The following is a 60,948-nucleotide window of genomic DNA, read 5'->3' on the forward strand; positions in this document are numbered from 1 at the left end:
AATACAGTTTATACAACAACGTATGAGATACGTCGTCTGCTTTTCTGTCAGTCGGAGTTCGATCAATCATGTCATCAGACACCAGCTTCATGTTGGTTTACATTGTCTGTTCAAATAAGTATCCCTGCACTCGTTGCAGCATGTACATGTTTGAAGTTTTTTAGTGTTGTACTTACTAGCAAAATTGAGGATCCTCTGCTTTCGTCCCTCAGCTGGCTGCATGTGAATCCCATCCCATCGGTAAAAGGTTTGAAACAGAATCACACGGTGTCACGGATCTAGTTTTACACTCATACTCGTGTTCTTCCTTGCCCTGTGTTGACAGCCAAATTTGGCAAGTCAGAGGCTGACCGGTCTGACCAGTCGAGCCGACCGGTCAGACCGGTCTGCCCAATTTTAGTTCGAGTAGGAGTTGTTTTATTTGTGGAAACTTTGTGTAATCCAATTTGGAGAAGGGGTACGATTTCCCCGGCCTATAAATATAAAGGCTAAGGCCGATTGAGGTAATCCCAATCGATTCACACATTTATCCCTTACTTTTTATCTCTAAACCCTAGCTTTTCCAACCCCATCTGCTGTTCTTCTTGCGTCTCTACAGCGTTCGAGGATGTTCTGAGTGGCCTGCCGACCTCAAAGCAACCCTAGATCCACGCGCTCCGACGGGGTCCCTCCCGAGCTCGAGATCATAGGTATTCGCCGTCTCCCTGGAGCACAGATCTGACCGGTCCGCATATCCGGTCTGACCGGTCTGCGCAGAGAGGCTGCTGTTGTTGATCGTGTCGATGATCCTGCTGCGCGTTCTAGCGCTTTTGAGTGTGTTGGCGCAAATTAGTGTCAACATACTTTTTTGCGACTCCGCTGGGGAATAGATTAATCTGGTTTTAAAACCGATCTAATCTAATCCTCGAAGAAGATGGGCTCTTCAGATATTGGGAAGGAAAACATCATCATGGCTATAATGGAGGAGCTCACCGAAGAGGAGCGCAAGGCCTACCTTCTTGTGGAGGAGCACGTCAAGGCTCAATTCCTAAAGGGATTCAAGAAGGATCGGGGTGGCCTCGTCAAGAGGGTGGAGGAGTTCGTACTGCCGTCTCTCAAGCTTAGCAATGATAAGATTGAAGAGATACCCAATGTAAGCCTCTCTCCCTCTGATATGTTTGATAAGATGTCATCCATGATGGATCAAAAAATTGTTGCTGCACAAGCCGCTACGGGTGACGTTTTAATTAAGTTGAGTAGTGATATTGATGAACTTAAAGGTAAAAAACCTATGTCAGATCCTAACTCATTAGATGTGAGTTCGGCTACCCCTGAGTTCACATCTGAACCATTCTATGGTATGCCGCCGAACTCGTTCCCAGGGCAAACCCCGCCACCGTCGACCGTGTGCACTGCACCTACCAGACCGGTCCCACAGACCGGTTACTAAACCGGTCAGACCGGTTATTCAGTGCCATCACCGACGCCTCTTGAGACAATTCCAGGTTTGGCTGCCCCTGGCCGAACTAATGAGTTGTCAATGTACACACCGCCTCGTACCACTGCTGTAGCAGGTGGGTCACAAGGATCTGGGCCTAATCAAGGACCGATCCCAAATTCTTCACTGAAGATTACACATGGAAATTCAAATGCACATCGTCGATTTTCTGAGTTCTATACTAGCCAGCACTATCAAGCTAATCTCCTTAAGTTCAAAGAAGATCTGGCTAATGCGATTAAGGGTAAGCTTGGGGTGGATATGGGTACTACGCGTTTATATCAAAAACGTTATCCCGCCGAGTTTGATTTTGTTTCTTTTCCTGTTGGTTGGCGTATTCCTGAGTTTACTAAAATTAATGGTGATGATTCTCGTACAACTTGGAAACACGTTAGTCAATATGTCCTGCAGTTGGGAGAAGCCGGTTTTAATGATGCTTTGTGTGTGCGTTTATTTTTTTTATCTTTGACTGGAATGGCTTTCTCTTGGTTTTCCTCGCTTGCTCCTAATTCTATTCGCAATTGGGCTCAGTTGGAGCATAAGTTTCATGATAACTTCTTTAGTGGGGAAACCGAAGCAAAATTGTTGGACTTAACATCGATTAAGCAAGGACGTGATGAATCCTTTTCGGATTATTTTAAAAGATTTAAAGAAATTAAAAATTAGTGTTTTAGTTTGACGATTTCCGAAAAAGATTTGGCGGATTTGGAGTTTAATGGTTTACGTTCTTATTAGAAAGAAAAACTCGAGGGCTTTGAATATCACACCGTGAATTTCTTGCAAGTCAAAGTCATGGGTTTAGAGTTTAAACTTTAAAATGCCAAAGATACTTTCAAGCCTCATCGGTCCAACACGCATATTCTTGATCATGATTCGGATAGTTCGGACGATGATAGCATGGAAGTATACGCCGCTGAGTTTGTTTGGCTATCAAAGGCCAAACCCGGTTCAGTTCCGTCTCTCAAACCGATTCAAAAGAATCGGCAAGAGGAGCTGAAATTTACGTTTGATGTTTCTAAGTGCGATCGGATTTTTGATGAATTACTTAAGAATGGTAACATCCGATTGTCACATGCTATTCCATCTCCTGACAAGCTTAAACGACATGCATATTGTAAGTGGCATAACTCTACATCTCATGCTACTAATGATTGTAATATTTTTCGTCGACAGGTACAATCGGCCATTAATGAAGGACGATTGATACTTTCTGAGATGCAAATTGACAAGGCTCCTTTTCCTATTCATACACTGGAATTGAACAATCCAAAGGTGCTCATTCGGCCGGACCAAGCCGAAGGAGCTAAGGGGAAGAATGTTGTCATCGGTGATCCAAGACCGATGAATACAAGTGACAAGATTCTTGCTAGGGAAGTTATCAAGGAAAAGACTGATGATGGCAAGGATACTCTGAAGATCATAGTCAGAAATCCCAGACTCGGGGGGCAAAGAAGCTCTCCACCAGAAAATCAGTCTACTGATCAAGCACGACTGGTCAGACCGGTGTCTCCGACCGGTCAGACCGGTCCGACCGGTCAAACCGGTTCCTCTAGCCGGTCAGACCGCTCTAGTGACCGTCCTCGGACTTTCAAGCCAAAGCATCCAGAAGTGGATACTTGGAAGACAAACGAGGTGAAGGTGTAGGGAAGAACTACTAATCAGAAGCCCACCTTCAACCAGTTGTTGAACAAGTACACAAAGGCCGTTCAAAAGGATCGGCCGCTAAAAAAGAGACCGTGATCACCACCGCGCCAAGATCGTCCAGCGTCCCCAAGGAGGGAATCCAGCAGGCGCAAAGGTGATGTTGTCACATTGTATCCTCCCCAGAAGATGTATGCTACCATGCCATGGGTGCCCCCGGCGTCAAATGCAATATGGGAGCATGAAGGGATATGGATGCAGTGTTTCCCGATGCCTTACCCTCCACATTATCAGGGGAAAGTTCTAGAGTGCCAGTACATGAACGATTGGGACCACGCCAATCTGGTCCAGTGCAGCAGGCTGCACCGGTCAGACTGGTCTCATCAGAGGCCGGGCCAAGCTCCTGTTTCGAGGTTCGAGTATCGCGTCAAGGAGAAGAAGGAGGAGCAGAAGCCTGTGGCTGACCCAGAGAAGCTTAAAGCCGATGCTGTGGTTCAGATCGGTGAAATAGAAGTGCGCATAAAAGATGCGGGCAAAGAGCCGATGGTTATTGAAAAATCGGTTGATGTTCCTTCACAAAAGCCGGTCATGGCCAATGATCATGAAGCCGGTAGCAGTAAGAGCGCAGCAGACAAGTACCATCAGCCTAGGTGGTGCCCTTCGGGTCTAACTCATACACAGAAGAGGAAGCTGCAGCGCCTTCGTAACAAAGAAAAGGAGCAGGAAGAGGAGAAGATGAGGGATGAGGACTTCAACAGGTACAGGCCCATGTTCCCTCAGAGCAAAGTTTGGAAGATCAAGACAGCTGATCAGCCAGCCAGACCGGTCGGACCGCCGCAGCCGACCAATCAGACGGATCGGTCAGACCGCTCTGACCAACCGGTCGAGCCTACTGCAGAGCCAGCAGCCGAATCGGCACCGCCCGTTTTGGTTCTTTCTGTTGATGAAGCTCCAGCAATTCTTCTGACAGCAGAAGATGAGGAATTGGTGGATTATGAAGCGTCTCCGGAACACACCAACTTGGAGATCAACGTGGTGCACTTATCTTCGGATTATTTTGTGGTTTCGAAGGAGGACATGTCTCATCTTCAGTTTGGGCCCCATGAAGCTGTATTCTAGAAACCAAGCAAGAAGGACAACCACCTCAAGGCTCTTTACATGAGGGGACACATCAACGGGAAGCCGGTGACTCGCATGCTAGTGGATGGTGGGGCCATTGTAAATCTTATGCCCTACTCATTGTACAAGAAGCTCGGTGGCCAAGACGAAGACTTGATCAAGACGAACATGATGGTCAATGGCATTGGAGGGAGTGAGCCTCTTAGCGCCAAAGGTGTTGCTTCCATGGAGCTTACCATTGGGAGTAAAACGCTGGCTACGGCCTTCTTCGTTTCGGAGGTGCAAGGTAATTACAATTTGATTCTTGGGAGGGTTTGGATTCATGCAAATCAATGCGTTCCTTCTACCTTGCATCAGTTTCTTGTTCAGTGGATCGGCGATGAGGTTGAGGTGGTCCATGGAGATATTTCATCTTTTGTTGCTTTGGCCGATTCCAATTCTATTAGTGCACACGACAACGTCAAGTGTCTATCGGGCGTGGATCTGTCCAATTATGATTTGATCAGTTGCACTAAGAATGGTTTTATTTTTGTTGTACTAAAGCCGATGGATAATCGGCTAAATCATTTAATGTAAATCAGATGAGTACAACAGAAGCTCTAGAAGCGACCGGTCAGACCGCTTGTGCCAACCGGTTAGACCGGTCCAGTCCCGTTCGGCGCACAGAGCCGACCAGTCCGACCGGACCCCCCGACCGGTCAGACCGGTCTAATGCAGAGTGGCTGCAGCAAAGACTAGCTCAGTATCGGAAGCGTACGAATGATATGTGTGAAGCCATTGTAGATTCTGGTGATCTAGACAAGCTGGGTCAGGGGTTTACATCGGCCGCTCCTTTAGAAAAAGTAGACATTGGTGATGGAACTATTCCTAGGCCGGCTTTTGTAAACAAAAATTTATCGGTTGAATATAAAGCCGATTTGATTAATTTATTGAAAGAATATGTTGATTGCTTTGCTTGGGAGTATCATGAAATGCCTGGTTTGAGTCGTGATCTTGTTGAGCATCGTTTACCGATTAAAGCCGGTTTTAGACCTTATAAGCAACCGGTTAGGCGTTTCAATCCTATTATTTATGACCAAAATAAAGCTGAAATTAATCATTTACTTGATGCTAGATTTATTCGGTCTTGTCGTTATGCTGATTGGATCTCTAATATTGTGCTTGTTGAGAAAAAGGATTCGGGGAAGATTAGAGTGTGCATTAATTTTAGAGATCTTGATAAGGCTACTCCCAAAGATGAGTATCCTATGCCTATAGCCGATATGTTGATCAATGAGGCTTTCGGACATCGTGTCATTAGTTTTCTTGATGGTAACGCCGGTTACAATCAAATATTCATGGCCGATTAAGATATATCTAAAATAGCCTTTAGATGTCCGGGATTTGTCGGCTTGTTTGAGTGGGTGGTTATGACTTTTGGTTTGAAAAATATGGGTGCTACTTATCAAAGAGCTATGAATTTAATCTTCCATGATTTACTTGGTGTCATCTTGGAGGTGTACATTGATGATATTGTCATTGAATCAGCCGGTTTAGATCATCATTTAGCCGATTTGAGACTTGCTCTTGAGAGGATGCATCGGTATGGTTTGAAGATGAATCCACTCAAATGTGCTTTTGGTGTATCAGCTGGAAAGTTTCCTGGCTTCATTATTCATGAGAAGGAAATAGAGATTGATCCTAAGAGAATTGAAGCTATGAAGAAGGTTGAAGCCCCTACATGCAAGAAGGATTTACAGAAGTTTTTGGGCAAGGTAAATTTCTTAAGAAGGTTTATATCTAACTTGTCCGGGAAGATCGATGCTTTTACTCAAATTCTTCGGTTAAAAGATGAAACCGAATTTACTTGGGGGGGCAAAACAACAAGAAGCGTTTGAGAAGATCAAGATTTATTTGTCTTCGCCACCCGTGCTCAAGGCGTCTAGGAGAGGAGTACCTTTCAGACTTTATGTGGCTGCTGAAGACAAGGTTATTGGGGCTGTTTTAACTCAAGAAACCGAAGGGAAGGAGTACATCATTACATACTTAAGCCGACGACTTATTGATGCGGAGACAAGGTATACACTTATTGAGAAGTTGTGTTTGTCTCTTTATTATACTTGTACCAAATTGAGACATTATCATACCTACTATCTAGTACTTGCATAGTAGTATGTCAAACCGATGTGATTAAGCATATGTTAAAAAAGCCGATTTTGAGTGGTAGAATCAGCAAGTGAGCTTATGTTTTGGTTGAGTATGATTTGGCTTGTGAACCTTTAAAATCTATGAAAGGCCAAATTGTAGCGGGTTTTATTGTTGAGCATCGGGTTAATGACAAGCATGATCTAGAAGTTAGCTATATTACTTGCATACCATGGAAGTTTTACTTTGATGGATCGGTTTGTGATGATGGTCAAGGAATTGGTGTTGTTCTTATTTCTCCGAATGGCATTGTTTCTGAGTTTTCAAACCGATTGGACGAAGAATGCACAAATAACCAAGTTGAATATGAGGCGCTTTTATTTGGTTTGGAATTCTTGCAATCCATGGGCATGAAGCATGTTGAAGCCTTTGGAGATTCTCTTCTGGTGGTGCAGTAAGTATCCAAGATATGCCAATGCTATAACGGTTCTCTAAATGCATATATTGATAAATGCCTTGATATTATTTCTACCTTCGATGAATTTATTATTAAACATATTCCGAGGGAAGAGAATGGAAAGGCAAACACTCTGGCTCAGCAAGCATCTGGCTATAATCTTATGAAAAAATATTTCAACATTCGCAAGCCGATGCAAACGAAAGCCGAATTTCTGGTTCTGGACGCACCGGTCCGACTAGTCAGTGAGACCGGTCTGACCGGTCCAGAGACCGGTCTGACATGTGATACTACTGTTGGTTCTGGTTCGGCCTAAAAGGATGATTCAGTTGTCTCGGTCGAGACTCAGGATTGGAGGGTCCCTCTTATATCATATTTGAGAGATTCTGGTCGTGGTGCAGAGAGAAATATTCGGCGTTTGGCTTTCAAGTATGTTTTAATTGACGATGAGCTTTATCGTCAAACTGCCGAAGATTTGCTTCTCAAATGTTTAGACTCGGATCAGGCCCGAGTTGCTATGGGTGAAGTTCATGAGGATATTTGTAGTACTCATCAATCGACTCCCAAGATGAAGTGGTTACTTAGAAGTGCCGGTTTTTATTGGCCCACCATGCTATCCGAATGTTTCAAATACTATAAAGGGTGTGAAGAATGTCAGTGGTTTGGTGATTTGCAATTGATGCCTGCTGCATTGATGCATCCTATTAATAAACTATGGCCGTTCCAAGGTTGGGGGTTGGATTTTATTGGACAAATTAATCCTTCATCTTCAAAGAGGCATCGGTTCGTGTTGGTTGCTATGGATTACTTTACTAAATGGACCGAAGCGGTTCCATTGAAGAATATGACACATAAGGAGGTAATTGAGTTTATTACCTAGCATATTATTCATAGATTCAGTATTCCACAAATTTTCACAACGGATCAAGGTTCTTCATTTATATCAAAAGCGGTGCGTGCCTTTAATGAATCTTACAAGACTAAATTGCTCAATTTAATTCCATACTATGCTCAGGCCAATGGACAGGCCGAGTCTAGTAATAAGATTTTGATCAAACTTGTCAAGAAGAAGATAGAAGAAAATCCTAGGAGGTTGCATGAAGTGTTATCCGAAGCATTATGGGCTCATCGTATATCTAGACATGGTGCTACTAAGGTTACTTCTTTTGAGCTCGTGTATGATCAAGAGGCCATTTTACCCGTTGAGGTAAATCTGGATGCCTATAGATTAGCAAAACAAAATGACCTCTCCGCTGTTGATTACTATGATTTGATGATGGATAATATTGATGAGGTGACCGACAAGCGTTTGAAGGCTTTGAAGGAAATTGAGAAAGACAAGATTCGGGTGGCCAGAGCTTACAACAAGAAGGTAAAACTTAAATCTTTTCAGGTTGGAGATCTGGTTTGGAAAAAAATTTTGTCTCTTGGGATGAAAAGCAACAAGTTTGGCAAATGGTCGCCAAGTTGGGAAGGTCCATACAAAATTATCAAGGTTATCTCCGGTAATTCATATATGATGGTGACAGTGCAAGGTGAGCGTCTACCTAGAGTTATCAATGGGAGATACTTGAAGAAATTCTATCCTAGCTTGTGGCAAAGTGCGTGAAGATGAAGACAGCCGGTAGTAGATATCGCCCTTAGTATTATTTTTTGGACTTGTATGCTCTGTGTAAAATATGTACATCAGAATAGTTCTTACTTTTTGGCTTGTGAAACTCACAAAAAAGCAGGGGGCATATGTTGACAGCCAAATTTGGCAAGTCAGAGGCCGACCGGTCTGACCGGTCTGACCAGTTTTAGTCCGAGTAGGAGTTGTTTTATTTGTGGAAACTTTGTATAATCCAACTTGGAGAAGGGGTACGACTTCCCCGGTCTATAAATATAAAGTCTAAGGCCGATTGAGGTAATCCCAATCGATTCACACATTTATTCCTTACTTTTTATTTCCAAACCCTAGCTTTTCCAATCCCATCTGTTATTCTTCTTGCGTCTCTACGGCGTTCGAGGATGTTCTGAGTGGCATGCCGACCTCAGAACAACCCTAGATCCACGAGCTCCGACGGGGTCCCTCCCGAGCTTGAGATCATATGTTTTCGCCGTCTCCCTGGAGCACCGGTCTGACCGGTCCGCATATCCGGTCTGACCGGTCTGCGCAGAGAGGCTGTTGGTTTTGATCGTGTCGACGATTCTGCTGCGCGTTCTAGCGCTTTCGAGTGTGTTGGCGCAAATTAGTGTCAACACCCTTCTTATTCCAGTAACGCATCTTCTGTAACTGTAAATCAATTTAGTCTTGCAGTAGGAAGAAGAAATGCAGGTTAAAATCGTATCTTGGCTAGTGCTTGCGACTCACACTATTATGTGTAACCGCCATTGCCACACCAGTCTTGCGATGCCCGCAGTTAGGTTGGGCTTGGAACCCGTGAAGTGTCTGCAGGAGCTCAGTATGATTCCAATTGGTTGGTTGCAATCAAATGAGGAGCTTATTTTTTGAAAATAACATAAGGTAAACTAAGATATTCATTAAAAAATCTTGGTTTGGCATTTTCGTGTGACCCCCTGTTTTTAATCGAAATTATTCACATAACTCCCCAGTTCAGACCGGCTCCGCCTGTTGCCTGTCGGTCCTCTGTCGCCGTCGTGGCACCTGTATGAGACTGCTCGCACTAGGTAATGGAAGCCATACGCTTCCCTGTACTCCAGTAGCGATTTACACTAAGGATGAGAAGCGAATAGTAGATATTCGAATTATCCTATATCTGTATCCGCTTAAACATCAATATAGATATCCGTATTCGTATTCGAATTTAATGTGGTAGTAAAGTAAATACATCCGAATCCGATTTTCATTGATTTTCTCTATCCGATTCCACATCCGTATACGACAATATCCGATACTATCCGTATCTGTTTTCATTCAAAAATTATTTAAAAGATTAAATTTGTTTCTCACCACTCATATTATTAATTTTTATAAAAAAGATATGAAAGATAAAATTTACTTTTAAATATTCTAATTTTATCTAAAAATTACTTCTATATTTTTATTTATATATAATTAAATTATTTATATGTTTATTGCAATATATTTTTATTTCTAATTTTATTTTTGTATTTATTTATTAACATATTTATAAATAAAATATTTTAACTAGATATCTTTATTATATTATTATACTTTAATTTGTACATATATAATGATTTTATAATCTAAAACTACTAATAAAAAATAGCTAAACGTTAGCTCATACTTCCTCCATTCCAAAATAAATGCAATTCTACGACAAAGGACGCAACCCAACGCTATGTGAAAATTATAAAAATACCCTTTGTCTTTTGTGATGAGTGGATGTTGTGTTAGTTGTCTTTTTTGAGAATATTTTGGAAATAGTCTTGTATTTTGTGGTAGATAGGTCAAAGTTACCTTTTTTTGTGGGACAAATTTTAAACTTTAGAGTTGCAAGTATTTTGGAACGGAGGGAGTATATCAAGTTAATATCCGAATTAGAACTCGAATCCGAGACTTCCATTTTGCATTTGTATCCGAGAATATCCGAATTTGTATTCGTATTCGATTTAAAATATGGTAAAAAGTGCTATCCGAATCCGATTCCATGTGAATCCGATATATTTCCATCCTTAGGTACTACAAAGCGGAACACTACCGTTCCGGATCGCCTCCCGCACTGGAAATCCAGGGGAGTACGGACGACACAGTACCTGGTTCTGTGCGCCCCCCTCGTCCTTCCAACACCCGTCCACGACCACCACGCGCGCGCAGATCCGATCAGAGAGAGAGCCGGTGGAGCAACGACTCCATGGAGAGAGAGGGCCGCCACCGGACCCATGCCTCCACCTCGCCACCGCGCGCGCAGAGGAGGGGGAAAGAGGACGGCCGCCGCACACGCAGGGGAGGGGGAAGGAGGGTGGCCGCTCAAGTAGGAGAGGGGCGAGACAGCCGGCGCGACGAGGAAGGAGGGAGGAGGCAGCCCACTCCCCTTCTGTTATACCACACGCGTCGACGCTGGCACTGCTGCCAACCCGTGCGCACCGCTACTCCATCACGCCGCGCGCTGCCGATGAGTGTGGAGGCCACGAGGAGGTGCGGCTGGGGCACGGCAGGGAGGCGTGGAGGCGCGGCAAGGGGCGGCATGGTGCGGGCACTAGAGATGGGGGAGAGAGACCGAGTGTAAAGTGCAGGGAGAGATGGGAGAGAGAGAGGGAGGGAGGGAGAGGGCGCCCAGCCGAGGGAGGAGCGGCAGATCCACTCGACGCTCCAGATCCGCCGCACCCGGCCCCCATGCCTCCGCCTCGCCACGAGACGCCGCGGCACGTCTCGCAATGCCGCGCCTCCGCCTCGCTGGCGGCGCCGCAGCCACCTCGCCATGCTGCGCCTCCAGCTCGGTGCCCTGGCCCGCCTCGCCACCGCGCCTCGATCCCGCCCGACCGCACCGCACCTCCACCTCTGCGCCACGGCCTGCCGCCCCTCGGCCCCACCCAAGTGCACCTCCACCTGGCCGCTCACCGTCGCAGCCTCCGCCGGAGAGGGAGGAAGGAGGTCCCCGGTGCCCGATCCAGCCGCCGGTAGAGTGCTGGGGAGGGGGCGGGGGTGCAGGAGGAAGGGAGGGGAGCCGGCGGCGGAGAAGGAGAGAGCGAGAGATATAGAGGGGGAGGGAGGGCGTCAGGTGAGGGAAAAAGAGAAAAAACACTGATGCGTAGGTTTCACCTCCTGGTAGCTGGTATAGAAGATATATATATATATATATATATATATATATATATATATAGAATAAATGAGTTTAAAACTGAATATAGAGGAGATAATCTTAAATAATTAGAAATGAATATTTTTTTTAGAGAATATCAAAGTCTGGGTGGGTAGGGTGCTCCCTGCTGACGCAAGGGAACATCTTTGACCAGAGATCTGCGTGCCAGATTCCCCTCCCTGCTAGACACGGATCCACTCCTCGCCGTTCTGGATTGCCTTCTGCGCTTACCAGTGCTCCCTCCGCTGCTCGCAGTCGCCTCTTCCTCGGCTAGGCGCGGCTCCAGTGCTCTCGTCTCAGTCGAATCGTCGCGCGTCGATCCGGCCGTCGACAGCAGGTACCAGCTTTTCAAATCGATTGGAGAAACTCAGCTCAAATTTGCAAGTGGATAACATTTTTAGGGTTGGATGCTTGTGCATCTCACACTTGAAAGTCGAGATTTTTTAGACAGTTGGAATTCCATTCTTCCCTGAAAGTTCCCCATCCCGTTTTCAAAGTTCAAATCCTGAAAAGCTTTAAAATCCAGCTTGGAAAATTATGAATCTCATTTCCAAGTCGAAAAACCTAAAAGCTTTAAACTAAATATTTGGTTTTCTAACTCTTTCTTCCATCAAGTGCTTCCCCTAGTCTCGCTCTCGCTGTACGCTGGCAATTTGTTGATCAGAGTCAACACAACCAGGCACGTTCTGCAAGGTTTTGCACGTGCCGGTGCAGTCTCGAGGTTAACAGATTGAACCATCAGCCAATCTCGAGGTCAACTGAGTGATGGATACTCTATTTAACTGGAAAAAACAATCAAACCTGCCAAATTGTTAGTCAGAGTGAACGGCCAACACCATATTGCATCACTTGACAAAAAAAATATGTTCAGTCCTGTTCAGACAAATGAGCTATCCAATCTACATATATTTATTTTCCCAATTGTGTTTCACCTTTCAGGATGCGTGTGATGCAAGAAGAGAAGACTTTGTAAGGAGAAAGCTCTTTCCAACCATTCCTCAACTTTTTCAGTCCTTCCGCTCATGGTATGGCTACCTGTACTATGCACCTTAGCGACTGTTAAGAAAGAGTTTCCTTACTTTAACTTCCCTTAGTTCACACTTGATTTACCTGTGCTGATCATGCAGAATTGCAGGGGTAGCTGAAGTTCGATGCTCAGTTTCTGTTTCTATTGCCTTCTGCTGGATGCTAGCTTGTACGAAAAGAGATCCTTCTGGTAATGTAAAATTCACATGGGTACATACTGCTCTCTCCTTGTACATCAATATGATCAGTGGCTTATCAATTGACCCATGTTCAGGTAATTATCGTTCTAGGAGCTCTGATTTAGTCATTCTTCTTTTCTGCTTAGTTGTTCGTGTTGTATTCTGCTTGGCCATTCTTCTTGTTGATTTTGAGCCAATTTAACTAGCAAATACCCCATCAGTCCATCTTTTGATTTTTCTCTCTAATTTTTATAGGTGTCGCAGCTTAATATGTGGGTTCTCTCCTGTTGATTAGCTGATTGTCAACATTCTATCCATTGATTTCTCCATTTCATTTTCTTGGGCTTGTTGAGAACTCGATATATTAAAGTAATGATGGGCCGATGATCATCATTAGGAATTGGTTCTGCAACATGGTTACAATGGACCTTATCATATCGATCCTTTTAGCTTGCTGGAAGGTAGATCTGCAAGGTACTGTGCTACAGATATTGCTTCTTTGTTTACATGTCTTTGTAATGTTGCTACTATTAATAATTTCTTATAACAGCTTCAAGGCTAAAATATGATAAACTGAAAATTCAATTACAGGCTTCAGGGGAGAGAATATCCATGAAAAGATGATTCATCTATGTTCATTATAAAGTACAACTAGTGGAATATTACTCTCAAGGATCAGTATGTGGGATCCTATGTAAGATCTCTATTTGATTACCCTAGGATCGAGTCAAATGATAACTGACCTTAACTTAAAGAACTAAAATCAATGTCAACTCACAAACATAAACACTTAAATATGTAAAAACATGATAATTCACTAGTGATATGCCAGTACATCGCCATATTTTTTAACTTACCCAGCACCATCATTGATCTCTTTTGTGTTTGAAGATTATTTGTGTTATCCGGAAAAGGTACCATTTACCCTAGTGCATTAGCTCCTTGGAAACACATAGCAGTTTGTGCAATGTCCTAAGCTCAATATTTCTAATAACAGTAATGAGCTGATTATTCATATATTTATTCTGAGCATGCTTAAATTTTTTACAAGGTTGTACAACTTCCAAGCTCAAGTAACTTATACTGTTAGTCAAAAGCTATATACCATTAAAAAAAGCCATCAATAAACCTCCATAGCTCAACTTGTTCAAGACATAAGCACAAATTAAGTAGTGATTTATGTGAATCTCTGTTACTAGGATAAAAGTTTAGTGATCCTTGTCTAGCTTTTCAAGCTGTCTTAACACATCTTGTGGATTCATTGCCAGTCTTCAAGTCTGCTACCCTTGCAAATAAATCACTTGGAATTTTTTGAGGACCTTCCTCTGAAGTTTGGCTAATGGCAACCATATTACATTCTCTGGTTTTATCATGTGCTAAGAAGTTGCAAGATATCGTAGCAGAGGAGGCGATTCTTATTCTAGGGGTAAAAGGAGAGCTTAGAGAACTGCTGAGAACAATGAACCAGATACAATGCTTTCTTAATGATGCTGAGCAGAGGAGGACAGAAGAGTCAGCAGTTAACAATTGGCTCGCTGAGCTGAAAGATTCTATATATGAAGCTGATGATATTATTGACATGGCCAAAATTGAGGGAAGCAAAGCTGCTAGCAAACTATCCTTCATCAACATCCTCATCACCAGGAGACTCGATTGGGTGTACAAGATTCTCAGTTTTCTCTTGCATTCCTACTATTCAGAGACGCCGTGGGATTGCTATTCGAATAAAAAGTTTCAATGCAGAACTTGAGAAGATTACAAAGCTAGGTGAAAGATTTTTAAAGCTTCAGAATATGCAGACTAAAGAGGATGTTTCAGTAGTGAGGAAGATGAAAACATGCCAAATTTTGGAGCCTAACCTTGTGGGGAAGGAAACATCACGTGCCAGCAAAAGAATTTTGGAACTGGTGCTTGCACACAAGAAAAAGAAAAGCTATAAGTTTGGTATTCTTGGAACTGGAGGGGTTGGTAAAACAACTTTGGCTCAAAAAATCTATAATGATGAAAAGATAAAAGGAACCTTTAGAAAACAAGCTTGGATTTGTGTTTCTCAGAAGTATTCTGAAGTTGCTTTATTAAAGGAAGTTCTCCGAAACATTGGGGTGAATTATGATCAAGATGAGACTGTGGGTGAACTCAGTGCAAAGCTGGCAATGGAAATTGAAAACAAAAGTTTCTTTCTTGTGTTGGATGACATATGGCAGCATGGTGTATGGACTAATCTACTTAGAATTCTATTACACACTGCATCTACTACAGTAATTTTGTTGACAACTAGAAATGATACAGTTGCACAAGCAATTGGGGTGGATGATGTGCATCGAATTGAATTGATGTCAGCAGATGTGGGATGGGAGCTTCTATGGAAGAGTATGAACATTAGTGAACCGATCGAACTGCAAACCCTACAAGGTATAGGGATGGAGATCGTTCATATGTGTGGTGGTCTTCCTCTCGCAATCAAAGTTATTGCTAGTGTTCTAGCAACTAAAGAGCGAACTGAGAGCGAATGGAGAAAGGTTATAAATAGAAGTGCTTGGTCCATGGGCAAACTTCCTATCGAGCTTAGAGGAGCTTTGTATGTGAGCTATGATGAGCTACCAAGGTGTTTGAAGCAATGTTTCCTCTATTGCGCATTGTATCCAGAAAATATGATAATGCATCGTGATGATCTTGTCAGGTTTTGGGTTGCTGAAGGTTTTGTAGAAGAGGAAGAAGAACAACTTCTAGAAGATACAGCTGAAGAATATTACTATGAGTTGATATATAGAAATCTCCTTCAACCAGTCCCTATATGTTTTGACTACTCTTTCTGCAAAATGCATGATCTTCTGAGGCAACTTGCTGGACATTTATCAGGAGAAGAATGTTTTTGTGGAGATATACTATCATTTAGTGCTAAACCTTTGTCCAAGCTGCGACGAGTTTCAATTGCCAGTGACAAGAATTCTTTAAGTTTCCCTAATGTGGACAGGGACCATATTAGAGTAAGGACATTAAACATCCGTTTTGCTAAGTCACCTGGATCTGAGAACACAATATTTGGAAGATTTTCACACCTTCGCGTGTTAAATTTGACTGGCTCACTAATACAATTTATTCCAAATTCTATTGGAAATATGGTACACTTACGGTCACTAGATCTTGATTTGACTGGCATATCTTATCTTCCAGAGTCCATCAGTTCTCTAATAAATCTTCAAATATTGAACCTGGAAGGTTGTTATTCTTTGAGAAGCCTTCCTTTGGGAATTACTCAATTATGCAACTTAAGACGCATCGGTCTCCGTGACACACCAATAAATCGGGTTCCAAAAGGGATAGGACTATTGAAAAATCTGAATGATTTAGAAGGATTTCCGATTGGTAATAGTAGTGGTAATTCAAGAATGCAGGATGGATGGAATTTGGATGAGTTGGATTCTCTTTTGCAGTTGAGGCGTCTTGATATGATTAAATTGGAAAAGGCAGCTCATTGTGGTGTTGAATCTTTCCTAAAAAATAAAAAGCATCTCAAAGTTTTGCGTCTATGGTGCACTGAGTTTTCATATGAACACTATCATGAAGAGGATATTAGTAGGATTGAGAATATATTTGAGCAGCTGATCCTTCCGCAGAACTTGGAAGAGCTAGTATTTGGGGGATTCTTTGGTCGGAAATTTCCCACTTGGCTTGATGGTGCTCACTTATCTTCAGTGAAACACTTAAGCCTCGTTAATTGCAGATCCTGTCTATACCTTCCTCCTATCGGGCAGCTACCTAATTTGAAGTATTTGGAAATTATGGGGGCAAGCATGGTTACCAAGATTGGACCTGAATTTGTTAGATACACAGTGGGTAATCCATCCTCTTCAGAGGCAATTGCATTCCCGAAGCTTGAATCGCTACTCATGCGACAGATGCCCAATTTAGAGGAGTGGTCATTCATCGAAAAAGAAGAAAATTCAGCAGTAAATGAGGAAGGCGTTGGTGGTGGACCTCCTGAAAACCGAAGGTATGAAACACCTGAGAAGGAAAAGGGGGAAGCTCCATTTCGAATGATGGGGCTACTTCCTAGTTTGAAGAACTTGTATATTGATGACTGTCCAAATCTGCGAGCTCTCCCACAACAGCTTGGACAGCATGCCACCAGCTTGAAGGAGCTCCAACTGAGATATGTGGGGAGCCTTATGGTGGTGGAGAATTTCCCGTTCCTCTCACAGATCCTTGTAATTGAAGGATGTGAACGCCTAGAGCGGGTATCAAATCTTCCCCAAGTGAGACGACTGCGTGCACATGACTGTCCAGATTTAAGATGTGTGGAGAAGTTGGACAACTTGCAGCAGTTGTGGCTTGACGAGGATATGCAAGAGATCTCCTCACTATGGGTGCCTAGGCTTGCGCAGCAGTGCCGACAACTTCACTGCGAAGACCTGGATATCTCCACTTGGACAAGGGGATAATCCATTGATGCCTTATTAGATGGCTATAAGACATTGGGCATCAGCATTGGCTAGATATTTATTTTCTTACATCTTTTTTGGACCATTTTTTTGAAGTGTTCAGTTTGTACCCTGTTTTGACATATGTCATAGAGTAGTTATAGTTACTCTTCATGAAGAGTACTCCGCCTGGATGATGGAACTGACTAGAGATTTACTACACATTTAATTTCCTGATGGGAAAAGTATCTTCCATGAACCGGAGTCGTAAGTTGCAGAACACCCTAGAAACTTCCTAACAGCTTATCTGAGGGCCTAGTTGGTTTATGGTTACTGCTGATTAACGCCATAAGAATGATTCAATTAATGCATAATTAAGATCATACTTAAACAGTCCATTTAGGCCTGAACATCCATTTGTTTTGAGCTCACTCAAAAACTCTCTAGATAACTTCTCGTGAAATTCTTCTAACTCTTCATTCTAATGTTTTTATATGCTTTGTTTAGAACTACAGTCTATAGAAATATTTATCCATGCATCTGCCATCCAGTGTGCTGATTGCTGCAAGCGAGAGGTGACCATTCAAGTTTTTCTGGGTCAATTTTGACATACCAAATTCAGTTCCAATCTCAAGCAGTTAGCTGCACCAGGTAGTAAAATGCGCCCAGGAACATTTCGCCTGTTTCTGCACAGCGTGCAGTAGTAAAATGCGGCAAGACGTGTTTTAAAGATGTAACTATATTCCAACATGAGAGTGTTTTGTGCAACCGACGGTTGAAACCATCAAGTGAAAGAAATGGAGAAACCAATACGATCCTGGCTTGTGAAGAGCACGAGTGACAGCGGAAACTTCTCTTAGGATCTGATTGACTAATGACTAGCTTCTTTTCAATTTGAAACTTGTCTGGATTCAAACCCACTTTGAACAGAAATTTGTATGAGGCCCAGGAAGGCCCACAATGGCGGTGAGCTAAAGGCCCATCTGGCTTCTGGTCGCCGAAACAGAGTATTCCATTGCTGCCTCTACTGTCGTGGGCGGCAACTGTTGTTGTTAACTGTTGAAGCAGGGAACTGGGGAACGTAGCATGCAGAAGTCAGCTATGTTTGTTTGATTGTTTATTTCCGGCAATTTGAACGGGCTTCGTCTGACGAAGTTGGGGGAAGGAAATATTCTAAACTTGCTTGCGTGTTCATCTGATCATAATGCCCAGTGACGAATCATCTGATCATAGTGTTGATCTGATCCTCATCAATCAGGAACAAACCCCCCCTCTGGTGCCTCGTCCACTGCCTGTGGGCTGTGGCCAATCATCAATCAAACATGTTCACCACCAGAGCAGCTGGTGGTGGTGGTTTGTTTAAGATGTCATGACAGGGAGGCAGGGAACTGGGGAGGGTATAGGATGCAGAAGTCAGCTGTATTTGGTTCATTTCCTCTGCGTCATCTTGATCGAACCGGCTTCATGCGACGACACAGGGAGAAATAAACTAAACTTTGTGGGACCGAAACTGACGACCAGAGGGGGGTGAATGAGAGCCGAACAAAATTTCTCCGAAATTTGAAACGTCGGCCTATGTCCCAAAATCACCGCAAGTCCTCCAACCCAGGTCAGCGAGAATAGCTATGGACCAGCTATCTTGAAGCAGAAGACCCAGGTTGCAGCGCGGAAGCAAAGCGAGTGAAACTTCACAAATTGCAACACAGCACACACAGACCGGTCTAACCGGTGTACTGGACCGGTCTGACCGGTCGGGCTGGGAATTTCAAACTGCAGACCGATCAGACCGGTTGCACAGACCGGTCAGACCGGTCTCTCCCAGTTAGCCCGCCAACAAAGCTCAAAAGGTCAAATCTCGAGCAAACGAAGTCCAAATCTAACGAAACTTGGAGGAAAGCTTCGTAACTACCCCGTGAACATACCCCCAAAAGATCTCACCCAAAAGATTCACGGATCAAGAGAAATCGAGGAAAGATCAAAGAGAAATGGGGTTTTCTCAAGAACCCAAAAATCTCAATCCGTGAGAACTCGCGATTCCTGCAGGTTTGGCACTAGGCTAGATAGATTAGAATCGTCATAACGAGTCCATCAAACCACGAATCGAAGAACTTGACTCCTCCAAACACAAAACACCTCAAAGGAGGAAAAATCAAGTCCAAAAACACAAAGGGAAGGGGAGGACGAAAAGCTCAGCACACACAGGTGAATCTCAACACAATTTCATTCATAATTCACGGAGGAATTCACCTATACAAAGGCTAGAGCCGACCACACCATCATCCACCCTCTAAATCGAAGAGATTATCTATAATCTAACCTCCCTTTGCGTTGGAGTCCTTGGACCTAACCTAGAGCAGAGGCTGGGAGAAGGAAAAACTCAGAGAAAACAAAAGACTCGAGAGACTCAACCAGCCACGGGCTGGTGGGGGTATTTATACCCGGCTGCTGCGGTCAGACCGGTCAGATCGGTTGTTATCGCCCTAAATTAATAGGATTAATTTATGGGCCGAAAGCAAGATGGGCTTAGAGCAGAAGATTGAAGAACACTTGTAAATCGGCTCCTGCGTGAGCATCTGGGCCACATGGGCCGTGTATCCTTAGATTTAGTTTAAGATTAGAGATAGAGTCCAATCGGGACAAGATTAGTTTAGATTGTTTCCCAAGTCTCCGGACTATAAATATGTACCCTTTGTTATTCTTAAAGGGAGAGCGTCATCACGTCTCGCAAACAACAACTCTCGGCGCATCGCCACCCCTAATCCTAGGGTTTCATCCAAGTAAGCGCTATGCTGCCCTGATTGCTTCTTGCGATCAGGGCAGCATTGTTCTTGCTTTTACCTTGGTATTACTCGTACTGAAGCGTTTTTTATGGCGAGTAATGCTAGTTATCCTGATGTTCGTAGCATGGCTTTTAGTAGATCTGTTGTGCTTCGTTGCTTATCATCTACGAATATCATGTTGTCTCTGTGCAGTCACGTTTCAATCTTATGCTAGTTCTTATCGCATAGAATTAGTTGCACAGAGGCAACACCCTGATTCTTTTAAGTTTAGTAGATCTAATCTGTTATAGTTTGCTCTTATCTTGAGAGTTTGCATAATATCTGATAGGTTAGGCCTTGCAAACGGATTGGATGATCCGGTGGCGTAGTAGATGCTTTATCTTAGCCTTAATAGAGATTGTTTCGGGAATCGACTCTTGCTAGTTCTTAGGCCTCTGTTTTGGGTTCTGGTTTAGTTATCTGTTACGTTCATTAGGCCTAGTCACGTGTAGGATGTTCCGATCTAGCAGTGAAACTTTTACCATCGTGGATTAGGTTAACTAGATTTAATTGAAGCAGCTTTACAGTTATCTGCTTTATTCATCAATATCTGGATAGATATAGATCCACTCTGACACCGGGACTCGATCGGCTCTTTAAAGCCGATGCAAGAGTCGTCCCGGGGAGCCGACCACGGCTCGGACCTATGTTTACACGTGTCTTTGTATGCAGGAAACTATTTGGAGCACGTTCGCACCCTCCTGATCGGGTATAGGTCAGGTGGCACGCCCGGCTTTCCACACATTCTCCGGGCGCGTGACGGAATTGCGGGCCGTCGACGAGGGAGCAGTGCCTGCCAGCGCCCCAGCAACCTCTCGGCTCTTCGTGTTGCCCGTCGCTGCTCGCCGGTGGGTTTCGACCGACAACACATTCTGGCACGCCCAGTGGGACTCTTCTCGCCAACAACGTCCACTGCAACAATGACTGGAGCCCAAGATCAAGAACCCGCTCCCAAGCCCGTCACGTATGAAGAGCTCTCTCCTGAACACAAGAAGAAGTATGATGAGATCAAAGCTTTGCTGGAAGCCGATCTCATCGGCTCTTTTGAGAGGACCCGCAACCATGGCATCAGGTGGAAGGGGTTCTCGCCTGAAGGCGCTCTCGACAACGTGGATTTGTCTATACCATCAGAAGAGCGCACCAGGGCCCTGCGTCAGGAGATGAACTACATGGTGGCCCATTCGCTTCATCGGCACTCTCAGAGCCTGATGAACGAGCTTGAGCGCATGGCGCACCGCGTCATCCAGGAGATAATCAAGAATTAGTACTCTCCATCGGGACCAACCCTAGGGAGTCACACAGAGGAAGCCACACTGCATTCTAGGCCGCAATTGTCATTCTCGTTTGCGGCCCCAAGACCACAAAATTCGCCGATCTACGTCGTCCACAATATCGGCGGTGATCCTGGAGAAGGCCAATTTGTAGGGTCGAGATGGCGGACTAGAGGGGGGTGAATAGTCCTTTCTAAAACTAATTGCGCCGGCTAACCGAAACTTATGCGGAATTGAAACTATTCGCTTAGCCAAGACTTCACCCCTCTAACTAGAACTCTAAGGCACCTCCAAAAAGATCCTACACAAAGCAAATGGAGTGCCAAGCTAGTAAGAGCTCTCCTAACAATTCTAATGCCAAGTCATACAAGCCTAAGCACTAGTACTTCACAAACCGGGGGAGCTCCTACACAAATCTAATGAGTAAAAGCACAAAGCCAAACCTAAACTCACTAGATGCTCAAGGACAAGAATACACAATCCAAATCCAAGAGCTCAACTTGCTTAGCTACACAATTTAAGCAAGAGCAACTAATTAAGCTACACAAGCTAACTAGTTACACTAGGATCTCTACTTCTAGCTACACAAGAAGAAGATGATTAGCAAGCTACACAAGCTAACTAATCACTAGAGAGCAACTACACAAGCACAAGATATAGATGAATGTAAATACAAGGCTTGTGATTTGGAGAATGCAAACCACCGAGAAGAGTAGACAAGATTGACACGGTGATTTTTATCCCGAGGTTCACTTGGTTGCCACCAAGCTAATCCCCGTTGAGACAAGCTCCAAGGTTGCCGCCGATCCTCTTGCTAGTGGTGACTCTCAAGTCACACTCTCCCACGTGGAGTGCTCACACCGAGCTCTAGCACATGATCCGGCCGGACCACTTGTTGCTCTTCACGTCTCGCTCAACTAGAGTTGCTCTTCGCGGCTCCCGCGGGGTGAGCACAATACCCCTCACAATCTCTTCTCCGGAACACCGCACAATCTTCTTGCGGGCTTCAACGGAGCCTCTTGCCACCAAGCCATCTAGGAGGTGGCAGCCTCCAAGAGTAACAAGCACACCGGCTTGCAACATGATCACCTAGTGCCACTCGATGCAATCTCTCAAAGCAATCGCACTAGAATCGCTGTCTCACTCGATCGGATGATTACTATCAAGTTAGAGTGAGTAGAGGGCTCTCAAGCACTCTCACACATGGACACCAAGTCCCCAAGGTGCTCAACCACCTCAAATGGCCGGCCACATCCTCTATTTATAGAGGGAGGCCCCAAACTAGCCGTTACACTCAAATCCCGTGAAAACAGAGTTTTCGCGGACTGTCCGCCTCACATAGACCGGACCGTCCGCCATTCAAAACCAACAGCTAGAACTGTAATGATTATGTGTCAGAGTAGACCGTTAGAGCCCCGGGCGGACTGTCCGCGGTTCAAAACTTCGAACCAACCGATTTGCAAACGTCTCTGACTAAATCTGGAAGTGACCGGAGGACTGTCCGCTCCCCAGGGGCGGACCGTCCGCGGTTCAAAAAGTGAGCACACACAGAAACCGCAGTGTTTCTGTCCCAGAATTTTCAGTAGGAGGCGGACCGTCCGCCCCCAAGGACCGGACGGTCCGCAGTTCATTTTGGACACCTAAGACAGAACTACCAAGTTTCTGCGCCCGTTTCAGCTTTTAAAGGCGGACCGTCCGCCCCCATGGACCGGACGGTCCGCAGTTCATTTTGGACCACCAACAGAGCCAAAAACGGTTCTGTTTGAGCTCATCCGAGATAACGGCGGGCCGTCCGCCCCCCTTTAGCGGACCGTCCGCAGGTATAATTTCAGCAGAAATGTACCTCGGTAAAACGGCCATAACTCTTAGCTCCGATGTCCAAATTAGGTGATCTTGGACTCTATGGAAAGCTAATTCAGAGGGCTACACAACCCAACTGAATACTTGATCCAAAACACAATGGATCAAAGCAGTATTCCAGTCCAAGAGACCACCTAATTTCCGGAGAAAACCGAAAAACCTTTCTTGCTTCCCAAAGTTGATCAACAACAACTCCAACTCTTTCTCCTTTGCAAATGTGCCAACACAACCACGTGAACAACACCATGTGCATGTGTGTTAGCATTTCACAATCATTTTCAAAGGATTTTCACTTGATCTCACCACGCCACTCGATCCTAGCAACATCGTAATGTTAGATCGCTCAAGTGGCACTAGATGACCGATATGCAAACAAGTTTGCCCCTCTTGATAGTACGGCCATCTATCCTAAATCCGGTCATGCACTTCTCTACACAACCTTTGACCGGTGAAAAGAAATGCCCTACAAGTCATACCTTTGCCTTGCGTATTTCATTTCATTTTCCCAAATATTGATGCCACACAAGCACCAAACTCCATCAAGCCTTTTGATCATCATCATGAGTCAACACTTGGCTTGATCTTTCTTAAATGATATGATCCACTCCATATCATCACATGACCTCTTTGGTCCATCGATCTTGACCTTGCTCGCTCTTCACCGTTGCCTCGGTCCATCGGCGTCAAATCTTGCCCAAGTTTCACCGCCTCGCGGTCCCTCGCTTCAAAGCCTTGACTTGCCCTTCTCCATTGCAACCGGTCCATCAAGCCAAGCCTTGTCTTGATCTTCTCCACTTTAGTCACATAACTCCATGTCATGTCTCATATGCAATGAGCTCCTCGATCACACTATATGAGCATAGCATCAACCCTTAGTCATTTCTCCTCCATGGCACATGTTGCTCATACTAGTGTCTTTGTGTGGACTAATTTCCTGTGTATCTCAACATAAACACTTATTAGTCCACCCAAGTTGTCACTCAATTAACAAAACCAAACAAGGGCCTTTCACAATTCCTCACTGAGCCACCCAAGGAGATCCCGCATGGCTACACGTGCGCCTACATCCCTGACAGCGTCAATCCAACACGCTCGGTGCAGATGGTAAACCCAGGAGCTTCTGGAGCAGACGCGGAGAAACAAGCGTGGCTGGCAAAGTACGCTACTGGGCTGAGTGCTGAGCCATCGGCCCCAGGAGTTCTTAGTGTGGAGCAGGTCAGTGCAATACTGAGAGACCAGTTCGGCATCCTGCCCAAGAGGAAAGCGATCGGCTATTTCAAGCCGTATCCAAATGACTATGACTTGATCCCCTTGCCGCCCAAGTATCGGCTTCCCGAATTCACCAAGTTCAGCGGGTCAGAAGGAGCCAGCTCCATAGAGCATGTTAGCCGATACTTAACCCAGCTTGGGATGATCTCATTATCGGATCCTCTGAGGGTCCGGTTCTTCGGCCAATCTCTTACAGGCCCAGCTTTTGGATGGTATGCATCACTGGCTCCGGATTCGATTCGGACTTGGAGGCAGCTTGAAGATCAATTCCATACCCAGTACCACTCGGAGTCTGCTGAAGCTGGAATTGCCGACCTCGCCCAAGTCAGGCAGAAGCGAGGAGAGACTGTGTCAGAATACATACAGCGCTTCAGGGAGGTCAAGAACCGATGCTACTCGTCGTGCATCACAGAGAAGGAGGCAGTCGATCTGGCTGTCCTGGGACTCGCTAAGCCGATCAAGGATCTAGCTTTTCAATTGGAGTTCACGTCTCTGGCGCACCTGGTGCAGAAGCTTACGGCGTATGAGCATTATCATCCTGAGCTCTACCAGGACAAGTTCAAGCGCCATGTAAACATGGCCCAGGCGGATGAATCTGACGACTCTGGCGAGGAGCAAGAAGTGGCTGTAGCAGAGTGGACTCGGGGGGCAAACCCTGTCCCGTGCAAGTGGATCAAATAGCAGGGGCTTGTGAAGGGCTTCGACTTTGACATGACGAAAGCAGAGCAGATATTTGATCTGCTCCTCAAGGAAAAATAGCTGAAGCTCCCAGAGAATCACAAGTTACCGACGGCACAAGAGCTGCAGGGAAGACTGTACTGCAAATGGCACAACTCGTTCACTCATGACACGGGTGAATGCAAGGAGCTACGTCGTCAGATACAATCGGCTATCGAGCAAGGCCGATTAATCCTGGCTCAACACACAATGAAGGTTGACACAAAGCCCTTCCCGCAAGCTAATGTCGTGGAGCTGTCAGACTTCGGATCCGAGGGCCAGGATTTGGTATTCCAGATCAACATGGTGGGACCCATGCGCCGCCATGACAAGTAGAGGAGAGAGGCCGCTTCTGGCAAACGGCCGCAGGATGAACGCGAGCTGGAGCAGCGACATGTGACTGAAGAGTAGGTGTGTCACATCCGCAATCAGCTTCCAGCTTATAATCGGCTTCTAGAAAAGTACCAGTACCAGTACAAGTTGCGCCGCCGGTACGAATCGGAGGAAGATGAGTATGAGCACCGCACAGGGAGGACACTGGGGAGATGCCAGGCTATACGCGACCACTGGCACTGCCCGTTCTTCAGGTACTGTTGGAATTCTGGCATGAGCCGATTGCCTACTATAGATGATTGCTTAGAGTGCAGGCCTCGAGGACACCAGCAGGACGAGACATCGGTGTTCCGGCGCTTAGGGCCTAGAACACGTCAAGATAACCATGTGAGGCGCCCATCCAGGAGTGATTCCGAGCCAGAAGAAGAAGACAGGTACCATCGCCCACGGTGGTGTCCTGACGGGCTTAATCGCTCGCAGAAGCGCAGAGTGCAGCGTTTGCGCAATCTAGAAGAAGCGGAAGCAAAGTACCTTGACGTGCTGAGGAAGACGCGTCCGGATCTCGCGGAACAAGTCAGGCGACTGCGAAGGGAGGAGAGGCTCCCTCCAAGAAAGGAGTGGCGCCCCAAGTAGACAAAAGCCGATGAGAAGCCATCGGCTGATGTGAACATGGTGTTCGTGCTCCCATCGGAGTTTCGGGCACCCCAACTGGAAGAATTGGCCATTGCGTAGCTGGATCTCGGCCCGCGGCCAATCATCTTTGAGAAGCCCAAGGAGAAAAGCTGCAAGCACCTAAAGGGATTGTATCTCAAGGGCTTCATCAACGGCAAGCCTGTAAACAGGATGTTGGTCGACACTGGCGCCGTAGTCAACCTGATGCTGTACTCTGTGCTGCGCCGATTGGGTTGTTCTTCTGCTGATCTGATCAAGACCAATGTGATGCTCAATGACTTCAACGGACAACCATCAGAAGCAATGGGGTTCTTAATGTGGAGCTGACAGTTGGCCGCAAGACGATCCCGACTTCGTTCTTCATCGTTAACAGCAAGAGTACATATACGGTATTGCTTGGGAGGGATTGGATCCACGCCAACTATTGTATCCCTTCCACAATGCATCAGTATCTTGTCCAATGGGATGGCGATGAAGTAGAAGTGGTCCCTGCAGATGATTCCAGCGAAGTCTCGCTCGCAGACATGAATGCCTGGGACACGGAAGGACAAGAGCCGATCTCGGGGATCGCCCTGGAAGATTGTGATCGGATCGAGGCGACAAAAAACGGACTGAGGTTGGTCTTATCCACTGGCCTCACATAGTAAACGCATCCTGGCATGCTACGGGATGTTGTAGAAATAGAGAGGCCGGTCCCAGCGATCGGCCCCAAAAAATAGAAAAATCATGTGTGGGTTCGGAGTTGTTACATCATGTACACACGATGGCCTGCTCTGGCATTTGGCCACTCATCGACTGTTTGGTTTCGAATGATAATGGGATTATGGAGGCGGCCAGCCCGTGCGGTTGGCCAAATAATTTTTCTTGTCATCTCCCTGTGTTTGCTGTTGATCTTGTGGATAACGAAGACTCGCTTGCGTTCGCAACTGGTTTTTTCAGACGACGGCAAACTCGGATATGGGTTCACATCGGCTGATGATTTGGAAGAGGTCGACATCGGTCCTGGGGATAAGCCACGACCGACATTTATCAGCAAGAAGTTGGATCCGGCTTTGCGAGAGGAGATGATTGTGTTACTGAATAAATATCGGGATTGCTTTGCATGGGACTACACCGAGATGCCCGGACTGGATAGAAGCATCGTCGAGCATCGGCTCCCGCTCAAGAAAGGGTTTCGGCCGTTTCAGCAACGAGCACGTCAGATGAAGGCCGAAGTCCTAGAAGAAGTTAAGAAAGAGGTGGAGAAGATGCTAGATGCTGGGTTCATCAGGCCGTGCCAGTATGCAGAATGGATCTCTAGCGTAGTACCGGTACAAAAGAAGGATGGCCGATGGCGTGTTTGCGTCGATTTTAGAGATCTCAACAGAGCAACACCAAAGGACGAATACTCGATGCCTGTTGCAGAAACATTGATCAACGCAGCTGCCGGCCACAAAATAATGAGTTTTATGGATGGCAATGCTGGTTACAACCAGATCTTCATGGCCCCAAAAGACGTGAACAAGACCGCGTTCAGAGTACCAGGCGCGATCGGCTTGTTCGAATATTTGGTTATGACCTTTGGACTGAAAAATGCCGGTGCAATGTACCAACGTGCCATGAATTATATTTTTCATGATCTCATCGGCAAACTGGTAGAGATTTATATTGATGATGTTGTGGTCAAGTCCAAATCAGCTGGGGGGGCATCTAGAAGATCTGCGTCAAGTTTTGGAGCGGACTCGGAGGTTTGAGCTCAAAATGAACCCAAAGAAGTGCGCTTTCGGTGTGTCGGCCGGTCAATTTCTGGGATTCCTGGTGCATGAACAGGGAATCAAGATCGGCCTAAAGAGTCAAGAAGCTGTGAAGACGATGAAGCCACCTACTACAAAGAAAGAATTGCAGAAGCTCATCGGTAAAATTAACTTTGTCAGACGATTTATCTCTAATCTGTCTGGATGCATTGAGCCGTTCATGGGTTTGGTGAAGATCAAATCCGATGATGAGTTTCGCTGGGGGGCAGAACAGTAGCAAGCTTTTGATGAAATCAAAGAATATTTGTCAAAGCCTCCAGTGTTGGTTCCTCCTCAGCATGATAGGCCGTTTTACGTGTACCTATCCGTGGGTGACACTTCCATTGCTTCAGTGTTGGTCCAGAAGCATGACGGCTAGGAGAGGGTGGTTTTCTAGCTCAACAGACGCATGTTAGACGCCGAGACCAGGTACCCTGAAATCGAGAAGCTTTGCCTTTGCTTATACTTTACATGTACGAAGCTTCGTCATATTTTGCTCTCGGCAGAAACAATTGTCATATGCAAATCGGATGTCATAAAGCACATGCTGTCGGCTCCTGTCCTGAAAGGCTGACTTGGAAAATGGGTGTTTGTATTGTCAGGGTTCGATATCCGGTACCAGCCTGCAAAAGCAGTCAAAGGACAAGCACTGGCGGATCTTGTTACACACAGGATCAGCACTGATATTGCTGCGGTATTTATTCGTGCTTGGGCTATGTTCTTTGACGGATCAGCTTGTGATGATGGGTGCGGTGTGGGAATTCTGTTGGTGTCGCCTCGTGGGGCGACTTACTCCTTTTCTATCAGAATGACTGCCCCATGCACCAATAATCTGGTGGAATATGAAGCCGTTCGCAAAGGGATGGAACTACTCCTCGAAGCTGGAGCAGAAGCGGTGGAAATTTTTGGAGATTCAAAGTTGGTGATTTCTCAGCTCACGGAGGAATATAGATGTGAGAGCGAGGCTCTTTTCCCGATTTGGGTGCAGTGCCGTGAGTTGATGTCACGATTCAGGTACATCAATTTCCACTGGATACGCAGGACTCTGAACAATGAAGCCAATGATTTGGCACAGATGGCTTCTGGCTACAAGGAGACAGCCGATGGAGTCGATGTGGAGGTTCAGTTTCTAGAACCCGGAGACTGGAGAGCCGATATCTTCAACTTGAAGGATTCGGCTCGGGGGGCACCCAGAAGGATAAGACTCAAGGCCATGAAGTATGTTCTGATAGGGGATGACATGTTCTACAGGACCTTGGAAGGACTACTGCTTAAATGTCTGGGACCTTCAGAGTCAAATCGGCTCTTGCATGAGGTTCATGAAGGAGCCTGCGGTACTCACCAATCGGCTCATAAGATGAAGTGACTGATTAGGCGATCGGGTTATTACTGGCCCACTATGCTTGAAGATTGTTTCAAATATTATAAGGGATGTCAAGCATGTCAGAGATTCGGCAAGATTCAGATAGTGCCAACATCAGTAATGAATCCGATCATCAAACCATGACCATTCAGAGGTTGGGCCATGGATATGATTGGTCAGATCAACCCGTCTTCTAGTAAAGGTCACCAATGGGTCTTATCTGCCACAGATTATTTCACAAAGTGGGTAGAGGCAGTGCCCATGAGGTCGGTAGCGTCAAGAGATGTGATCAGCTTTGTCAAAGAGCACATCATTCACAGATTTGGGATCCCTTAGACCATTACGACCGATGGAGGATCGGTCTTTATATCGGAGGAGTTCAGAAAGTTTGCCGATGACATGGGGATTAAGCTGATCAGATCATCTCCGTATTATGCCCAGGCTAATGGATAGGATAAAGCATCCAACCAGAGCCTCATCAAGCTCATAAAGAGAAAGATCGATGAATATCCTAGGCGTTGGCATGAGGTGTTATCAGAAGCTTTGTGGGCATATCGTATTTCGTGTCATGGGTCCACCAAGACATCACCGTACCATTTGGTCTATGGCCAAGACGCTGTGCTACAATGGGAGATCACGGTCGGATCAAGGCATGTTGAATTTCAGAATGATTTATCTGCTGAACAGTATGCAGCCTTGATGAATGACAACGTGGAGGACCTGACAGAGCTAAGGCTTTGGTCATTGGAAAAGATCAAGGAAAATAAGGCTAAAGTTGCCCGTGCGTACAACAAGAAAGTCAAGCCAAAGAATTTTCAGGTTGGAGACTTGGTCTGGGAGGCAGTATTGCCATTAGGAACTAAAGATAAAAAGTATGGCAAGTGGTCTCCAACTTGGCATGGACCGTACAAGGTTGATCAAGTCTTGCCTGGGAATGCATACATGCTCGAGGAATTGGACGGCGTCAAGTTTCCTGTTGCTGTCAATGGTCAACATCTCAAGAAGTATTTCCCGAGCATGTGGGAGAGCGAAAGCCGATGAGATCCATCTGGCTGCAGTATAATAGGCCAACACGTTGAGTTGGCCAGTAAAAAAAATGATGATGAATGACAGGCCAACACATTGAGTTGGCCAGTAAAAAAAATTGCATATGAGAAATAAGATAGCCGATGTGTAACCATCGACTTAAGATGTTTTTAAACAAGTACAAGTTTCAGGTTAACAGGCAGTACTAATTGTCTCTTGAGCCTATCTACTGGTTCAGGAATTCTTCTATGGCGTGGATGGCTTCTGTGTGGACGGTGTCTGCTCATGCTATGATTGCTTCATCATCCTTGTCATCGCCTGTAACTATCTGCCGACTCAAGGTGCTGATCTCTGCAAACTCTGCTTGTATCTGCTCGGCTATTTCCTGGGTTTCTTGTTTGGAGTTTGCAATGGAAGTTTCCTCGGCCTGGATGAGTCCCTTGGTGGTGCGGACCTTTTCTTCGAGTTCCGCCAGTTTTTTCTTCAGGAGGTCGAGTCGATTCATGTTGGCAGACACGTCAGCTTTGATATCTAGAGTTGCCTTCTTCTGATTGAGGGCCTTGCACTTTTGGGTAATGTCAGCTTTCAGAGAAGCTTGAGAGCGACATGCTTCCATCCTTTGTTGTGTTTTACTCACTTCTATCCGAAAGAATGGAAGGTTGCTGGCTGGCCAGAGCTTGATTTGCAATGGTTCTGGGAGTTGGGATTCTATTTGCTCGAAGATGTTCTTTATCTTGCTGGAATCATCAACTAGAGTAGTGATCGGAGCGGATAGAAGATTCTTGATGAGTTGAAGCTGATGTGCCAAATTAGCCGATTGCTGCAGAGATGATGTTTCTGCTCCAGGGACAGTCAGACCCATTGATGCCAGGTTGAAGGAAAGCAAACCTGAAATATCAAAGCCCTATGGGCGTATCTGGAGTTAGAGCAAGATGCATTTATGGAGCTATCGTCTGACTCAGAATTGGTTTTGTAATGTTACCTGTTCTGAAGAAGTGTTGGGCGGTTCAGAAGCAATCGTCCGTATAGAGCTTGTGTTGACATCGAGAACATCGACTGTATCGGTTTGTTCCTCTTTTGCATCCATCAGTGCATCAGGAGTTGCAGCCATCTCATGTTGATCCAGGCTTTCTACATTGGGGGTTTCTTCAGCTGCATCCTGGAAATAGAATTACAGTCAACCAGAGTACATATGTATGAAATAAAGAAGTTTTGAATGATGAGTTACCTGGTTAGTGTTGGACTCTGATGGACTTGGGGAAGCTGGTGCTAGTTTCTTGATCACTCGTCTCATGATCATCTTCCTTTTCTTGGTCAAGACTCGGGGGGCAACACTTGCAGAAGTTTGTCTTCGCTTGGAAGCCGACTGGAGTAAGTCTGGCTGAACAGTCATTATCACTTTCTTCATTGGTGGTGACCCTTTACAGAAGAGTACATCAGGAGCAGTTGGAAGAAAGTGAAATGGCTCCCCAGTGCTGGTCATAGGTTCTGGACCATCTTGTTGCTGCTAACAAGGAGGGCAGGATTAGCCAAGAGAAAGGAATAGAGGGTTTGGAAGGAATAAAGTGCATACATTCAGTACCTCTTCCCCAGGGATTACATATTCAAGATCGATTTGCTGCAGTCGAGGACCTAGAGCTTTTCTGAAGACATGAGTTTTCCAGATATTCCACCAAGTATCAAAGCCGATTGATGAAGAGGTGAAGGACAGATCGGCTGGTATTGGAATGTGGAGATTATCAAACATGCTGTAGCATCTCGAGCTGGTGAGACCATCAGGCAGATCAGCTCTGCTCTCCACCAAGTGGTGAATATGGAAGTGGGGAGGGACCTGTCCTAGGCCAAATTGCCGAGCTGCTATGACTGGCTGGTAAGATTCATAACCTGGCTTGATAATTCTATTAGAGGTGCTGATGCCAACAGGAAGGAAGCCAGGTCGAATCATCAAAGAATACAGATGCCGAGTGCTGTCGTCATCGGCAAAACTATCTAGTCTGAAGACAGTTGAGTTTTCAAAGGATTCATATTCAGTAAATGGGAAATAAAGGGGATTATCTAGTCCTTTGTAGAAAATTCTAAACCAATTTGCTGCATCTGTTGAGTTCAATTTACTGCCAGGAAGACTGAATAAAGCTTGGCCATAGCTAGTACATCTAATTGGTTTACCACTCTCATCAGGGAAAGAGTTCTTGGTTAGGCCTTGGAAGTTAGGGATATGGTGCTGAAAGTACAGTTGTGCCCACAACTGAATAAACCACCAAGGGCCTCCAGTTCTCAGTTTCTTTTTTATTGAGCAAGTTAGATGTCATCAAATGGAGATATCTATAGGTTTCTCCAAGGAAGAGTTTGCCTAGGCCGGTGTGATTACCATGGGCCAGGTGATAGGCCAAGGGAAGATAGTTCTTAGTTGGAGCTAAAGAAGGACCACAGAAGATGAAATGCTCTAGCCAGAGATTTAAGAAGGCTGTGTGTTCTTTCTCAGTCACTGGACTTTTTGTTTTCATGTGCTGACTCATGTAAGTGCCCCAGTTTGTGCAGTTAACCTTGGAAGAAAGTTTGAAGGGGACTTCTGCCATTTTGTGATCAGCAAGATTAGGAGAGCTAATGTCTAGTCCAGTGATCATGGTGACATCCAGCAGAGTAGGGGTCATGGGTCCATGACCAAAGAGGAAACAATTCAGAGCATCAGACCAGAAATAGCCGATGGTTTTCAGAAGATTTTCATCTTTGTCAAGGGGTGACAGTGATAAGCTAAGTGCATCGGCTATGTTCAAATCTTGCCATAAGGGCATGTGAGCTTTTGCTACTCTGTTGTACCATGTAATCCAGCTCTCAGGAGGGTTAGGCCAGGCTCTTAAGCAGTCGGCCCAGAGGTTCAGATCGATGTTTTGACTCACAAAAGGGATCCTATTTGCTTCACGAGAGATCAAATCTGTGGGGTTTTCATGGGTTTGTGGGCCAAGACTGAAAGATTTTGGATTGGAGGGATGCGGCAGAAGGATGTCTGACACCTGAAGTTCAGAAATTCAGAAGTATGCGTATGGTGTCATGTTTAGAGTTTTAGTTTCAGAAGCTTGGTAAGCTGAAGAAAACTAAAGGATTAGGCCGAATATTACCTTCAGGCCGCAGATTGCCGTATCATCGGTTGCGGAGCTTGTCGTCTGAGTTGCAGAATCTGCCATGGTTCAGATCTGTTGACTTAGGGTTTGATTGTTGTAGGCTCTGATTCGAATTCTGGCTGCTTGGAGAGTTCTTGCTCGGATTTGTAGATCTTGGTTTTTGAATTACACTCGAATTTGAGAGTTCGTCGAGTTCGGTTCAAGCTGGAAACGATATTCTACTCTTGTGCGGGTTGATCCTAGTTTGAATTTCGTCGGCTCTTGGATATTTATAGAAGCCTGATGCATTGCCATCGGCTTTTTGGAAAGTAAACAAATACTCAGAATTGAGAGAAATTCGGATTTCATTAAAGGAAAGTTCATTACAAGGAAAGCCGATTTTACAAAGGAAATAATCCTTCGTCTTTGAGATTCTACCCCTACAATGCTGCCTACATCTACCAGTCGTAGGTGTCTAAATTCCTACGGCGCTTCGGGCTTCGTGATGGTGCGTCTCCGCCGTTGTCGTCGTCATCATCATCGTCGTCATCATCATCGTCGTCATCGCCGCTGTTGCTGCCGTCGTCCCCGGTGCTGCTACTGCTTCGCCCGCCGCCACTGCTGCTTCCCTCTTCGCTTCCCTTCGTGGGGGCTTTGAGGAACTGGTGGGGGTTTCCTCCTGCCGCCGTATCGTCGCTGGAAGAAGAGCCGATCTCTTCGGAGGAGTCGGCTCCTTCCCAGGAGAAAGCGTCGTCTTCGCTGCTCTCCAGTTCCTCTTGGAATAGGAACTGGAGGTCTTCCTCTCCTTCAGTCATGGGCTCGTCCTCCTCGGAGGCGACGCCGAAGTCGAACTCCTCTGCATCCCAGTGCAGAGGAGCCAGCGCCTCGTACGCTGCAATCGGGTCCCATTCGGGGTCGGCTCTCGGCTCTCTGGGATAGAGTCGATGGAGGAGGCCGAGAGGGAAGAAGAGGAAGGAGGAGAGGAGGAGGAAGAAGAGGAATCTCCAAAAGAGTTGGAGCCGGAGGAAGAAGAGATGGCCATGGTTGGTGAAGGATTGGTTTTCTGCGCTAATGGCTTTGGGAGGAAGAAGGAGTTCGCTGTGAAGATAAGCCGATTCGGGGTGAGTTTAAATAGTAAAAGATGGGAGACGGATCGGCAGTTTCACATTCTATGAGAAGCCAGATTTAAGATGTGTTGAGAAGTTGGACAACTTGCAGCAGTTGTGGCTCGACGAGGATATGCAAGAGATCTCCTCACTATGGGTGCCTAGGCTTGCGCAGCAGTGCCGACAACTTCACTGCGAAGACCTGGATATCTCCACTTGGACAAGGGGATAATCCATTGATGCCTTATTAGATGGCTATAAGAAGACATTGGGCATCAGCATTGGCTAGATATTTATTTTCTTACATCTTTTTTGGACCATTTTTTTGAAGTGTTCAGTTTGTACCCTGTTTTGACATATGTCATAGAGTAGTTATAGTTACTCTTCATGAAGAGTACTCCGCCTGGATGATGGAACTGACTAGAGATTTACTACACATTTAATTTCCTGATGGGAAAAGTATCTTCCATGAACCGGAGTTGTAAGTTGCAGAACACCCTAGAAACTTCCTAACAGCTTGTCTGAGGGCCTAGTTGGTTTATGGTTACTGCTGATTAACGACATAAGAATGCTTCAATTAATGCATAATTAAGATCATACTTAAACAGTCCATTTAGGCCTGAACATCCATTTGTTTTGAGCTCACTCAAAAACTCTCTAGATAACTTCTCGTGAAATTCTTCTAACTCTTCATTCTAATGTTTTTATATGCTTTGTTTAGAACTACAGTCTATAGAAATATTTATCCATGCATCTGCCATCCAGTGTGCTGATTGCTGCAAGCGAGAGGTGACCATTCAAGTTTTTCTGGTTCAATTTTGACATACCAAATTCAGTTCCAATCTCAAGCAGTTAGCTGCACCAGGTAGTAAAATGCGCCCAGGAACATTTCGCCTGTTTCCGCACAGCGTGCAGTAGTAAAATGCGGCAAGACGTGTTTTAAAGATGTAACTATATTCCAACATGAGAGTGTTTTGTGCAACCGACGGTTGAAACCATCAAGTGAAAGAAATGGAGAAACCAATACGATCCTGGCTTGTGAAGAGCACAAGTGACAGCGGAAACTTCTCTTAGGATCTGATTGACTAATGACTAGCTTCTTTTCAATTTGAAACTTGTCTGGATTCAAACCCACTTTGAACAGAAATTTGTATGAGGCCCAGGAAGGCCCACAATGGCGGTGAGCTAAAGGCCCATCTGGCTTCTGGTCGCCGAAACAGAGTATTCCATTGCTGCCTCTACTGTCGTGGGCGGCAACTGTTGTTAACTGTTGAAGCAGGGAACTGGGGAACGTAGCATGCAGAAGTCAGCTATGTTTGTTTGATTGTTTATTTCCGGCAATTTGAACGGGCTTCGTCTGACGAAGTTGGGGGAAGGAAATATTCTAAACTTGCTTGCGTGTTCATCTGATCATAATGCCCAGTGACGAATCATCTGATCATAGTGTTGATCTGATCCTCATCAATCAGGAACAAACCCCCCCTCTGGTGCCTCGTCCACTGCCTGTGGGCTGTGGCCAATCATCAATCAAACATGTTCACCACCAGAGCAGCTGGTGGTGGTGGTTTGTTTAAGATGTCATGACAGGGAGGCAGGGAACTGGGGAGGGTATAGGATGCAGAAGTCAGCTGTATTTGGTTCATTTCCTCTGCGTCATCTTGATCGAACCGGCTTCATGCGACGACACAGGGAGAAATAAACTAAACTTGCGTGTTCATCCAATCAGATCTGATGGCATCGTCAACTGACAAATCACGAATTCATGTTGCAGCCAGGTCAACTGCCTGTGGCCAATCAATGAGACTAATTAATCGTCAGAGCGACCTGGCATTAACTGGAAGCACATGGTTGCCCCTGGCCGATCGAACGGGCAGGGCCGTGACGCGCAGGGCCGTCGCGTTCCCGCCGGCACTGGCTTGCACTGGCCAAGGGTGTGCGCAAGGTCCGCGGCCGCAGCAGCCGCCATGGTGACTTGGTCCTTGTAGCTCAATCTCCACGCCTCTGCACGCGTCATCAACCTCAAGCATGGCGTGCCGCTGCCGCTCTGCCGATCGATCATAACACCGCCGACTCGCCATTAAACTGGCGTACTCGCACAGCAACTCATGACTTCATGGGGGAAGTACCAACGTGAAAAAGAAAACCGGCCGTATTGGTCATCAACCAAAAACGAGATTGATCCAGCGGCATTGGCGGTTCCACATGTGACAATGGAAGCACATGGTTGCTCAGGCCGGCCAGCTGTTCACACCACCAAGACTATGATTATTAAATGTACTTATTGGCTAATCCTATAGGAAGCTTATTGGCTTCTTCCACAATATTCAAATGCCACAATAGGTGGTAAAATACAGGAGTCTTTGTAGACTGTGCTATACGCATCTTTTCTGCGAGTCTCCAACCCACTATTCCTGTGTTCCGAGGCAAGAGTAGCCTTTTGCAACAAAGTGCTCTCCAGTTTCCATTTACTCATCTGCTGTTGGCATCATTTCGCTCTGCCCTGCTGAAGGTATGTTTATGGATATGGAAAGATTCAGGCCTCTTGTTTAGCCAAGAAAACGTTCTGATTTCCATCTTAGCTTTCTGTTCTCATAAGAATCGACTAATCATGCAGAAGCTTGATGCTGGACAGTGTGCCCATTTCTGATGGACCATTGATTCAACAGATCCTATTGGTAGCAAAATAATGTGCCTTGAGACATACAGAGCTCCATATGAAGCACTCTAATCAGTGCCTTACCAGTTGACCCTTATTCAGGTACCATTTATAGTTTTAACAGATCCGAAAATTCTGAGATTCAGCAGTAATTCTTCTTGCTAATTATATTACCTGCTAAGCTGTTCTAGTATTCAGGTACCCTTTCTAGTTCTAATAGATCTGAAAATTCTGAGTTTTATCAGTGATTTTTCTTGTTAATTATATTACCTGCTAAGCTGTTCTAGTTAAAGGTGTTGATTAACCATGCTGTCATTTAACCTTCTAAGCTATTATAGTTGTCCCCGGTTTTTGCAGTAGTTGCCGTAGGATCTGCTGGTTCTTGATTCTCCTAGCAATAAAGTGATAGTCCTCAGTTGTCTATTCTAAACATTGGTCTCCCCAGGCACCTGTGTTTTAAATTGCATCCCCTCTTTCATGAAGGCCTTAAAAGTGCTCATGGGTAATGATCTGATGAACAAACTACTTGTTCAAGAAGATTACTATTGGTTGTTATGAGACTCTTATGCTCCTTGGAAGATGGTTCGAGTTGTGCTTCAGATTTGCATGTCCTCGTAAGCAGAAGCTTGATGCACTGTGGAGCAATTTCTATGGACCTCTTAATCTCTCAAGTTTATTTAAAAAGCTCTCAATGAAGAGAACATTGTTGGGAGAAAAAAAAATTGCATTGACACATACTGATCTCCTTCTGTAGTGTTCTGATCAGTGGCTTACCAATGCACCTATAATCAGGTACTTAATGCACCAGCATGGCTTTAATTCAGTGATAATTCTTTTTGCTCTTCCACTGAACCATTCTAGCTGTAGCCTGTGATTGAACAACTTTTCTTTCGATGAGCAAGCACTTAACTTATTCATTCTGTCGTCAACTTTTGCAGTTTTAATGAGCTCTATTATTTGTGGTTCTCCATTGGTGATTGTCTGATAACTTCTGCTATCCACATTATAAAGTGGTTTTTAATATCAGTTACTTTTCATCTGCCAAGCTTGGGAGCAGTCTGCTGGATGTTTGAAGTCTTGATGGGTTATCATCTGATAATTCTCTTTCTACAAATAAATAATTAACATTGAATCTGGGCATAAGTCATTCTCTTGTTAACAGGTAAGCTTCCAAGGCTACCACTTTATATGCATCTTCATTTCCTTAAGTTACAGTAATTGTGACCTCTATAGCAGCGTGTAGAAAACACAAAATCTTTATTGTGACAGTTGAAATGGTGACTCAAACAGTGTCACTCAAACAGTAATTGTGCTCTAGCAGATAAAAAAATGACTATCAGCAGAATTTCTCGAGGTTTTATATGCATAATGGCAAATATTTTCCAAATAATAACATCCAATCCAGTTCAGGTTCTCTTGCAGCATTTAGCAGCACAAACAAAAAGGACAACAAGCTAACTCAGGAGCTTATACCTCAATACCTTACCGTACTACTGATTTTGCTAGATAAACATCTTATGCCTAGTGTATTAGTTCCTGACCCATATGGAATAGCATTATGCATGATTTACTAAAGACTTAAAGAAATTTTGGTGATATTTAGCTTAATAACAAGGTGCCCCAGCGTCTTGGTCTCTTGGATGTCTTGTAGCCTACATGCCATGTAAATATTACATCACATGTCAGTACTGATATATGTTAATATGTTTCATTTTGCGAGCCCTGTCAAATATTTAGTCCAAGTTAACACATTTTCACATTTATTTCCCAGCCTGCAGCTCCTCTGGTGAATTTCTCTCAGCACCTTTGTCTGATGGCAACCATATTAGAATCTTTTGCTGGATCGTGCGCTAAGAAGTTGCAAGATGTCATTTCAGAGGAGGCCATACTAATTTTAGGGGTAAAAGAAGAGCTCACAGAAATGCAGAGAAGAATGCAGCAAATACGACACTTTCTTAATGATGCAGAGCAAAGGAGTACAAAAGAATCAGCTGTTAACGATTGGCTTAGTCTGCTAAGAGATGCCATGTATGATGCTGATGATATTATTGACTTGGCTAGATCTAAAGGAAGCAAACTATTGCCTGATAACTCTTTGTCATTATCAAGCAAATCAAATACATGCACTGGTCTTTCCCTTTCCTCTTGCTTTTCTAATATCCAGACACGTCATGAGGTTGCTGTTAAGATTCGAAGCCTGAACAAAAGAATAGACAATATTTCCAAGGATAAAGTATTGACATCACTAACAAGTACACAATCTACTAAAAAAGTTTCAGCACCAAAACACAAAAGAAGTTCCAACCTTGTTGAACCCAACCTTGTGGGTAAGGAGGTCACACATGCTTGCAGAAAGCTAGTAGATTTGCTACTTGAGCATAAAGATAAGAGGTCTTACAAGATTGCTATTGTTGGAACAGGAGGAGTTGGTAAGACAACACTAGCACAGAAAATATACAATGATCAGAAAATAAAAGGGTTCTTCGACAAACAAGCATGGGTCTGTGTCTCCAAAGATTACTCCGAAGTTATTATTCTGAAGGAGATTCTTCGAAAAATTAAAGTTCAGTACATGCAAGATGAATCAATTGATGAGCTCCAAAGCAAGCTAAAATTAGCCATCACAAAGAAGAGCTTCTTTTTTGTGTTGGATGATGCGTGGCAGTCTGACATATGGGAAAATCTACTCAGGACCCCATTGCATGCTGCAGCGACAGGGATAGTTCTGTTGACGTCTCGACTCGACACTGTTGCTGTAGAAATTGGAGTGGACCACACACACCGAGTTGACTTAATGTCAGTGGACGTAGGATGGGAGCTGCTTTGGAAGAGCATGGGAATAAACCAAGAAAAAGAAGTGCAAAGTCTGCGAGACTTAGGGAAAGATATTGTTCGCAGATGTGGCTATCTTCCTCTTGCCATTAAGGTTGTTGCTAGGGTTTTAGCAAGCAAAGAACAAACCGAGATTGAATGGAACAAGTTCTCCAGAAAAGATGCTTGGTCCACGAGCAAACTTGAAATACCAAGTGCTTTATATATAAGCTATGAAGAGCTGCCATACTATTTAAAGCAGTGTTTTGTCTATTGTGCCATATTTCCAGAAGATGCAGTTATTTTCCGTGATGACATCACTAGGATGTGGGTGGCTGAAGGCTTCATAGATGAGCAAGACGGCCAACTATTGGAAGATACAGCTGAAGAATACTATTATGAGTTGATATATAGGAATCTCTTCCAACCAAATTATTTAACGGTTGATCTTAGTGAATGCAGAGTGCACGACCTATTGAGGCAGCTTGCTTGTCATTTATCTAGAGAAGAATGTTTTGTGGGTGACCCAGAATCAATAAGAGTTAATGTCATGAGTAAATTTAGACGTATTTCAGTAACCACTAAGAAGGATATGGTGGTGCTACCTAGCATGGATAAGGATCAATATAAAGTTAGAACTTGGAGAACTTCTTATGAAAAGTCAATAAGAGTTGATAATACAATATTTAGAAGCCTTCCATATATTCAAATTTTGGATCTAACTGATTCAGTTATACAAAGTATTCCAAATTTTGTTGGAAGATTGATCCACTTACGGTTACTTAATCTTAATGGGACTGGCATATCTTATCTTCCTGAGTCCATTTGTTGTCTCATAAATCTTCAGATATTAAACTTGCAGCGGTGTGATGCTTTGCATAGTCTTCCTTTAGGAATAACTCAGTTATGTAACTTGAGACGCCTTGGTCTTCTTAAAACACCAATAAATCAGGTTCCAAAAGGGATTAAGAAATTGAAGTTCCTCAATGATCTAGATGGATTTCCAGTTGGTGGGGGTAGTGATAATGGTGCTAGAACACAAGATGGATGGAACCTAGTCGAGCTGGGTTGTCTTTTTCAGTTGAGGAAGCTATATATGATTAAGTTGGAGAGAGCATCTTCTTGTAGCACAGCTTCATTGTTCCTAGACAAAAAGTTTCTCATAAAACTCAGTTTGTGTTGTACTGAACGTACACATGAACGATATAGTGAAGATGATGTAATCAATATCGAGAGGACATTTGAGAAGCTAATCCCTCCACAGAGCATCGAAGGTATACTTATTCTAAATTTCTTTGGTCGGAGGTTTCCCACCTGGTTTGATACTACTACACATTTTCCATCATTGAAGTACTTGAAACTCGTGCGGTGTAAATCATGTGTGCATCTTCCTCCAATTTGGCAACTTCCCAACTTAAAATATCTGAAAATCCTGGGAGCCACCGCAGTCACCAAGATTGGACCCGAATTTGTTGGTTATGGGGTAGGTAATCCCACATCTGCAGAGACAATAGCTTTCCCCAAGCTTGAAACATTGATCATTGTGGATATGCCCAACTGGGAGGAGTGGACCTTTGTTGTTGAAGAAGAAGAAGCGACATCAGCAAGAAAGAAAGCGAAAGAGGATGGAGCTGCTGCAAAGCAAAAGTGGGAAGCCCCACCTCCAAGGTTGCAGCTGCTTCCTCGTTTGAAGGATTTGCAACTTGAGCGCTGCCCCAAGTTGAGAGCTCTCCCACGACAACTTGGACAGGAGGCCACCAGCTTGAAGGAGCTCCAATTAAGATATTTGGATAGCATTAAGGTTGTAGAGAACGTCCTCTTCCTCTTTGAGGTGCTATTAATTGCAGGATGTGAAGGCCTAGAGAGGGTCTCGAATATTCCCCAAGTGAGAGTGCTGCGTGCACAGCTGTGTCCGAACTTGAGGTGTATGGAGAGGTTGGACAGCTTGCACCAGCTATTTCTAACAGAGGATATGCAAGATATCTCCTCACGGTGGCTGCCTGGACTCCAAGAGCTGCACCAGCAGCAGCATGGAGAAGACATGGATGTCTACACCTGGTGATGATTGTCCAATCCTGTGAATATGCAAGGTATGACCACTTGTTGGATATTTGAATATCATTACATACTTATTTGTCCCCTGGTTTCCTTTTGTGCTCTGTTTTCTTATCATGATCGACTGACAGCTGACAAGCTATTTCCTTTTGCTTTCATAAAGGGTATTGTATTTGTATCTCTTGAAGATGGAAGTGCCTAGCTGCTCGTGGAGCTGAACGTCTGTCTAGTGCCGGCGAAGGGTACTGTATCTCTTGATCAAGAACAACAACATGAGCTGATGTTTCCTCTGCTGATGGGAAGGCTTGTTTAATGTTTCTTTAAGTGTTTGGCTAATGTGCATGTCTGAATAAAATGTGTGCTACTTGAGTTTCTGGAATAACTCTGCGATGAGCTTGAACGTTTTGTAGTTTGCGAACATGTAATATGAAGAAACCAAACCTGCTGTTGCCTGCTTTCTTTTGCTATTATTGATATACATGAAAATTGAACTCTAGTTAGCAGTTTAGAACTAACATTACAGGGTCCTTGAACTGATGCATCTTCTACCGATCACACCTGATCTCTGTTGTCAGCTGCAGCATAGGCCATAGGTAATGGGGACGTGGGTTCCCGATCTTCCGTCAGGTTATGGATAACTATTGTTGTAGGCGGAGCGGGACACACCGATCCGGCTTCAGATCCTAAGACCCGAATCCAGCAATCTTAGCACCATGACTCCTCTAGTTATCAACCGTGTCATAACCCGGTTGACCTCGCCAAGAAGGCTAATCCCTGCAGCGCAACGAAGAACACAAGCAAGAACTCGAAAGAACGCAGCTCAGATGAAGTGACTCTGCAGATGAATGATTAATCTCACAAGTTGGGGTCTCACAAACCGATGAACGGCGACAACTGTTCTTGACAGAATGAATCTAAGCAAAACCCAAAGTCTCACGATGGCGGCGGCGGCTGCTAATAAGGGTTTAGGTCGTGCAAGACCCCCTGGACGCACCCCTATTGGGCTCCAACACAATACATGGACCATCGGCCCAAAAACAGTGACGCAGCACCAAGACGAAGAACTAGGACACAACACTCAACACTACGAACTCTGAAATTAAATTATGCAAAGGCTATGGCGCGGATGGTTTTAGGTAGGAAACAAATATGGCGGTGGACTATGGAACGAAGGCGAAAACACTCAAACTAGGGTAAGATGTAAACCTGACAGTATACCTAAAGCTCTGATTACCAAATAATGGGGACGTGGGTTCCTGATCTTTCGTCAGGTTTTGGATAACTATCGTTGTAGGCGGAGCGAGACACACCGATCCGGCTTCAGATCCTAAGACCCGAATCCAGCAATCTTAGCACCACAACTCCTCTGATTATCAACCGTGTCACAAACCGGTTGACCTCGCCAAGAAGGCTAATCCCTGCAAGCGCAACGAAGAACACAAGTAAGAACTCGAAAGAATGCAGCTCAAATGAAGTGACTCTGTAGTTGAATGATTAATCTCACGAGTTGGGGTTTCACAAACTGATAAATGGCGACAACTGTTCTTGACAGAATGAATCTAAGCAAACCCCAAAGTCTCACAATGGCAGCAGCAGCTGCTAATAAGGGTTTAGGTCGTGCAAGACCCCCTGGACGAGCCTCTATTGGGCTCCAACACGATACATGGACCATCGGCCCAAAAACAGTGATGCAGCACCGAGACAGATTCCTTAGATGTCAACTTCCTCGGACGATTCCTGTCGACTTTGGACGAATTTGGGCCTGAGACCAGTTCTATTGGAAGCGCCTTGAAATTATCTTTCCAACCATATAAAGTTTGGCCAAATCCGATTTCATATGCAACCTGGGCGTCCGTTTTAGTGCGGGCTGTTCCTGGAGTCCGAAACTGAAATGAGGTCGAATCGGTTTGGGCCTCCATCTTGATCCGGACGTCTTTGCTGGTCCTCCACCCCTCCAAGGCCTTCTCCACACCCTTGCTGGTCCTCTCCTTTATTCCTAAGTACAATTAAGTCATTAGATAGTAATTTATTCTCAGATTCACAATAAACATTACTTAAAAACGAGCTCACCTGTAAGTTCAATTGTCGAGCGCGTGCGCACGTAATAGGACCTTGTATATCTTCTTGAGGAGTATCGTTTGTATTCGTAGGAGTGATGTCCTCATCAATAGGCAGGCCATATCAGTGATGCAGTGCCTGTGCCATGTTCAAAAACTCTGAATAACGTGCTCGCGTTGGCAGCAAATGAAGGCCAGCAGGACAGGACCAAGGACCTGTGCAGAGGCTTTGCTTCTTCGGAGTCGCACGCGCGTCTGAAATCGATAGGAACTAACTCACAATGAATCCATCCAACCGTCCATTGCGCGTTTTCGTTGGCAAACTAAGGCACCTCTGTAACGAACATGGTCCTATTTAGATCATTTCGAGTGATTTTGGTGATCGAGTGACAACGCAATCAATGGGACTAACGAATTTGCGAGATCATATTTGTAGGATTCTTTAGGTCCTTTGGATGGAGTCCAAACCATATCCGAGACGTCCAATACACCGCAGAGACGATACATCCAATGCACCGTCGAGACGAGACGTCTAATGCACAGTTGAGACGAGGTGTCCAACCCACCGTAGAGATATCAAGTCGCAGTGAAAAAGCAAAGACTATCCGAGTTGGACAAGAGCAACAAGGAAACAGGAAAACACAGTGTGTTCGGATAATCCGACACACTCATGGTCGGACTATCCGAGCAAAGAAGCTAGATGATTCGACATGGGATAAGCAGCGTCGGACAAATACTCGGAGCATCCTTGAGAGCCACTGTTGCACCAAGATGAAAAATGCCTTCAGGGTCGGATGGTCCGACGAAAGGAAAAGGACCATCGGACTAAGCCTCGGATTATTCTCCAGAGAGCCTATTTTCTCGAGATGGAAAATATCCTTCAGGGTCGGATGATCCGACGTGGTAACTTTGGAGCGTCAGAGTAATGGTCGGATCAATGATCAGAGACGTTATCTTGGAATTCAAATGCAGCCTTTAGCACCAGATGATCCGACGTGGTACTCAAATAGTGTCGGACTAATGCGTTGGACAAATGACGTCAGCAATTGGTTTGAAACTTAACGGATACCGTGGAGATGACAGTGGGGTCGGATGATCCGACGCCCTTGCTCAAAGCACTATCGGATTATCCGACGCCTACACAGAAAAAGGCATAACGGCTACTCAACGGCTAATCTGAGTTGGTGGCCTATATAAGCGCCTCACCCCAGTCATTTTAGAGTTGCTGGAGACCAAAGACACCTCATACACATTGAAGAATAATTCCAAGCCATCCAAAGAGCAAATTGACCACATCCTTAGGTTTAGTGCTAGTTTAGCTCATGAGTGAGTGAGTGAACAAGGTTGTGTGCCTTGTGTTTTGGTTCTAGGAGAGAACCACCTCTTGTACTCGGTGTGCCGGTCATCCTTGGAGTCATGGTGGCTCGCCGGCAACGTCCTCGACCCTCCGGCTTGGTGTGGAGCGGCGACGACATCTTTATGCGGGGGACGTGGAGACCCCCATCTTTTGTGGAGAAGCTCCTTAGTGGAACCCAGGATCAAGGTGACCGTGGTTGAGTTCGCGGAAGAGATTTGATTTCCGAGAAGCGATACTCTTAGTGAGTACTTCAACAACGTGGATGTATGTTGCCTTTGTGGCTAACCGAATCACGGGATAAATCCTCATGTCACAGAGTTTGCTTTCTCTCATCCCTCCTTTAAGCTTCCGCATCTCATATTGCAACTTGTGTGCCTCTACTTTTCTAGAGCAGTTTCTTGATAGGATTGGCTATAGGTTGCATAACTCTTTTGGGATGAAAATTTTCACATTACATGAACCGTAGTTGCACATCTAGATAGAATAATCTAGTTTATATTTTGTGCAATTTAATTAGACTTTGAGGTTAAGGTTTTTAGTTTGGCTAATTCACCCCCTCTCTCTCTTAGACTACGAGCACCCGATTCCTTTCAACCATCATAAAAAAACGTAACACACGCATGCAGCACGCGTGCCCCCCGATTTGCCGGCGCGATTTGCCGGCGTACTCATGAGAGAAGTATGCCTCTGCTCGGTTATCAAGTGAACAGCAACTCTGTTCTTGATTGAAAGAAAAACAGTAGCTCTGTTCAGAATATCCTCTGGCTCTTCCTGTTCACAGCAACTCTGTCATCTGCGAGAGAACACTCTGTTCCCGGCAGCAACTGAACCCATTCAGACATTCGGGCATTTTATTTTGTGCTTGACCATCCGAAGAGAAACGATTGGAATATAGTAATCCCAACGACGACAATGATCATCAGGACCTGCGAAAGAATCACCTCGATGGAGCATGATGGGATGGGATTACCAGCCACCTCCATCTAATTCCGAATGTTTGTGATAAAATGAACAAGCCGGCCGGCGGCCGTGATCTAAACATAAACATCAAAACATCTTATGTTGAGAGCACAAAAATCTTTACGGTGCAAATTGAAGTGATAAAGTTATGAAACTATATGGTAAATGTTCCTATAGTAGCTAAAAAATTGTTATACTCATAATCAGGATTAATGCCAAGAGAAAGGGAAAGAAAATCAGACACAGCAAGGAAAACGGGCCAGCTCTGTCCCACAACTGTGCTGCTCCTTTCCCACTGGGCCCGCTGCTTCCTCGTGGTGGGCCTCCATACTAGGTCGGCCCACCTGCCTATTGTCCGAGAGGATCCGGAAGTCGGTTCGTCTCCTTCCAAGTCATCCTCCGGAACCCATGACGTCGGCGCCTCGGCGGCAATCCTCGGCTCCGCCTCCAGCTCGCTCCAGCTCCAGCGGTGGCTGGATCAGCAGGGGTGCCTTCTCCCGCGGCCTCCATCGAGCTGTGGCGAATCTAGAATTCGAAGTTAGGGTGATCCAAGACAAAATTTTTGAATACCACTAGTCCACAATAGATTAATAAAACATCTCATAAACATCTCCAAATGCATATTTAAGTATGAAACTTGCATCAACGAAGATTACACACTTATAATAGTTCAAATAAGGTTACAATTCTATTTTTTCTCATATCTACGCTTTTTCATAGCCAATCTAGAACTAGCAGGGAAGAATTACAATTTGGTAGTCGTATAGTGAAACTGTGCAAGCAGCAAGCTAATTCGTGACAACTGCAATAGACATGAGACTGAGGAAGAACAAAAATGCACTTAACAAATGACAGCTTGAGCGAGGGTGTCGAAAGGGTTGATCCCGGATGTATGTACACCATGTAAGTCCCCTGCGTTGTTTGAACTCTGAACCACCATGTCCCCTGCTCGATCACACGCCCCAAGAGAAATATCCTGGCGCCGGCGAGCGAGCACCATTGACTGCTCCTCCGGGCTTCCGATCTACGTGTGGTCGTACCCAACCTCGGCCTGCATATGCCCGCCTGCCGACCGCCGCCCACATACCGGCTTTGCGCCTCTGTAGTGTGCTTGCGCTGGCAGCCGCTAGCAGCTCATAGCAGCACTGCCAGCCTGCTGCCGGCCACCTCCCCCCCAAATCCTAGTCATGGTCGAATCAGTCGCGACCTGCGAGGCCGTGGAAGGGACATCAGGAGCACTGCTGGTGCGGTGGACGCAGGTGCATCTTCACATGACAAAAAAACAATCAAACTACTGGCCATTTCTTAGGGGTCGTGGCCCACCGGTCCACCCTCTGGCTCCGCCGCCGTCGAGGGCCTGAGCCCGACCACTCGCCTCCCCAGCACCTCTGTCCCCTCGTTATCATTCTCGGGGGGGCTGGACTGGTTAGAGCAACTTTAAGAGATTCTCTATATTCATTCTAATTATTGGAAGTTGAAATTTTGATGAAAAAATAGTCTTCAAGAGTTTTTATAAGTTGTTATCCAAACATAGCCATCATCTATTCCGGATTTCTCGCTAGCCAAAAATAGATAACGAAAATGGTTCTTAGAGTGTAAACAAGATATACAAAAACTGTTGGACAGTGAACATGTATACAGAGCGATTTTTATGTACATGACTCTTCAAATAATAATTTAAAAAGTGAAATTTAGAAAGACTCTTGGAGATGCTCTGCCTTGGGTAGGGTAACCTGGATTTGACATTGCTGGTTTGGGACCGGGAATTACGAGCGATTTTTATGTACATGACTCTCCAAATGATAATTTAAAGAGTGAAATTTAGAAAGACTCTTGGAGATGCTTTGCTTTGGGTAGGGTAACATGGACTTGACATTGCTGGTTTGGGACCGGGAATCGCGAATCCGCCCGTGCGATTTTCTCGTCTGCACAATTTAGTCGGCCGTGTTGATCGGGTTGGATTCCTGTGCAAGTTGGTTTTTTTCTTTGTTTTTTTTTGAGATTACACGGTACAACTCAGACACTCACAATGCATACACACTCACACCCCTATGAACACACGTACGCAAACTCTACCCCTATGAGCATCTTCGAAGACCGAGCCGACAAATCCTGGAGATTGACAAAGTCACCACAGACGCTTCGCTGTCGATGGGAACGTCGCCTACCACTGAATGCACAACACTTACACGGTACGGTACAACTCAGACACTCACAACACACGCACACTCACCCCTATGAACACGCGTACGCAAACCCTACCCCTATGAGTATCTTCCAAGACCGAGCCGGCATATTTTGGAGATTGACGAAGTCACCACAAGCACCTCGCTGTAGACGGGAACGTCGCCTACCATTGAATGCACAATGCCGTTAAATCTCAGAATATTCCCTCCCAAGAGGAGTCGAACCCAGGAACTCAAGTGTTACCGGGGCTCTTATAACCACTAGGCTACAATTTTTTTTTTCGGGTTTCCTGTAGACTTCAAGTTTCTTTATTCGGCCCAGGAAAGGCCCTTGGGTTTTTCTCGCTGGACCGTGGGCCAATTTTGCAAACAAAGGTGGCCGTGTCGACGACAAAATGATAACTTGGTCGTGAGCGCTCGTCTCCGCGAGGAAGATGAACAGTAAAAGAGCGGGCCCACGTGCAGTGAGCCTAGCGTCTTTTCTGTGAGGCTGCGATTTCCCCTCGCCCATGTTTTTTCTACTGTGCCAGCTGCCAATCCATCTTGGTCACCATGATTAAGATGCACTGCCAATTCTCATCCAAGTTTCAATTCAATCGATATAGTTGTTAGCTGGTAGCGTGCTGCTGTCATTGTCTCATGGATGGCCAAACTTTTGTTAGACTTGGCTGCTTATTCTAACATTGGCTGTATGCATGGAATGGTCCGGCCTCTCCTTTTCCAATTGTGCAACTTGCTTAAACGATCAGTAGGGACTAGTCTCAGCCACCAATGCTGCTTGGTTGTGGTGCCTCTTCCCTAAACGAACCAGGTCACCGGAAGACCAACAAGGCAACAATAATGGAGTGGGGGCAACGTGACCCCGCTCCCGTGCTAGAGGACCGCGCGGCCACGGACCCGCCGACACTACTGCATGGGCCAACCACGCCGGCCGATCCACCCACCCACACGCCGACGGTGACTGAACAGAGTCCTCCTGCTACATGTATCAGCCATGATCAAGATGCCAGATATTTTCAGCAACATTTCGTTTCCTGCTGCTGAGCCGACACTACTGCATGGGGTAAATACCGGTGAATCTTTAAACTGAGCCATCTGTACACAAAATTTCTGCAAGATTTGGTTTCCTGCCGCTGAAGCGACACCGAAGAGACGAGGCTTCGCTTCACGAGGAACTACTCTGTTTCTGCATCATTTCAGTTCATGATTTCTGTTGGCTACGGTGAGCTCAAAGGGTCCTGATCCGCTCCTATGTCTTCTCTACTCACATGACTGATTTGCACCTTGTTGATCGTTCATTAATTCACCGTCTATGTTCGATCTAGTTGATTCAAGAAATCTTGTTCGGCGAGAAACACTATAGGTGGTAAAATACTGGAGTGCTCTCCCGTTTCCATTTACTCCTCTGCTGTTGGCATCCTTTCGCCCTGCTCTGCTGAAGGTATGTTTATGCATATGGAAAGATTCAGGCCTCTTGTTAACCAAGAAGACGTTCTGATTTCCAGCTTAGCTTTGTGTTCTCATAAGAATTGACAAATCATGCAGAAGCTTGATGCTAGAAATGGTGCCCATTTCTGAAAATTCTGAAATTTAGCAGTAATTCTTCTTGTTAATTATATTACCAGCTAAGCTGTTGTAGTATTGAGGTACCCTTTCTAGTTCTAATAGATCTGGAAATTCTGAGTTTTATCAGTGATTTTTCTTTTTTTATTGGAAAACTCCAAGGGATTTTTCTTGTTTATTATATTACCTGCTAAGCTGTTCTACTTATAGATGTTCATCAACCGGGCTGTCATTTAATCTACTAAGCTGTTCTAGTTGTCCCCGCTTTTTGCAGTAGTTGCCGTAGGATCTGCTGGTTCTCGTTACTCCTAGCGATAAAGTGATAGTCCTCAGTCATCTATTCTATATATTGGTCTCTGCAGCCACTTGTGTTTTAAAATTGCATCCCCTCATTCAGGAAGGCCTTAAAAGTACTCATGGGTAATGATCTGATGAACTGACTGCTTGTTCAAGAAGATTACTATTGGTTGTTATGAGACTCCTATGCTTCTTGGAAGATGGTTCGAGTTATGCTTCAGATTTGCATGTCCTGGTAAGCAGAAGCTTGATACTCTGTGCACCAATTTCTATGGACCTCTCAATCTCTAAAGTTCATCTAAAAAACTCTAATTAAAGAGAGAGTGTTGGGAGAAAAAATAATTGCATTGACACATACTGATCTCCTTCTCTAGTGCTCTGATCAGTGGCCTACAAATACACCTGTAATCAGGTACTTAATGCACCAGCATGGCTTTAATTGAGTGACAATTCATTTTGCTCTTCCGCTGAACCAATAGCTGTAGCCTGTGATTGAACAACTTTTCTTTCGATGAGCAAGCACTTAACCTATTCATTCTTTCATCAACTTTTGCAGGTTTAATTAGCTCTATTATTTGTGGTTCTCCTGGTGATTGGCTGATAACTTCTACTATCCATATTATAAAGTGGTTTTTAAAATCAAATACTTTTCATCTGCCTAGCTTGGGCGCAGTCTGCTGGATGTTTGAAGTCTTGATGGGTTATCATCTGATAATTCTCTTTCTACAAATAAATAATTGACATTGAATCTGGGCATAAGTCATTCTCTTGTTAACAGGTAAGCTTCCCAGGCTACCACTATATTGCATCTTCATTACTGTAACTAGGCGTACGGCCCACGCATTCGCACGGCTAGTATTGAAAATTCAAAAATTGCATATCATTATCCTTACTATTTTTAAAAAATTATACTATTTGTTACCATACATCACCCAATTCATTATCACAAATTATGTCTTACTGTTGGTTAAAACAATTCAAATATAATCTACCTATCATAACAATTTGATTTGTTCAGCTTTAATAATCCTATGCATATAACTATTCTTATTTTCTTTTTATTTTGATTGATTGGTGTTAACTTTAGTTTTTATTAATAGCATATGTTTGTAACGGATACATGGCTAAATTGTATTTTATATTTATTTTTTCATAATGGTATTGGTGGGTGATTTTTAATTAGGCAGACGAGTATTTTAGGCTAATTTTTATCGTGAGAATTTCTTATATTTTTATATTTTTCTCCGATTAACGTGAGAATTTCTAGGCCTTGGAAGCGAACATGGAGGCTCCGTTTGTTGGCAAAAGATTAAGATAACTATTGTGGTGACCTGCGCATTTGCGCGGCTAGTATTGATATTCTAAATATATCTTGCATTTTTTATCTAATTATTATTTATAAACTTAAATCTTTCTCATGACATGCTATTTGCTTTAGTAATGAAGAGTGCTTCTCTGCTGCTTGCTAGTGTAGTGGTGCCTCCTTTTGCCTACATCTTTCTTTGTTAATTATGTGGCCGTATGGCAAGCGCACAGCCCTACCTGTTATGACTGCCTATCTCCTTGATCTTAGCTACTACCATTCGCTAGTAATAGTAGTAAACATGTTCCTTATCTGCCAGCCTTTGCAGTAATGCTGCCCACTGCTTAGTTCATCTGACTCAGTTATTCTTTTGCTAGCTTCCCTACTTTATGATCCTCTTGGTCGTCTGTTACTACTATGTTTAATTCTGTCGCATGTTGCATGGTGCCATGCCTCCATGGCCTAGTTTCAGTTGGAGAACAAATCGATCCAAGTTTCTTGCTTTTTGGAAGCCAACAAATTTCTATATATAGTGTAGAGCACAAGATTTCGTTCAGAATTTCAGCAACCTATGTTCATGTTCAAGTCTGATGAGCTTACTATACCAATCATGACCTGATCGATATTATCCTGGTTCTTGATCTTTTTGTGGTGTTAATTTTTTTTGAACTTGTGATGTTAATTGTGAGGTGCGGTAGTGTCTCGTAGCAATGTGGACAAGAAACTTTTGGAGTAATATCATGGACCCTCCCTTGGCAAGGTCAGGGATGCAGGAGGATTGCGAGAAAGGGTTAGGTTGGACGTGAAGTGGCCTTGTGCTTACATTGGGCTTGCAGACATGCACGTTCAAACATCACCAGTATGCAGTAGGTGATGGACAGTCTTCAGACTCCATGGAGGATGAAGAAGCTTGTGGCGCGGCGCTCGTGTTTGGATTCCAAAACTTTACACCCAAAAACATCACATCAAATGTTTGGACGCATGCATGCTTACACCCAAAAACATCACATCATGGCGTAATAAATAAAATTTATTTATAAAACTTTTTGCACGGATGGATTGTAAATTGCGAGATGAATCTAATGAGCCTACTTAATTCATGATTTACAATAGTGATGCTACAGTAATCATCCACTAATTATGGATTGATTAATTAGACTCATTAGATTCCTCTCGCGAGTTCAACCCATCCGTGGAAAAAGTTTTGTAAATAGATTTTATTTAATACTCCTAAATAGCAAGATTCTCTTTTAAAAATTTTACATCTAAACATGACCTTGCTCTTAGCCTCCAACTCTGTGAGCCTCATCGCTGGCCCAACTTTGGCCACCCTCCAGGCCTCCACTACTTCAATTTGGGATTATGCGAGACACTTAAAAATGGCCTCTGAGGTGGGCATGCTGGCGGCCCGCCTCTGTTAATGGTGGCAGGGCCGCCGGCCGTGCAACCGCATATGTTAATATATTAATAGAGACAGTTATGTTACACCAACCGCCTCTGTTATTACTTTAACATAGGCGGTTTTATTACGTTGACCGCCTCAGTAAATGCTCGATTAACACTAACGATAGGTTTGAGGCGTTTGCTTTGCCCACCTCAGAAAATCGATTTTGCCCGTCTTAGTTAAGTTTACTGTAGTAGTGCTCTCATCATGGTCACTGCAGACCAGATGGTAGTATAATATAGTGCAAAGCCTAGAATTATCTTGTTTATTTTGACTAATAATAATATAATCGTGATGGTGCATTTGGGATTTTGGTAATATAATAAGATATATGTGTGGTAAAACATGTTAATTGTTTGTGTAGCTAGTATCCTATAGGTATGCACGATATATAGCTTGATATGGAAAATGATGTATATGGGTATTATAGGCTAATTTTTTATACATACAAATATATTTTAATGGCACTGGTGGGAAATTTATAAACATGTATATGGGTATTATAGGCTAATTTTTTATAATAGCAGTGGTGGGTAATTTTAATTTCTTTTATTTTCTCTGATTAACGTGAGAATTTCTAGAACTTGGAAGCAAACATGGAGGCTCCGTTTGTTGGCCAATAATAAGATAATAGATAGATTATGACTTCTATAGTACCGTATAGAAAACAAGAAATATTTTAGTGTTACAGTTGAAAAATTGACTATTGGCAGAATGTCTTGAGGTTTTCTGTGCATAATGGCAAATAATTTCCAATTGATAACACCCAATCCAGTCCAGGTTCGCTTACAACATTTACAATCACAGACAAAAAGGACAACAAGCTAACTCGGGAGTTTACACCTCAATACCTCACCGTACTGCTCATTTTGCAAAAAAAAAATGTTGTGCCTAGTGTATTAGCTCCTGACCCATATGGAATAGCATTATGTATGATTTACTGAAGAAATAAAGAAGAATGTAATGATATTTAGCATAATAATACGGTGCCCCAGCGTCTTGGTCTCTTGGATGTCTAGTAGCCTACATGCCATGTAAATATTACACCACAAATCAGTACTGGTATATGTTAATCTCTTTCAAAATGCATTTCAATTTTGTGAGCCCTGCCAAATTTTTTGGCCAAGTTAACACATTTTCACATTTTTTTTTCTCAGCCTGCAACTCCTCTGGTGAATCTCTCTCAGCACCTTTGTCTCATGGCAACCATAATAGAATCTTTGGTTGGATCGTGTGCTAAGAAGTTGCAAGATGTCATTTCAGAGGAGGCAGTATTAATTTTAGGGGTAAAAGAAGAGCTCACAGAACTGCAGAGGAGAATGGAGCAAATTCAACACTTTCTTAATGATGCAGAGCAAAGGAGCACAAAAGAATTAGCTGTTAGCAATTGGCTTAGTCTGCTAAGAGATGCCATGTATGACGCTGATGATATTATTGACTTGGCTAGATCTAAAGGAAGCAAACTATTGCCGGATCAGTCTTTGTCATTATCAAGCAAATCAAATACATGCACGGGCCTTTCCCTTTTCTATTGCTTTTCTAATATCCAGACACGTCATGAGGTTGCTGTTAAGATTCGAAGCCTAAACAAAAGAATAGATAACATTTCAAAGGATAAAGTATTTTCATCATTGACAAGTACACAATCTACTGGAAATGTTTCGGCACCGAGGCAGAGAAAAAGTTCCAACCTTGTTGAACCCAACCTTGTGGGTAAGGAGGTCATAAGTGATTGCAGAAAACTAGTAGATTTGCTACTTAAACATAAAGATAAGAGGTCTTACAAGATTGCTATTGTTGGAACTGGAGGAGTTGGTAAGACAACACTAGCACAGAAAATATACAATGATCAGAAAATAAAAGGGTGCTTTGACAAACAAGCATGGGTTTGTGTCTCCAAAGACTACTCCGAAATTACTATTCTGAAGGAGATTCTTCGAAAAATTGAAGAACAGTACATGCAAGACGAATCAATTGATGAGCTCCAAAGCAGGCTAAAATTAGCCATCAAAGACGAGCTTTTTTCTTGTGTTAGATGATGTGTGGCAGTCTGACATATGGGAAAATCTATTGAGGACCCCGTTGCATGCTGCAACCACAGGGATAATTCTGTTGACGTCTCGACTCGACACTGTTGCTGTAGAAATTGGAGTGGACCATACACACCGAGTTGACTTAATGTCGGTGGACGTAGGATGGGAGCTGCTTTGGAAGAGCATGGGAATCAACCAAGAAAAAGAAGTGCAAAATCTGCGAGACTTCGGGATAGATATTGTTCGCAGATGTGGTTGTCTTCCTCTTGCAATTAAGGTTGTTGCTAGGGTTTTTGCATGCAAAGAACAAACCGAGAATGAATGGAACAAATTCTCTAGAAAAGATGCTTGGTCCATGAGCCGACTTGAAATACCAAGTGCTTTATATATAAGCTATGAAGAGCTACCGTACTGTTTGAAGCAGTGTTTTGTCTATTGTGCCATGTTTCCTGAAGATGCAGTTATTTATCGTGATGATGTTACTAGGATGTGGGTGGCAGAAGGCTTCATAGATGAGCAAGATGGCCAACTACTGGAAGATACAGCTGAAGCATACTATTATGAGTTGATCTATTGGAATCTGCTCCAACCAGATTATTCACTGGCAGACCTTAGTGTATGTAGAGTGCATGACCTATTAAGACAGCTTGCTTGTTATTTATCTAGAGAAGAATGTTTTGTTGGTGACCCACAATCAATAAGAGTTAATGTCATGAGTAAATTTAGACGTATTTTAGCAGTCGCTACGAAGGATATAGTGGTGTTACCTAGCATGGATAAGGATCAATATAAAGTTAGAACATGGAGGACTTCTTATGAAAAGTCACTGAGAGTTGATAATACAATATTTAGAAGACTTCCATACATTCGAGTTTTGGATCGAACTGATTCAGTCATACAAAGCATTCCAAACTGTGTTGGAAGATTGATCCATCTACGGCTACTTGATCTTGATGGAACTGACATATCTTGTCTTCCAGAGTCCATTTGTTGTCTCATAAACCTTCAGATATTGAACTTGCAGAGGTGTGGTGCTTTGCATAGTCTCCCTTTAGGAATAACTCGGTTATGTAACTTGAGACGCCTTGGTCTTGCTGGAACACCAATAAATCAGGTTCCAAAAGGGATTGCCCAATTGAAGTTCCTAAATGATTTACAAGGATTTCCAGTTGGTGGTGGCAATGATGATAGTGCTACAATGAAAGATGGATGGAACCTAGACGAGTTGGGTCCTCTTTTTCAGCTGTGGAAGCTTAAAATGATTAAATTGGAGAGAGCATCTCCTTGTATCACAGATCCATTGTTACTAGACAAAAACTTTCTCAAAACGCTCGGTTTATGAAGCATATAGTGAAGAGGATGTAATCAATACTGAGAGGATTTTTGAGAAGCTAATCCCTCCACGGAGCATTGAAGATATTTTTATTGGAGATTTCTTTGGTCGGAGGTTTCCCACCTGGCTTGATACTGCAACACATTTTCCATCATTGAAGTACTTGCTCCTCGTAAATTGCAAATCCTGCGTGCATCTTCCTCCAATTGGACAGCTCCCCAACTTAAAATATCTCGAAGTTGCGGGAGCCACTGCAGTCACATAGATTGGGCCCGAATTTGTGGGTAATCCCATATCTGCAGAGGCAGTAGCTTTCCCCAAGCTTGAAACGTTGGTCATCGAGGATATGCCCAACTGGGAGGAGTGGACCTTTGTTGAAGAAGAAGTGACAACAGCAAGTAAGGAAGCGGGAGAGGATGGAGTTTCTGCCAAGCAAAAGGGCGGGGAAGCCCTATCTCCAAGGATGCAGCTGCTGCCACGTTTGAAGAGGTTGGAACTTGACAGGTGCCCCAGGCTGAGAGCTCTCCCACAGCAGCTTGGACTGGAGGCCACCAGCTTGAATGTGCTCGACTTAAGAAATATGGATAGCATTAAGGTGGTGGAGAACCTCCCGTTCCTCTCTGAGATGCTTGTAATTGTTGGATGTGAAGGCCTAGAGAGGGTCTCGAATATTCCACAAGTGAGACAGTTGCGGGTAAGTGGCTGCCCAAATTTAAGGCGTGTTGAGGAGCTGGGCGGTTTGGAGCAGCTGTGGCTGGACGAGGGTATGGAGTCGCTCTCCTCACATTGGGTGCCTGGGCTCAAAGAGGAGCGCCAAAAACTCCATGGGGAAACATTGGACGTTTACACATGGCCTCGAACCTGAGACACGCCCGGTTTGATGGGCAGCAGAGCCACAAGGTATGAACAAAACTTGTTAAGCAATAGTTTATTAGTTGTCGCGTCTTCACTACAGAGAGCCCTGCTCTGCTGACTGCTCCTTTGTTGGGTTGTCAATCTAATGCTCTCTTTTTCTTTCTTCGACAGTACTTTGTCTTCTGGAGGGACGAAAGAGGAAGGAAGGAGGAGGGCTGGCGATGATGACGGGCAGGCAGCACCGCAGCAGTCGAGACGAGCTGACGCCGGAACACAAGGAGAGAAGGGAAAATCTGATATGGGCTTTTGTTCTACGGTTTGTATGTTTATCTATCCTAGTGTGTTGTGTGTTCATATCTGGTTACTACTGCATATATGTATCCGCTGTTTATTTCCGTACCCTCCTGTATCAATATCATGCAATGTGATGTAACAAGAGCCGGACAGGCCATGCCGTTCTGTTATGTTACAACATGAGTTTCTGTACGACTACTACTCTGCTTCGGCAGGCATCACTAATGGTGAAATGGCCTTGCACAGAATGCCGGTCGCCGACGTCTGCCGGCCAGCCGTCCCCGAAGCTGTCAATGAGTGAATTGTCAACCGTGCGGTGTGATCGTGCGCTTGGTCTTTGGATTGCAGGTACACGGGCGTCGAGTGTCGACGGAGAGTTGCCGTGGAGGAGCTCAGGCCGGGCGGCAGCTGTGGCGTCCACTCCTGGATCAAGGGCGTAAGCGGCGACGGAAGGCGGATTTCTTGGTTTGCGCCACAAAACCAAGGAAGCTGACGGCGGTTGAAGACGCCAAGTCGTGGAGGCACGAGCGTCGGTCTCGGGACTGACGAAGACGACGGGCGTCGACGGCGTCTAGGGCCTCGCTGCGGGCGAGGAGGTGACGGGCGTCGGGCGGCGTCTAGGGCCGTCAGAAGGCCGAGGCGGGAACGGCGTCTAGGGCCACGGCGTGGAGGCGGGAATCTTCCCGTGCGTGGAGTTTTTGCGGTTTTAGGCTCATATTCTGCAAGCTCTACATTCTAGTGGAATTGGTGGTCACTCTGAGATTCAAGCCACCTATCAGAGAATCAAGGCACTGTTTGCATGGCCAAAGCTGAAGCACTCAGTTACACAATATGTGCAGTCTTGTGAGATATGTCAACAGGCTAAAGTGGAACACACCAAATTGCCGGGATTGCTTCAACCCCTCCCTGTGCCTGCCCGTGCATGGAAAGTGGTTAGCATGGATTTTATTGAGGGTCTACCAAAGTCTCAGAGTTATAATGTCATACTTGTAGTCATTGATAAATTTTCTAAGTATGCACATTTCCTTCCCTTGGCACACCCATACACAGCTCTGTCAGTGGCTCAGCTGTATTTCAACAACATTTATAAATTGCATGGATTGCCTGAGGCCATCATTTCTGATAGAGACAGGATCTTTACTAGTTCCTTGTGGCAAGAACAGTTCAAACTCAGTGACACTCAACTTCTTATGAGCTCATCTTACCATCCCCAAACTGATGGTCAAACTGAGAGATTAAACCAGTGTTTGGAAGCCTTCTTGAGATGTTCTGTGCATTCGTGCCCTATCAATGGAATAAGTGGCTCCCTTTGGCAGAATATTGGTACAATACTGCTTTCCAAACTGCACTGGGTCATACTCCATTTGAAGTGTTATATGGTCGTCCTCCGCGACACTTAGGCATTGCTAATCCTCAAGATTGTGTGGTAACTGATCTGGCAGCATGGCTACAAGATCGCAAACTGTTGTCCACAATGATTCAACAGCAATTACTACGGGCACAGCAACGCATGAAGCATCAAGCAGATGCACACCGATCTGAGAAAGAGTACAGTGTGGGTGATCTAGTTTATCTAAAGCTGCAATCCCATATTCAGTCTTCAGTTGCCTCTCGGAGCAATCACAAGTTGGCATTCAGATACTATGGCCCATTTTCAGTTCTCCAACGCATTGGTGCTGTTGCTTACAAGCTTAACTTACCAGCAACTGCACAGATCCATCCAGTGGTACATGTCTCTCAGTTGAAGAGTCATGTGCCTCCCCAGATGCCGGTTAGTACTGACCTTTCCTCTGTCTGCATTGATCCTTCTTTGGACGTGGCTCCTGTGTTGCTTCTGTCCCGTGCTTTGAAGAGGGTTGGTGGAGCTTGTGCACCCCGTGTTCTTGTTCAGTGGAATATGGCTTCTCGTCTGCAATCCTGGGAGGATGAACAAGATCTTTGTCGCCGCTACCCTGATGCACCAGCTTGGGGTCAAGCTGCTTCTGCAGGAGGAGGCAGTGTCATGACTACGTCATCCATTGGTGGCTAATGGTGGGCCGCGCGTCATTACAAGCCCAAGTTCCGGCCTAGTAGTTGGCCCGTGTGCTGTGAGGACTCTTGCTCTGTTGGGAATATAAATCCCGGGGTGGAACCCCATGTAACGAATCATGAGACAAGTTAAACTCCTGTGTTCCTGAATAGAACAGACCTCGTCGCGTCCATTTCCGCGCCTCCTGCTTCCAATCTCTCGATCCCCTTGCTGTTCTTCTGATTCCCTCCACCCAAATCTCCTTAGGAACACAACATTAACGTCCTTGTCTTTCTCTGCTCCTCATACCATCTTCTACAGATCACACTCGATTCAGTCGGCCCCTGGGCACACCGGCGTGCCGGGTGCGGATCTCGGTGATTGTAACACCGAGCGACCTCCAACCACCCTGTCATGTTGCCGCAACATATCAGTGTCGAATTGGCGATGGCATGCAGGTCCAATTAAAGTGATCGGGTACTCGTAGCCTAATAGGAGGAGGTAGTGAATTAGTTAATCTAAAACCTTAACCTATAGTTCCAACTAGTTTGCACAAAAAAATTTAAACTAAAGCGTGCTATCCAGATGTGCAACTACGGTTCATCTAGTGTGAAACTCTCATCCCAAAAGAATTATGCAACCTATAGCCAATCCTATCAAGAAACTACTCTAGAAAGTAAAGGCACACAAGTTGCAAGAAATAAATGCGGAAGCTTAAAAAGGGGATGAGAGGAAGCAAACTCTTGACGCGAAATTTATCCCGTGGTTCAGTTAGCCACAAAGACACTCCTACTCCACATTGTTGAAGCACTCACTAAGAGTATCGCTTCCCGGTAATCAAGTCTCTCCCGGGGACAACAAGTCGCCACGGTCACCTTGATCCGGTGTTCCACTAAGGAGCTTCTCCACAGAGGATGGGAGTCTCCACGTCCCCCGCACAAAGCTGTCCACGCCGCTCCACACCAAGCCGGAGGGTCGTAGACTTGCCGGCGAGCCACCAAGACTCTAAGGATGGCCAGCACACTGAGATACACGTTGGTTCACTCAAGAGCCAGCTCGCAAGGCACAACACCTTGCTCTTACACTCTCCCAAGAGCTAATCCTAATACTAACACTCACAAAGCTTGTGCTAAGTCTAAGGGTTTGATCAATTTGCACTTGGATGGCTTGGAGATGTTCTTCAATGTGTATAGGGTCTCTCTGAACTCCAGCAAGCTTCA

At 44.7% G+C, this 60,948-nt stretch overlaps 1 protein-coding gene and 2 pseudogenes across 2 annotated transcripts; all 3 read left to right on the top strand.

Annotated features, from left to right (window-relative positions):
* Positions 1-11,712: 11,712 nt before the first annotated feature.
* On the top strand, positions 11,713-17,469 carry LOC120685589 (annotated as a pseudogene). The gene is made up of 5 exons (XR_005679649.1): positions 11,713-11,921; positions 12,524-12,609; positions 12,712-12,884; positions 13,045-13,263; positions 14,058-17,469. The product of XR_005679649.1 is annotated as a putative disease resistance protein RGA4 (transcript).
* Positions 17,470-38,176: 20,707 nt separating this feature from the next.
* Positions 38,177-57,965, top strand: LOC120685590 (putative disease resistance protein RGA3). The gene is made up of 4 exons (XM_039967595.1): positions 38,177-38,334; positions 38,944-41,466; positions 56,852-57,471; positions 57,598-57,965. The coding sequence occupies exons 2-3, from the start codon at positions 38,986-38,988 to the stop codon at positions 57,434-57,436; spliced, it is 3,066 nt and encodes a 1,021-aa protein (XP_039823529.1). The 5' UTR covers positions 38,177-38,334; positions 38,944-38,985; the 3' UTR covers positions 57,437-57,471; positions 57,598-57,965.
* On the top strand, positions 49,462-56,843 carry LOC120685591 (annotated as a pseudogene).
* Positions 57,966-60,948: the final 2,983 nt, after the last annotated feature.

This window comes from Panicum virgatum, chromosome 8N, assembly GCF_016808335.1.
Source record: "Panicum virgatum strain AP13 chromosome 8N, P.virgatum_v5, whole genome shotgun sequence".
In the NCBI taxonomy this organism is placed as follows: Eukaryota; Viridiplantae; Streptophyta; class Magnoliopsida; order Poales; family Poaceae; genus Panicum; species Panicum virgatum.

Excerpts from the sequence above, each read along its gene's own strand:
- LOC120685590 (XM_039967595.1), top strand. The coding sequence starts at position 38,986 with ATGGCAACCATATTAGAATCTTTTGCTGGATCGTGCGCTAAGAAGTTG. Across the intron at positions 41,467-56,851 it reads CCGAATTTGTTGGTTATGGG|GTGGGTAATCCCATATCTGC; the intron begins GTAGGTAATCCC and ends GGGCCCGAATTT.